Genomic DNA, 72089 nt, shown 5'->3' with positions numbered 1-72089 from the left:
TCTTTATGGAATGGTTCGAGGAACATGCAATAGATGCCTCCCATTGCAAACCCAAGCTCTGGCTTCGATATGTGGAAGACACCTTCATCATCTGGGACAAAGAGGAAAAAGCACTTCAGGAGTTTCTGCTTCACCTCAACAGCTTCAGACCAACAATCAAGTTCACGATGGAGACAGAGAAGGACTCAGCTCTACCTTTCCTAGATGTCCTCGTTAAAAAGGTCGGTGAAAATCTACGAACTTCAGTTTATAGAAAACCAACACACACGGGCCAGTATCTTCACTATGAGTCCAACCATCCTGCAACCACCAAATTAGGCATCATAAGATCCCTCTACAATAGAGCTAGTACCATCTTTAGAAACGACGAGGATCTCAAGACTGAAGTGGATACCATCTACAAAGACCTACAACAGAATGGATATCCAAAGAAGGTAATAAGTAGAACCATCCAAAGGACGCGTCCAAATCAAATCAGAGACGAGGCCACCACGACAATCAGACTTCTACCCATACCTTACATTAGGGGTACATCGGAATAAATCCGACGCATTGCCAGCAAGTACAATATTAGAACTGCCTTTAGATCTAGCACCACTATCAGAAGCGTGGTATCAAAGACCAAACCAGATGGCATGTTGGATACCAAAAATTGCGTCTACCGGATCCCATGTGAGTGCGGTGACTCATACATAGGTGAAACGAAGCGCCCCCTAGAAATCAGAGCGAAGGAACATCGCAGCTGGACCCAAAGAGGAGAGGTTTCCAAATCCGGAATAGCAGAGCACGCGTGGTATAATGGACACAATATCCACTGGTCAGAAGCCAAGATTCTGCATAAGGAACAGCACTGGCGGAAGAGGAAGTTCATAGAGGCAGCTTTCATTTCACAGAATCAGGGGATCTTCAGCCAGCCAAGCGTCGATATACCCAACATCTGGAAGCCTCTACTCTCAGGACAGTGTAGGATCTAAAGAGAGGCGTGTCCTCCCCCCCCAACTCTTCTCACGGATGACTTTTCTTTCCACATCGCTGCACACATCTAGTATATAAGCCTATAGAATAGCAGTTTGCTGTCAGTTTACACTTGATAACGGTTGGAGATACTTACCAACCGAAACGTCGTGTTACACTAAATAAATAAGACAATCCAAGTCCGACAAGATGTTTTCAAAGAGTGAGTGTTCACAGGGTATGCTTATTTCTATCTTATTAATTACAGGAATATTTTTAATTAAAAATGTGATTATTGAAATATTTTAATGACCGATTGTTGCTTGTCTTACTTGTGTTGTTGCGACGATTGTTTATTGTTTCTTGTTAAGATACTAATCTGGTTTGGGACCAGTAGGCCGTTGAGTAATGTAATTTTTTTTTGTTTTTTAAATTCGATCCCCTGACCCCGGAAAAGATGTATCATACGATGACTTACTTTATAGTGTTTTTCTTCATGATTCATTATTTTTTTTTTACTGCCACAGAGCCATATTAGAATGTAATTTTTACAAAAAAACTAATTATTTAATATAATATGCTAATTTTGTTTTTCTTTATTAATTACGGTCTCTTTAGCCAAAAACAGAATTTGATAAGGTAACTAACTTCATAGGATTTTGATTAATAAATAATTTAATTTTTTTGCTCACTGCCACAGAGCGATAAAAAAATTAAATTTTTTAAAGAAAAATTATATTTCTTATTGTCTGATAGATTTTGAAAAAAATTATTTTCGGATAAAACTTACTTTGATTTAAACTCATAAAAAGGAAACGAAAATAAAAAAACACCTAATAAAATATTTAAAAAAATATATTTTTTATTTGTAAATGAAACTACAAGTAAAAAAAACAAAGCGTAACTCTTTTAAGAAAAAAAAACACATCAGTTTAAACAAAAGTCTTTTTTTTATTCATATTAAGGCATATTTTCCCTTGACTTCAGCCTGTTTCGTATATACCCGTTTCTTTTTTCACTTCCACAGACAGAAGCCGAAGCTTCTGTTACTATTTTGACACCCCTCTCAACTGCTTGCGTATGACAAGGGTATGCTGTTACGTATGCCAAAAGACTGGTTTCAGGATTATGAACAACTTCTTCTAGTTGGTCCTTTGATAGTTTTATAGTTACAGAAGGCTCTGTCCATAAAACTTTTTGGCAGTCGATAATTTCAAAATACTCCTTAGCGTCAAAAATAAATTCTGGTACTATAAAATTTCGCTGATCTTTGTAATTTAACTGCCTACTCTTCAAAATTCTTTGGAATCCTAGTTGTCTTATGTATTTACGTACGTTAAATAATATAGACAAAATAATATTTTCTGGGCTTCCAAAGTATCCATTTCTTTGAATGGTTTTATACGCTAAACCTTTTAATTCTGGTTGTAAATAGCCGCAGAGTCTTATGGTTATGAATAAATGTCTTGCACCATAAATGCATGACGGTTGAGCCTTAATGCAAAACCACATGGGCGCTTATACTTTCATTACAAAATGGCTTAGTATTTGTAAATTTTCTGAAGGGTTTTGAGTTGCTACATATAAACGAAGAATACGGGAAGCAGTGGTAAGCCAGCGAGAATGAACCATTTTCGCAGGCTGCCTCCTAGACTGTTCTTGTTCTGAACAAACACCGCTTTTAACTGCTTCACAAATATCGTACAGATATTTTTGATCTGTGCTAAGATCGTCGCTCCAGAATGCGTCAACTGATGATTCTATTTTTTAAAATTAAGTTACAGAAAGCGTTTCGCAGATTTGCAGTTGTTTTTCAAGAGGCCCGGAAAACGCACGTGGTCCACTGGTATTGCCATCCAGTTTTTCAAATAGATTTCTTAGGGGCAACTCATTGGCGTGTAGCTGACAGACAAACCACTGCAATTTTATTCTCCATTAACACTATAATGCCTCCCTTACGCCCTGTGTTTGTGACAGTGCCATCACAGCCAACGACCTCTAATCTGTTAAGGTCCAAATTTCATTTTTGTAAAAACTCCAAGATTTTATTTACTATATTTACAGCAGTGCCAGACTTAGGACAAATGTGACCCAGATACTTAGCACCAGGTTCTTCTATCATTGTGATATGCTCTTCCACCACAGTTTTCCTTGCATTTTCCTGGAACACTAAAGTCTTGTCTTTCCGTCCATCAAAGTAGAGACCACGTAAAAATAATGGAATAGAATCGTCCTGAACTTCAGTTATTTTCTTTTCTCTTGCTCTTCTTAATTTGTTCTTATCGATGACATTTTTTATCCTTTGTGGACCTATAACGCCAAAATCTAGGAGCACCGCTGAGGCAATTGCTGCTCCTGCTCGGTCGGAAACCGAATACCGGTCTAGTGTTTCAGCTAATCTCGGTATTTCCTTCAAATTGCGTTCTGAAGTACTAGGCAAATTTGATGTGCTAGGTGGAAAATTAAATACCCCGGGCAACGTCGCACTGAAAGAGCTTGCATACAAATTGGAGTTGGAAAAGTCTGAGTCAAAATCTTCACTGTCAGATTTATCACACACATCTGTCAGTAATTCAGAAGATGATAAATCTTTTTTATTGACTATTACACTAGTTGATTCTGAAGTATGTGACGTAGCCACTGTGAAAGCTTTTTTCGCCTTTTGCAAAAGTTTCTGGGACTCAACTAAATCAAGGGAACCAATCTTCATTTTGCGGCAAGTTCTCTGGTCTAGAAGAAATGCTCTTTCCAGTCGAGGTATCTAAAAAATGGCTAATAAATTTTTAAACAAAGTTTGTTAAACTAATAAGGAATAAAAGTTTACCTTGTATTTCTTTGGGCAATTACATGAAATGGTTTCAGCATCTTTACCTTTACATTTACAAGTCGCTATGTCAAACAAGGTTTCACTGTTGCTTAAAAATGATTCCAGTTGCGATTTGTAACTGGGAACATTTTGTCTTTGCTTAAATGATTTAAGAATTTGTCTTCGTTTTTCTTGATATTTTCTCAATAAGAAAATAATCCTTTGGTGGCTTATGATTGGAATTGAAGCCTCGATCCAAACGCTTTTTACTTTCTGAGCCACAATTTCCAAGGCTTCCGGAACAAGTCGATTCTTATTGACACCATTTTTTTCCAAATCGAAACGAACCCACAAAAAACATCTTTGTATGGGAACTGCGAGTCATTAAATTCACTAGGATCATCAAAAATTGGACACCGCGACGAATTTCTTGTTCTAGTGTAAGTTTGTGGCAGTGTAATAATAAACAATATTTGTTGGGACTATTTTTGTGCTTAAAAATTATGTTTTGCTACAACGCAACTTTTTTGACCCCAGGAGTTGATATTTTACAAAAAAGAAATTCGGGCCACCCTATTGCACAGCTCGTTGTATTTATCAAGGCTTTGTAAAATTTCTATCTGGAGAAGACCCTTGCGTTTTGATGTCCATTGCACCCCTCAGTACAAAGTGTGTTATCGTAGCGGAACGACCTCTACTTTTGCTATAGTCTGTTCTATTCGAATATCGGGTACCTTAAATATTTTCTTTATTTGTGGAAATGTGTTGGGGATTTACCCGCTTTTCGGTTCACTCTTATCCGTAATAAATAAAACCAACTAATTATTCACTTAATATTCTTTACTACGTATTTGTGCGAAGTTATTTTCACAAAGCCAAACCAATATGACAACAAAATGTTTTTACAAGACGACCAGAAGAGAACTACTGGCTTACAGTCACGTACGACATGAAAACGTCGATCGATCAAAAATTGTCTATATTTAGATATACAAAGGGACTGTGTTGTGCTGCCGCCACTAGTGAAATATTGTAACCTGCAATGCGTGGTTGCCATTACAACAAATTTATATTTGAACTCAACAAACTGAACATACCCCCCACCTTGAAAGGGCATCTTTCAATTAAGATTAACTATCTACATATTTGCAAAGACAACCTTAGCTCTCTAAAACTAAAACAAACTAAAATTTAAAATTTCTTAAGATTAATTCTTAACTAGATATCTCACTGTTTATTGGTAAAGAGCACAGTTGAGAGATACCACGTTTCACTTCACCAGTCTTCGTTTTAATTTTCACTACCCGCACTTTATTGTCTATGCCAGGAAATAGTTCAATTACCCTGCCAAGTCTCCATTGTAATGGAGGCAGGTTTTTATTCTTAATTATGACTAGGTCACCCACCTTAACATTATTTCTTTCAATGTACCACTTAGCTCTAACCTGTAATTCATTAATATACTCAGTACTCCATCTACTCCAAAAATGTTGAAGTAACATTTGCATATGCTGGTACATGGAAAGTTTAGATAATGAAACATGTTTTAAACTAGGATCTGGTAGGTTACACAATTTCCTACCTATCAAGAAATGCGATGGTGTTAATGCATCTAAGTCGTCAGGACTAGATGATATGGGCACCAATGGCCTAGAATTCAGAACTGACTCAATCTGAACTAGGACTGTGTATAGACATTCAAAAGTAAGCGTATTGTTACCAACAATTCTTTTTAGATGTAATTTACAAGATTTTATACCGGCCTCCCAAACTCCACCAAAGTTTGGAGAATAAGATGGAATAAACTTCCATACTATTTGTTTATTAATCATTGTTTCAGAAATTAAGTTAAGTTCTGTTTGTAAAAATTCCCCAAGTTGTTTCAATTCATTATTTGCTCCAATGAAATTGGAACCATTATCAGAAAAGATACATTTTGGTTTGCCACGTCTAGCGACAAATCTTCTAAAGGTCGAGATAAAACCTTCACTAGTTAAATTTGAAACTAACTCTAAGTGAATTGTTTTAGTAGAGAGACATATAAACAAACAAATATAACATTTAGTTATTTTAGCTCCTCTACCATTACGGTCTTTAATATAAAGAGGACCACCATAGTCCACCCCAACATTATAAAAAGGATATGCCAAAGTTACCCTTTCTTCTGGTAATGACCCCATAATCTGATTTAAAGAAGTTGGATTTGTTTTAAAACAAACAATACATTCAAATGAGACCTTTCTTGCTAAATTTCTTCCACCAATTACCCAATATTTATCTCTGATTACACTCAACAACATTTGAGGTCCAGGATGCAATAATCTTTAAATAAATAAATAGTAATTTGGTAAAATGATGTTTTGCATGAAGAAGGATCTGATGTTTTTTATGATAATTAAAAGATGAATTTTGTAGTCTTCCCCCCACCCTTAGAAGTCCATTTTCATCAATAAAGGGATGAAGTTTAAAAAGGGAAGGGTTTAATTTAATAGTTTTGTCTTTATTTTTACCATGAGCCAATAAATTGATAAATTCCCAAAAGCATTCTCCTTGTACCAATTTGATTGCTCTTATCCAAGCCAAATCTATCTCTTCAGGGGTAAAAGAATCTTTTATTTTACATTTACCAAGCTGCAGCATATTTCTAAATCTCAAACAATAAGCTATAGTACGAATCAAACGTAAAATATTACTAAAATTTGTAAACTGGATGACATTATCATTATATGTTCTTAATTCACACATATGAATGTTCTTTTTCCTTCCTGGTAAAATCTCCAAAGATTCTATTTTAAAGCCTGACCAATCAATATTCTCGCTGAACAAAAATTCAGGGCCATGCCACCATTTTGGACAATCTATAATATTTTCTGGTAATACGCCACGAGATAAAAGATCTGCAGGATTATCTGCAGATTTCACATATTTCCACATTTCGGGAGTAGTAAGATTTTGAATTTGTGATACTCTATTCGAAATAAAAACTTCAAGTGTACTTGGACAGGTTCCAATCCATCCAAGGACAACTTTTGCATCACACCAAAGATGAATCTCCTCAATATTGAGCTCTATTGACTCAAGAACCTTTTTTAACAATTTTGCCAACAATAAGGCCCCACAAAGTTCCAAACAAGGGATTGTACGAGTTTTTAACGGAGAAACTTTAACCTTTGAACACAATAAAGATATTCCAGTTTCATTATTTAAAGAAATTGTTCTTAAATAAATACAAGCTCCGTAAGCATCCATAGAAGCATCGGAAAACCCATGTAACTCTATTTTTGTTGGATTTACACAAATGACATGTCTTTTTATACATAAATTATTAAGTGTAGAGAACTGATTTTTTAATTTTACCCACTTAGAATTTAATTCCATTGGTAAAGTCTCATCCCAGGTCAACTTCTGAGACCATAACTTTTGAAGAAGAATCTTTGCCAGGATTATACAAGGTCCAAGTAAACCCAAAGGATCAAAAATCTTTGCGACATCTGACAATATTGATCTTTTTGTTATTTTATGGGAAGTAGAAAATGAAATACTAAATTTTAGCATATCTGTCTTAAATGACCAATAGAGACCCAACGTTTTATAATTTTCTTTTTCACCAAAATGTATTGATTTCAGGTTTGAAGTACTCTCACAAAGTGTTTTCATTACAAAAGGATCATTAGAAATCCATTTACAAAGATTCATACATCCTGATTTTAAAATTAAATCAATTTCTTTACTCAAAGTAATTGCATCTTGAGGATTTTTTGCCCCACTTAGCAGATCATCTACGTAAAAATCATGTAAAATGACCTTTGATGCCAAGGGATATTTATCAGAAAACTGCAATCCAAGTTCCTTTAAGCACCTTATAGCCAAATAAGGAGCTGACCTTGTTCCATAAGTGACTGTGTTCAATGTATATTCTTTAATATCATGACTAGGATCTGATCTCCATAGAATTTTTTGAAGTGATCTATCTGATGAATTCACCAAAACCATTCTATACATTTTTGTAATGTCAGCACAAACTATAACATTATGTTTACGAAATCTCAAAAGAATTCCCAAAAGGTCATCCTGTAAATTAGGACCTATATATTGTATATCATTCAATGACAATCCTGATGTAGTTTTTGCTGACCCATTAAATACCACCCTCAACTTTGTTGTAAGACTATGATCACTCAACACACCATGATGTGGTAAGTAATAAGAAATATTATTAGGAGAATCCTTAGCCAATGACATATGACCCAATTTTTCATATTCATCTAAGAATGACACATACAAATTTTTCAATTCTATATTTTTGTTTAATCTTTTCTCTAATGCCAAAAATCTATTCAAAGCATATTGCTTAGAATCACCAAGTTTAGAAGGATTATCACATAAAGGAATTTTTACCACAAACCTTCCATCAGGATTTTGAAAAGTTGAATCCAGAAATAACTTTTCACACTCTCTATCCTCCTGTGACAATACTTTATTTTCAATATCTAATTCTTCTATTGACCAAAATTTCTCAAGTTGATCTTGTATTTGAGAATTTGAATTATTTATAGCTAAATTACATTTAACTGTACTAAAATTATTTCCAATATTAATTGAACCAGTTGCAACCCAACCCAAACGAGTCTTTTGTAATATAACCTTATTATTTTTCAAAGTAAACTGTCCAATACAAAGAAGGGTATAAAATATTTCAGCTCCAAGTAGCATATCAATTTTTCCAGGAATTGCAAATGAAGGATCTGCCAATTTAACATGTGATGGGATATCTAACGAAGCATAATCTATATTTTGATTAGGAATAACAGAACTTATCTCAGGAACGACTAAACAATCTACCTGGATTTTAAACTGATAATGAAGAGAATTTATTTCCAAAGTACACTTTTTATTTATTTTTGATGTTGTTTGATTTATTCCTGTAATAGAAATTGAAACGTCTTGACTTGTTAAACCCAATGCTTGCCAAGCTTCTAAAGTAATTAAATTTGACTGTGACCCACTATCTAGTAGAACACGCAATATCTGAGAATTATTTTTATTATCCACAACTTGTACCAAAGCTGTTGATAGTAAAACCTCCGAAAAAGATTCAGACTCAAACGAACAACCAACATTAGCAAAAACAGAATTTATTTGTTGAATACTTGAAGTCTGAGCATTTTCTTTCTTGTCTGAACTATCATTCGAATTCTGAGTAACATGAGCAGGATTATTATGATTTTCATAATGTAGCAAAGTATGATGTTTATGTCTACATTTTCTGCAACCACTAACTTCACAATCTCTACTCATATGACTACCTTTTCTTAAACAGTTCAAACATAAGCCCAACTGCTTAGCTTTCTGAAATCTATCTTTCACGGTTAACTTTATAAAATCTGAACAATTCGAAATATAATGACTATTACTCTCACAAAAAACACAATGACAAGTTTGTCCCAAATAAGATTTAGAGGTATAATCAATTTTTTGTTTAGTCCCATATTTGTGTCCCAATTTTTCTTCAACTTTAGGTTTAATTTTATTCTTCTCAAAAGAAGCCAACATTTCAATACGATTTTTAAAAATGATTTAAATTCATTAAGAGTGGCAAGTCTATCACAAGGCTTTTTCTCCTCCCACACTCTTTGGGTTGTCAAATCCAATTTCTGACAAACCAAAAATATAATAATAGGATCCCAACTATCCGTATTTATGCCTAATTTATTTAATGAATATAAATTTCTATTAATACCATCCAAAATATTGCGCAAATCACTATGTGATTCCTTAGATATACTTTGTATATTAACCAACAATTTCAAATGATCATTTACCAAGACATTTGGGTTATCATACCTATCACAAAGCATATTCCAAATCACCTGATAATTTGACGCTGTTAGATCCACCAAATGTATCACATGTTTAGCTTTATCACAGTTTTTTTTAGTTTATCACATGTCTTCACCCTCTAAAGCTCCCTTTAAAAAATATATTTTTTCCAAGTCCCCAATAGAATCATTTGAATGAATTAATGAAATAAAGGTGTCCCTAAATTCCAGCCAATCTTGTGTATTGCCATTAAACTTCGGAATAGGAATAGCAGGCAACTGAGGTCTCGAAATAATTATTGGTGTTGGTTGAGATGGTTGAACTTGTGGCTCATCACCCAAACCATCATTATTTTGTTGTTTTAAAATATGTTGAAATTTATGCACATGTAATGTATTTTTATATAAAGAAATTGTCTTGAAATACAATGTCTCAAAAGCGAGTCCCTCTGCTACCTGATTTTCTAGAGTATCAACACTTACCTCATCCTCAATGGCTTCTTGTAATTCTTGAAATTTTGTATTTAAAGAAATTAAATTTTGTAACCTACTATCAACTTCCATAAGAGTCTCCAAATCTAATAGCTGTGGAGGTTGAGGCACATTTTGTATAATATTTTTAATAAAGTTGTTAGCTGTAGTGAGCTTACTCTTGATGCCCCCACGGCGTCTAATTAACACTGACACTGTTGGTTCCGTCATCTTTCAGATTGAGTCAACCTTAAAAAACTGTACAAATAAATAGCCCCTTTACTTAATGTAATGTAAGTATGAGTGTAAGTAGGTACAAATTTACCAAAAAATAAATAACCAATTGATTTTCCACCAAAAAATATAAAAAGTTAACACCAACTCACAACCTTTTCAATAAATGTTACCCAATGTAACCAATGATAATGTTAACAATACGTAACAATACACTCAATAATAATAATATGTACCAAACATCTAAAGAAATTAATTAAATCAAAGATATACCAAATCTTATAATCTACCAAATAACTACAATAATCCCAATAATTATTGAATAATAATATCTCATATCTCTTACAATAATTTGCCTAAATACTTACAATATTCCAAGATTATAAATATTTATGTATAATTTTAATTTAGACAAAATTTACCAATCGCAATCCAAATTGCATGTCGAATTGTCCAACCAAATTGAAATCCAATATTCCACCATAATTATTATATATGTTTTATAATACCAAAATTCCATAATCAATCCAAATTTCCAAGTCAAACATAGGGAACCAATTTCCTGTTTTCTTCCAATTATCCAATTTTGGCTACCAATTACCAAATCTGGCACCACTGTATAACAATATCTTAATCCCAATAACCTGAATATTGTTAAACTTGTTTTATTCTTTTATTGCAATTACAATAATATGCAATCCAAATTTACTAATACGTAGATTTTATCACCAAACGTGCTATTTATCCCAATGATCCAAGTTTCTCTTCTGTATTTTGCTTTTCCAATAGCAGATGTTTTTACCGGCATACAGCAAACAGATATTCTAATAATACCCATCAGACGCCAACCGCCGGCCATATATTTTTTCTTGCACTAAATATCCGGTTCGAAGGACCATAATTTTTGTTGGGGATTTACCCGCTTTTCGGTTCACTCTTATCCGTAATAAATAAAACCAACTAATTATTCACTTAATATTCTTTACTACGTATTTGTGCGAAGTTATTTTCACAAAGCCAAACCAATATGACAACAAAATGTTTTTACAAGACGACCAGAAGAGAACTACTGGCTTACAGTCACGTACGACATGAAAACGTCGATCGATCAAAAATTGTCTATATTTAGATATACAAAGGGACTGTGTTGTGCTGCCGCCACTAGTGAAATATTGTAACCTGCAATGCGTGGTTGCCATTACAACAAATTTATATTTGAACTCAACAAACTCAACATAAACTCAACAAAATGTATGACATTCTTTAAACCCTACATTTTGGCTTGGAGTATTCTTATGATTATTACTTCGTTTATCACCATTTAATAAAGAAGTGTGGCGCCTTTGACTCCGTGATTCCGTTAAAAGTTTTTAATTTAGGTCAGCGCTTTTATTATTGAAAGGTAAGGTTACAACTGTCCTATTTCTTGGCTTGCAATTTATATTATCCATCCCATTACAATTTTTTATAAAAAAAACAGATACGCCACTGGTTTTTTGAAAAAAACATTTTTTCCAAAAATTTTGTTTATTTCTAACAAAACACAGCTCTTGCATTTTTGCGATCCGACACACCGTTTTGGTGCAAAAAACTAAAATGCATACCAGAGTTCTTTATTTAATTATTTTTATTTTGTTTTATTTCCTGAAAATTAGGCAGTTTTTGATGGTAATCTCCATAAAATAAATAATAGTAATAATACCAAAGTGTGTAGATACATGTTTTTGTTATGTTTATATCGGTGCATACCTACTATCGTATTTTTACGGTATGGGAGTCACTTTTTTTAGGAAATCGGATCGGAAGTCAAATTTGCAGAAGATCGAGATACGATACCCAATTGCAAATAATGTTGTCAGACAGAGATCAGAGAGAACTCCAGCACGATGGCTGTCCAGAGCATTTCACTCATACTGTAACGGCTTTCTTAGATCAGAACTACAACATTAGATGGATTGGTAGAGGTGGTCCATTCCCTCGGTCAGCAAAATCACCTGATCTGATGCCTCTAGACTTTTTTGTCTGCGGACTCATGGAACACCTTATCTACGCAACACCTGTAACCAACAGAGAAGACGAATATGCTAGAGTTTTGGTTGCTGCGGATTTTCTGAGAAACGATCTAGGGGTTTTGCTCGCATGCATGGAGGACACTTTGAGCATTTGGTTTGAACTGTTTATTGTTTAAATTGTTTTTTATTGTTTATTGCTTAAATTGTTCTTCTTAAGTTGTTTTATATATTTTTTTAATTAAATTGTTTATTCTTTAGTTAAATTATTTATTGTAATGATATTAAAATTTTCGTTATGAAAAAAAAGTTTTGAAGGATCCTTGTATCGATTTTGTTTCTTTGCACGAAAACAGTGCGTCGGAGCGCAAAAATGCAAGAGATTTGTTTTAATAAAAATAAACAAAATATTTTGTAAAAAAAATGTTTTTTTTCAAAAAAACAGTGGCGTATCTTTTCTTTTATAAAACATGACATGTGCTGTAACTCCGTCCTTGGACAGGTCAAATCCCCTGCAATTCCTCAAAAAGTTGCCTTTAAAACCTAAAAGTTTCATTTTAGGTTTAAATACAAAGGAAAAAAATCGACTTTTTAAAAAATTTTAACACGCTGTATTTCGGAAACGGCTCTCTTCCGACCATCGTGTCCTATCTCAAACTACTTCTTTATGACTCCTATATATATTCTAGCATTTTTGACCATTTGAAAGGGGACACCCTGTATTTGTGAACGATCTCGCTGTAATACGCATTAAGGTTCCGTACATACATAAGAAAATCTGAATTCGCATTAATTTCCAGTGCTGATAACTAAGAAAAATGTGAAAACTGAGAAAATGAGTAAAAATTTCCACTTTGATTTTATTCTGGTGTGCTTTAAAGTTTTTTCCCAAAATTTAAAGAATTATATTCTTTTATTAGAAAGATTCTCACTCAATACCTCGATGATAAACATAAATGTTAAAACCTTCTTAAAATGATTGTGACACATGCCAAAGCGTTTTTGATCTAATTCGCATTTGCCGCTAATTCACATTATTGTTACATGTAAACCCAGTTATAACTATGTCACAGGATGTGGCGTCAGTCATGCGTAAAGCGCATTACATCTTGGAGTGTCCTGACAGTGGGGACCTCTAGATGTTGGAAATATCAACACTTACCCTAGCTGAACATTTCTTGATTTTGTGCGTTGTTGCTTCCAGGCATTTTGTTTTTTTTCCAAATGTTGTCCCTTACACAAAATCTTTTCTTCTGTCCATTGTATGTTATCGCCATTAGACTAAGCATGGTCCGCTATTACTAATCCGAAAACTTCTCCTATTCGAATACACTATCTGTGATCGCTTTGTCTCGCCTATGTGTGACACTCCACATTTAAAAGAGATTTGGTATATGCATTTCTTGGATTCTAGTAAGCATTCTCGATTGGCCTTTGATACTAAACTTCGTATATTTGTCTTCGAATTGAAGACAGTCTTAATTTGGAATTACCTGGTAATTCTCTTGTTTTTCTTTGAATATGGAATTATTAAAATTCCTATAGAATCCTCCAAGTGCTGTGTTTATTTCCTTGTTGTCTCTGTTGTCTTAATAGTTTTTTTATTGGTTTGTTTAAAAATCCATTCTGTTGTGTGTCTTTGGTAATGTTTTTATTTTCATGTCAACATTGTGAAATTTTTCCAGCAACAATGGCTCTAAGAAGATTCCGTTTTTTAACAAGGTGTTTGCGAATGGATGATATTCATACAAGGAAAGAGCGTAAAAGTGAAGACAACCTAGCTCCAATTCGAAAAGTTTTTGAAGCAGTGGTGCAAAATTGCCAAAAACATTACTGTGTGGGAAAACATACAATAATCGACGAAATGCTGTGGGCTTTTAGGGGCCGATGTCGTTTTAGGATGTATATACCCAATAAGCCGGCCCGATATGGACTCAAAGTATTCTCACTAACAGACTCAAAGTCTTTTTATACTCTAAATATGGAAATGTATTGTAGCAAACAACCTGCAGGGCAGTATTCAGTAAGTAACGACGCTTCCGATGTGATTGAAAAGCTGTGCCTACTAATATCAAAATCCCGAAGGAACGTGACAATGGATAATTGGTTCACCTCGGTTGAAGTGGCCAACAGATTACTAAATAATCATCAGTTGACAATAGTGGGCACCCTTAGGAAAAATAAGCGTCAAATTCCAAAAGAGTTTTTTACCGTTACGACCAGAAATGTCTAGTATGTTTGACTTTACTTCAGATTTGACTATTATATTGTATATTCAAAAAAAAAAACAAGCAGGTGATTTTGCTATCGACGTTACATTATGACGATTTCATTGATGCTTTATCTGGAGCAGTCAAGCCAGAAATCATTACTTTTTATAATTCTACCAAATGTGGAGTCGTTACTGTCGACCTACTTACCGCAAAGTATAATGTTGCTAGAAATACGCGTAGATGGCCTATGGTAGTCTTGTATGGGCTGATCAATGTTGCTGGTGTTAACGCTCTTGTTATACAGTGCTTTCAATTCAAAACGATCCACCCTTAATAACTTTCTTAAAAAAAAAAAAACACGTCATATTAGATATACAGGGGGACGTTTAATTATGCATTTACTGAAGTTCCGTCAATCACCTCCTCACCTCCAGCTAACCTCACTTTAATATGTCAAATGGGAGCCCCCATCGTGTGATACATCATAGTAAGCAGCGTAAAATTCTCTATTCAACGGTACCAAAAAAAATGAAATCGTTAAATGTGTAAGCAAATAGTTAGCGAAAATGTCTAGAAATAATGAATATTTTATATACGCCAAACTTTGGTATTTTAAATGAATACTTTTAGTATGGTATCTACATTATTTTAAAATTCTTACATTTTTTATAATAGATCATTAAAAAATAAGTAAAAGCAATTTAGAAGTTAAAAAGTGTGGTAACAAACAGTACATTTAGTTCAAACAAATTATTTATTTTTTTAAGTAAAGAATGTGTACCGTTATTTGCAAGAAAAAAGAGTGTCTTCAAATTTTTTGCAAAAATCTTTGCAGTCTTATAACTTTGTATGTGCATTTAATGAAGCATTTAATGAAAGGTATCAAGATAAAAACGAAAGCCATAAATACGTATTAGAATTGATACGAAAATTTGAAGAGACGGGATCGATTTTCAATAAGAAAAAATATGAAAATAGAGTTGTCGATGAAGCATGCCAAGTTGAAGTACTAGGACAATTTGCTATGGATCCAACTTTGTCTATACCAAAGACCGCAAAACTAACAAATATTTCCACTGGTTCCGTACATAAAGTTTTAAAAAAAAATAAGTTCTTTTCTTATAAAATTCATATTCTTCATGAACTCGGAGAAGATGATTTTGTGAAGTGATGTACCAGCGAATTGACGACGATCCCCATTTATTGAAGAACATTTGCTTCAGTGACGAATCGACCTTTTTTTTAAATGGCCTAGTGAACAGACATAACTGTAGATACTGGGATATTGAAAATCCGCATGTTTTCGGGAAGGCCAAACCCAATATCCCCAAAAAATTAATGTTTGGGCAGGAATTTATGGGAATGAAATAAACGGGCCATTTTTTTTGGAAGAAAATTTAACTGGCGAAATTTATTTAAACCTTTTAGAAAATGCAATATACCCTTTCATCATCCAATCTATAGAAAATCAAGTAGATCAACATGGTGCTTTATTATTAAATGAAAATAATATACATTTTTAGCAGGATGGAGCTCCCGCGCACTACACTATGGTAGTTCGAGAGTGGCTTGATGAAAATTTTCGAGAAAAGTGGATTGGCAGACGTGGTGCAATCGAATGGCCTGCGCGGTCTCCGAACCTAACCCCACTAGACTTTTTTCTTTGGGGCTACTTAAAAAGCAAAATTTATAAAACCCCACCCGAAAGTATTGAGAATTTAAAAAATAGAATATTTCAAGAATGCAGAGAAATTAGCGGGCAAACCCTTGCCAATGTTCGAAAGGAGTTTGAAAATAGGCTTTTTTATTGTCTTGCTAATAACGGCGCGCGTTTTGAACATTTAATAAAATAAATTTGTTAAACTAATTAAATTTGTTTTTCTACCCTACCGATTTACACTTTAATTGCTTCTTGGTCAATCAATTTCATTTTTTTTTACAACCAGTGATAGCATAATGAATGCCCTTTAAAATAATGTATCACACCCTGGGGTAGCCATTTGACATACCAAAGTTTGGCGTAAATAAAATATTCATTATTTCTAGACATTTTCGCTAACTATTTGCTTACACATTTACCGATTTCATTTTTTTTGGTACCGTTGAATAGAGAATTACTCTCCTAACTATGATGTATCACACGAGGGGGGTTCTCATTTGACATATTAAAGTGAGTTTAGCTGGAGATGAGGAGGTGATTGACAGAACTTCAGTAAATGCATAAATAAACGTCCCCCTGTATTGCGCTAATTTGACGCGTTTTTTCTTTTTTTTTTTTTAATTTTTATTTCTTAGGTTAACTAAGTAGAATATTGCGATTATTTTCTGTTAGAATATTAGCTTTTGTTTGTTCTATTAATATCTCTAACCAACAAAAAATAAATTTTTGGATGTACTTACAAAAATCTAGTTTTTAGGGTATATTAGACCCAACGCGTTCCTTAGTGGTAGATTTTTTAAGACGCATTTCCCCGAGGGTTAATAATTGAAATATTTACTAACTGCATTTCAAAAGTAGTTGTTCATAATAAGATGCTATTTAAAAAAAATAAAGTAAATTCCAAAAAAACTGTTTTGGAAATTTTAAATAGGCATGTAAATAATTCAAGTAATAAAATACAATGAATATTATTTTTCGTGATTACTTGATTAAAAATGAAAACTTTCTATGCCCTCATGGCACCCTATTAATACCCAACTATTTTATCAAATAAATGTTCCCTTTTTTCTGTGTTACTAATTATTATTATGTGATTGTCTTATTAATTTTCTATCAAACTGTTCATACTATTTACTTAATTAGGCAACTACCGAGACCCTTTGTTGTTAACATTGCTTCGTGATTTTATAATAATTTTATTGGAAAAATTAATATAAATACTATTCCGTATCTTTAATATTATTTGAATTTGCCTAGTTCACAACAATAAATTTGTTATAATGTCATGTTTACAACAAAAAAATAAGTCGCAATTCAAGCTCAATTATCTTAACTCTTAATTAGGCTGATTCCATTTGAGGCATTTTATTTTAATAGCTCGAAAAGACCATCACAATAACTCTAATTACCCTTATTTCAAAAGCAAAACTTTAATTACCTTTATAAAAATCACCGAACAATAAAATCCATCCTCTATCGACCGATGGATGGCCTTTTCAATCTTCGTCTGTCACAAATTTTTAAATAAAACGACGATGCTAATGATAGAAATTGAATTAACAAATCTGCCATGGCACGTATCACATTAGTAGCTTTTTTTGGTGTTCTTTTAATAGTAGAAATTCTGTCCGAATCGAAGTTAACAGATGCGTTGAAAAATTCAACTTTATCGCGTATAAGACATAAGAATAATAATGGAAGTAATACGGAAGAGGATAACGATAGTCAGGAGGATTCAAACGCTCTTAAAATAGAAGCGCAAAAGATGTTAAAACAGTGTGGAGTCAGTAAGAACGATACTTCTTATTATAACGGAAACGGAAATTCTTATAAAAATAATAATAGTGGTCAACGTAAAAGATATGGAAATAATAACAACAGAAGAAATAAAAATTATAACTACAATAATTTTAATGACAATGGAGAAGGGGTTGATAATGAGGGAAACAACAGTGATAATAGTAATGATGAATGGAACTTTTATGGGTAAGAATGTTTATTTAAATTTAAAAAATTAATTGAATGAGTTTAAGGATATTTTTCCTATTTTCACCAAGGGTTATCTAAGTTATGAAAAGAGTTTTAAAAAGTTGATTGGATTTTCTAACGTTGATTTATATGTAGTAGTTAAAAGAACTGGTAGTGAAAAACATTAAACATTTTATAAAATAGAAAAAAAAATTATCTCAGAAAAAGCATTAAAGCCAATGAGATTTTTAAATCTAAAGCTATGTGGACTCGGCGATCCGACAGACATAATATATAAATCTATATAATCTAGGCCCTAGGGGAAGCGCTACAGTTGTTGGCACCTTGCACACTCTTAATAAATTTTAAAAATAAATTAAAGAATAAAAATTTAAAATAATTTTAAAAATATCTAATTTACTAACTAACATTGCTCTGTGTCATCACTCGGAGATTGCAGCCAAACTTATGATTTAATTTCTTGTCAATGCTTAGAAAATTAAAAGGCTAGAATTTGCATTGCAATGGAACTATGGGCAGTTTGCTTGCTTCCAACATCTCCGATGCAATTATGCCAATGGCTTATGTAGAAATAGCAAAAAAAACTCGCTTTATAATATCATAAAAATTTGTCACTTATTTTGACAGACACATAACAATTCCTTTCCTCTTTAACAAAATAGAGAACATTTTTTTTTCATAAAATATGATAATATAGTCAATTATAATAATGAAGTCAATATTCAAAGTTAAATGAATGCAAATCTATATATATAAAAGAGTTTGTCTTGACTGACTGACTCATCATCGCAGAGCCCAAACTACAATAGCTAGAAACGTGAAATTTTGCCAACGGGTTCCTTTTATAATGTAGGCCCCGGATACGAACGAACTTTTTGAAATTTTACCGATAAGGGGTGTTAGCGATATGATAAATATCGCATAGCGGCATAAAACTGATTAATAAATACGATTGAAAAAGTGCCTCTGTATTATTTATATTTTGGTAGACATAACAACAAAGCGGGTCCACGCGAGACTGATACCCGAGAGCACAGAACACAAATATATAGAGAAGTGGTGGTTGCATACAAACTGAAAGAAATTCTTCTGACAAATCAGCTAGCGGCCTCTCGCTTGGCAGCGGAAACTGCTGTAACTAACTTGACAGTTTGACGTGTCTAATTGGACCAATCGAAATGGTAGAAAGGCGTGGCCAAATTAAGGCGGGAAATCACATTCTATTTAATCTGACAATCTTATCATTTAATCGTAATATCTAAAGCAAACGCCTAATCAAAAAGGTTACTCATAGAGAAAAGAGGCTTTTTGTTTAGGTGTTAGCATCAGATATTGATCTGAACAAAAATAAAACTTTTCAGCTTTATTTTACATATCTAAATAGGTTAATTTACTGCAATAATCTACAAAAGTGTACTAATAATAGTGTACGACACATCACCAATTGAACAAATGGAAATAAAACAATGTTTTTTTTGCTTTAATACATTTATTATTTAATTTTCCTGGAAAAAAAAATACTTAAAATGATATACATAATATTCAATAATTCATTATAACAGACATTATATAAATTAGAATTAATCTAAAAATGTTTAAAATTATTTTGTTAGCGCTGAACTACCCTAATTTTATACAGATTAGAAAAGGTCAACATTTTTGTGCTATTTTCTCATAATACATCTAAAGGCATTCTCATTAGGTTAATAATATCCTCATTTTATTAACACAGAGTCAATAGAGGATGAATTATTCTTATTTAATATGTACTTGTGTCTGTTTCCTAAAGAAAAATTAAACAGATTTTAAAATTATTTAAATTATAATATACATATTAATTTTTAAAATTAATTCTATAACAGAGTATTATCGAAAGAAACAATATATCCATCGACAAAACAAAATAAACTCTTTCAAAATGAAAACAACTTTTTAGTATAAACATATATCACTTACATAGAATATATTTGTTGGTCTCTTATAATACTAACAACATATCTTGGAACTATAATATTACTAAAAACTTAATTCAAGGACAGATGTTTACAGAAAATAAAAAGAAACTCTTAAAAAAACATGTTGTAAGAAAAACATTAATTCTGATCCATTCTGGGTGCTCAGGTCTCTTAGCCGCTATACCTATGTCTTGTCTCAGTGAACACAGGAAGTAGTATGGTACAAGCAGGAAATAAAATAAAAAAATAGACAGTGCAAACCTTACAAATCAATTTACTAAATGATTCATGTAAAAAAAGACAAAATAAATGTTTAAATAAATATGTATTGTAGTGTAAAGCCAGGGGTATCAGCATTATTAAAATTTGTGGAGAACTGATCAGAAGAAATTCTATAGCTCAAAGTCTTAATAATATTTACATTGCATATCCCTCTCCATGTTTTTCTTGTAATATGAACTGAAGGAAATTAAAAAATCTTTTACTACTGTTTCTCAGAAACATTTAAAATATACATACTCTTATATCAAGGTCAGGAAAATTTCAATCAATTTTTAATTGTTGAATAGAAAATGAGAGGCCAGAGATTTTGTAATATGTATTTATAATAATCAAGTTAAAAATTAAATACTTGAAAAGTGAAACTTCTTCATTGAAATCAACTGAATTTGATTTTATTAAAGACTAAAGATTGACAATACAAAAACATAATAGTAATAAATAAAATCAGATTTTCTTACCAGAAACCTGGAATTACTTGCCGCAAATTAATTAAAACACTACTCCCAATATTGAAAGAGAACTTTTTAGAAAAAAAGTCATGAATTTAAAATAACATCCTTAAAACAAACAGCAAACTCAACCTACGCTGGCATTCATTGAAATGAAAAACAAACTCAAATGGTATGACAATGACAAATGATGTTCTATCAGTCAATGTCAACAACTGTCTGTCAGCTCCCTGTCAATTTTGCCAAGCAAGATGGCCGATATACGATTCCGATTTTCACCATACAAGTTTCATCCATGTGCCCGAGAGGTGACTCGACTCAGTCTTACCGTTGATTGAATATTTGGGAAGATAGGCAATCCTGTGTTAAAAAGTGTACCCGGTCGACTATCGGATTGCCGTTCAGTTTCGTGCACCATTTGGTGCTGCCGCGAAGCGTCAAATCTAGGAGCGATTTATTTTAGCTGCGTGGACTTGGCTTTTGGCTTCTTTGAGTCAGGTTTTCAACGACGCTGGAATCTCCGGTTACGCGGCCGTGTTGGATATTTTTTTAAGATATGGGATGATGCTGCCAACTATGTTTTTATTATTTTTTTTGAACATACAACACGGTGTCATTTATGTGGTGGTCAAGTGATAATTGATATACTTAAGGGTGGAGGCATATTGAAATTTCTTAAGAGTTAGATTTTATAAACAAATAATTACTTACCAAAATATGTTTTTGAGACAAAAATTAATACAAACATATATATAAAAAGCTATTTTTACAAAATTACCAACAAAGTTTAATACAAGTTATAATTCCAACAAACATTATGTTCTTAGAACATTGAAAGGCTAGAATTAGTAAACAACAACTTTGTTTGAGTCCAACATGTGCACAGGGGCAAGAGGGGTGTGTTGTTTACAAACATATTTGCCGATTCTCTGTTGTCAAGTCGACGCGAATTTCCAACGGAGGAAATTTTTTGCTATATTTTAACAACCATTATAACGTTAATTTAACTTACTTGTGTTGTATTTTATAGGAAAATTTAAATTAAAAAATATAAATACTACAATTAACCTATTTTAAGAATAAATATAATATCCTTAAGCAAAAAAAAACAAAATTATTAACATTCTTATCCCTAAAACCGTTTCTAAAAACTTTGAAGCGACAACACCGGAACTTAAGCGCCTGAGCCATACGCATAGTGTCATCTGTCAAACGGCTTTTTGTTTATGTTCGGGATTCGTGTATTTTCTTTAATTTTTTGGTTTCAAAAGGAAAAAGGCCACATTTTAGTGTTTTTTTAAATTGCTAGGATGGCAAAAACTTGTGTCGTTTGTGCCGCATCATGATAAAAAGGTGATTCAAACCGATCTTTTCACAAGTAAGTACCGATACTTTCATAACATCACATTATGGGGTAACCATCATCATAAACGTAGAATAGGGGATCTTATAGATATAAACCTACCTAATAAAAACTTGAATGTGAAAGTGTGTGTAAAATACCAAAATATTTCTATTTTTAAATCTAAATATATTTTTGAACATGTTCATCTATCAATAGGCTATAAAAAATATAAAACTAGAATTTTGTCCCTGGTTTTATTGCAGGATTTTATGTTTTTTTTGTTGTTTTGGCAGAAAGATGGCATAATACCCATATACCTATCTATATATAGTTATGTTTTTTAATATTGACATTAGGTAGATAGATGAAATTACTAATTTTTTATTGCCTTTAAAGAATTTTGAAATTTATTTAGATATTGATATCTATGTATAGTTAATTTTGTCTTTCCCTAAAATTTGGTGGATAATTTTTTTTCTTTTACCATATTGCAACTTATAATAATATATATATATAGTAATTGGCACCACATATTAATTTATTACTGTAATATTTTTTGCTTTTTGATTAAATATCAAATACTTATTATAGATTGCCTAATATATGCCCAAAGGGAACAATGGATTTCATTAATCGAAATCAACACAATTAAAAAGAATATATTTGTTTAGATCATATCTTTAGAAGTGATTTATTATATAAGGAAGATAATATTATCAGTAGCCAGACTTTATTAAAAAAATCAGCTCTACCTTAAAGGTAATTTTTTTTAAAATATATTTTTCTAGTATAAAAAAATCGTCACAATAGTGTTACTCATATAAGCTTTTTTTATACCTAATACTTATTAAATTAGGTATGTTTGTAAAACTATTTTTTTACTAGGATTTTTGATGCACTGGTTAAAAACACAGCAGCCGATAATTCAGTTAATTTACTAAGTGATTTACCCTTCAAAGCTGCAAGGGTAGTTTTCCTGAAGAGTGCAAAAACTTCTTTAGCTTCCAAAATGGTATATAGTACAAACAGTGAAGCTAATATAGACAAGTATGAATAATTTAAATAAATTAAGATTCTTGATACACCAAATTTTGTATAATTACAGATCTGATCATTCATCATCAACAATAACTGCATCTGAGATTAATAGTTACTGTGGGGTCTGTCAACAATTACTATTTCCCATCCAATCCGTTTTTGTTTAACTGCTACACATTCCCTGACTCTGCCAAGGAAAAGGTAAAAATACACTCAAAATAGACATCATTATAGCACATTTAAAAATTATTGTTCAATTCTTTCTCTAAGTACAAATAAGACTTTTATGCCATGTATCATCTTATTCTATATATCTTATTTAAAAGTGATATAGTATTTTATTGTGTTATATTTGTAATTAAATGCAATTAATCAAATGTATGATATTTCAAAGATTTTTCATAATAACATACATTTTATTGATCAATTGGATTATCATAATACATTTTTTAAATTTTTTCTTTTTAATATTGGTAATTCTATATTTTTATGTATATTACTTTAGGGTAAAATGAAAATGATATCCTGAGGACTTTTTAAAAGCTAAATCACTTGTCACCAAATTATGGAAAAAAAAAGAACAAAAAATTAAAATTCGAAGATTGCAACAAACAAATTTACGCCAAAGAAATTGAATTAGATGTCTCAAATTATTATTAAAATACTTAAGAAATAATAACATGATTTTCGAAAAAGCCCAACATATTACATATTTTATTTGATTTGTAAAAGTACTTGTTTGTATATTACTACTAATAAACTATCTAATCTAATCTATTGTACATAGTCTTTATTCTTAGGTAAGTTTTGTTTTTTAGTATAAATTAATCTGATATAATAATTGGTATTAGGTATTATACAGGGTGTCTCACGACGAATAGACGCGATCGATATCTCAGAAACTTATAACAGAATTATTATTTATTAATTATAACAGAAATGTACACTTTTTAATTAAATTACACTTTTACGAAGAAAACTTAAATAGCAAGTAACTTATAAATTTAATGCATATAATCCATTGTCTTACTGCCGCTACTATTGTCTACTATGACAACCGTCATGCCAAACTAATCAACAATCCTTGAGCCGTGTACAACTATACGGCTTTTAATATTAGGCCAAATTTAAACTGCCAATATTTCGGAAACTATCAATTTTTGGACTAGATAACCTTATACAAAGTTAACCTTATTTTTAATTATCTTTATGAAAAAATTATAAAAATAGGGGATTTCCATTTAAAAAAATTGACTTTTAATGATTTTTTCATTTTAATTTTTAATGCTAGTTTTTGACCCCCCTGTATCTTTTTTTAGCCAAATATTAAAATAGTCTTTTAAAGTGGTCCTTCCTCTAAAATAAAACCAAAACTAACCAACGAATAAAGGCTACTAAAAGGGAGTAATCGGTAATTATGTTAGGGCTTATAAACATAGTTTTTGACATGAAATTAAAAATATGTCAAAAACGGTTACACTTAGGTACTAGCCTTTCAATGTTCTAAGATTATATTTCCTCCATTTTATGTTCAAGAGGGTCAAGTTTTTAAATAAAAAGCCCGTTGCACTTAATTAACTAAAAACTAATATACAAAAAATATGTGGAACAAATTTTAAGATATAAGTAGGTTTCACGTAAATATTATAAAGAATAATTGAAATAATTCATAAGACTTAATGCCGATGGTAATATAACTTCTTGATCAATAATTTTTTGTAAAAAGTAACCCGTTTTGTCATGTGATTCAATATCTGAAAAATTGTGCAGCGTAGTGAGATCTGTAAAGTAAGGGGTTGTGAGTGAGGATGTTAATAGAAAATAGGCCACATTTTAAGTGACACAGGAAAATTCTCAATTACCAGTTGTTACAACTATACTTAAAACTATAAAAAGATACCTAGTAACAAAAAAAACACATTTTGTTTAAAGACCCCGCATCACGGTTATACAGGACGTCAATAGAGGTGGTATAATTAGAGGAAAGTTGAGCAATATAGTGTCCTTTTATAATAAAATCTAAGTACTTCCTAAATTTTGCAAAAAACTGAAATTTGGCAAAATCATTTTATTTTTTTTCTGGCGTTATTTCAAAATATATGACAAAAGTATTTATTAAATGAATAAATTATTGTGACCACTTTTTCTCGCCTATACGATGACACCTTTAAATTTAAAATACGACGTTCTGTCTTTAAAGAGCCATCATCAACTTTGTTTTTCTTTGTCGGCGCTATATTGACCATTTACAGTTTAACGACGCGGGAATCTTTGGGCGCCCGGCCGTTTTGTTATTTTTTTAAGACAAGGGCGATGATGATAACAGCGCTTTTATTTATTTTGTTATTACCGATATTTAAATGCGCTGTGATCTCGCATAAATAACTAGATAAATGTGGTGGTCAAGTAATGTATTGGAAGGTGCTATCTCTTACAACTTAAATTTTATTAACAAATAATAAATTACTTACCAAAATCCTTTTTTGAGACAAAACTAAATAAATAAAAACAAAACAAAAATTCAATAAGCTTTTATTTATTAATTAGAAAATTAACAAAAATATTAAATAAAGGTGATGATATAGGTAGGTTTCACGTAAATATAAAGAGTAAATTAAATAATTAAAGATTTAATATCTATATACGGTACTATAGTTTTTTAGAGTCAATAATTTTTTTCAAAAAGTAGCCCGTAATGTGATTTTTGACAATACGGGTTTGTGAAACCAGCCAATATCTCAAAAACTGTGTAGGGTAGTGAGATCTGTGAAGTACACTTTTTTTAAACAAAAATATTGAAAAATAAATACCTTTAACTTAAATTAATATAAAAATAAAATCGCAAAATTTAAAAGGTTTTGAATAAGGGTGTAAAAACACTATAAAATATAAAAAATAGGCCACATTTTAATTTGCAATACAGGCAAACACTTAATTACTAATTCTTAAAACTAAAAAAAGTTAATAAGAAAAAAAACAAATATTTTGTTTAAAAGTATGAAGGGTCTCATCGCGATTATACAGGATGTCCAAAATAGGGATGAGCAGTAAATGGTTTAATTAGGCGAAAGTTGCGCAATATAAATGCAATGATTGAATAAATGCAATCTAAAAATTGGAAAAATGCCAAATACTTCCTAATATTCAGGAAAAAGGTGAAATTTGGCAAAATGGTATTTTATTTTTTTCTGGAGTTATTTGAAAATATAAAATAAAATCATTTATACATTGTTGTAAACACTTTCTCTCATTTACAAGTTAACATCTTTAACTTTTAAATACGACGTTCCTTCTTTAGAGAGTCATAATCAACTTTGTTTCTTCTTGTCGACGCTATGTTGGCCACTTGCAGTTTTGAATAACCCTTTTAATTACTTTTTCAACGAGGTAATTTCTAGTGAGTAGTTGGAATCATTCCTATTAAATATTACATACCTCTCTCTCTTTTAAATACAATTTCGAATTTCAAAAAATTCAAAACATACTTTATTCATAAATAAATTCTAATGAAATGTTCCAAACTTTCTGCAATTTTCAAGATCGTTTTTTTAATATCACTTGCAATAAATTAAAAAATAATCAAATAAAAAAGTTCAAATCTTTACTTAACAAACAACGTAATGATAGTTGCATGTCCAGTTACAATGTTAATGATAAATGGATTATCAATTTAACAAATATAGACATTCCGAATGATGTAAAATACCTATTAAGTTTAGGAGATAAATTTGCCAATCGAACAGTTGATCATAGACATTGAATACATTTTTGAAAAATTTGATGAACCAACTAGGATTGACTTGCGTAATAGGTGTATAAATATTATTACAAACCATATTAAGTCAAACAAATTTTGCAAAAATACTAACAATAATTTCAAGAAAAGTACAAGTAGAACTATACAATTTATACATAACCATAAAGAGCTTGTAATCACGAAAGCAGATAAGGGTAATTGCACCGTAATCCAAAACAAGTATGACTTTGACCAAAGGATAGTTAATGCTCTCAATGATACTGAAACTTATAAAAAATTAAATAAAAATCCTACCATGAACATTCAAAGTAAAACTAACAAAATTATATCACAACTTTTTGATAAAAAAAATGATATCGATTGAACAACAAAAATGGTTAAAAATTAATAATGGTGTCGCTCCCAAAATCTGTTTTTTACCAAAAATTCATAAATTGGGGACACCACTACGACCCATAGTCTCTTTTACTGGTTCCCCTCTTTACAATTTAACAAAACTTTTGTCCAACATTTTACAACATTTTTTTATAAAAGATGAACGATATGTGAAAAATTCTTTTGATTTCGCTAATTACATTAAAGAGCAAACAGTCCCTGAAGGTTATATTCTTGTATCGTTGGATGTTGTTTCTTTATTTACTAATATACCGGTGGACCTAGTAACTGATATAATCACTCAAAAGTGGCATCTTATCCGGCCTAATACACCACTAGACCTTGAAACAGTTGTTTTTCTTTTTAATTTTTGTATTGAGAATAATTATTTCCAACATGGTGAAAATTTCTATACCCAAATTTTTGGCCTAGGAATGGGAAACTGCATGTCTCCAATATGCTCAGACATTGTAATGGCACAACTACAAGATCAGTGTATTTCTGAACTATCTTTTAATGTACCTTTTTTCTGTAGGTACGTTGATGACATAATCACGGCAATTCCAAATAAAAAAGAAAACGAAATTCTATCAGTCTTCAATAGTTTCCATCCACGTTTACAATTCACTATCGAACAAGAAATTAACTGTAGTCTTCCATTTTTGGATGTTAAAGTCATAAGATCCATAGATGGTACCATAAAAACAGATTGGTATCAAAAACCAACTTTTTCAGAACGCATTTTAAATTATTTTTCAGAACATCCTATGACACACAAAATAAATGTAATAAAAAACCTAAAACATCGGTGCTTGAGACTTTCTAGTCCAGAATATCATAAAAAGAACCTTCATTATGTTCAGACAATTTTAAAGAAAAACAACTACCCCCTATCAATTATTAAAAAAATAATTAACGACACCGAGAACATTACTCAAAATATTACACGAAACAATGAAAATAATCAATTGGCTTATTTCAAGATTCCTTACATTAACACACTTTCTCATAAAATTAAAAAGACCATACAATCAAAATCTGATGTTATTAAAATCTCAGAAAGAAGTGAAAACTCGGTAAGAAAACATTTCTTTACGAAGCTTAAAACTAAAGACGCCTTTGATTTACATTCTAACATTATTTATAAAATACCTTGCTCTGGGTGTGATGTGTGTTACATTGGTCAGACGGGTAGATATTTGAGGCAGCGCCTATACGAACATGAGTATGATTGTAGGAATTTAGCCCTTAAAAAAACCCTACTGCTTTAGCTGAGCACAAAATGAATACAGGACACAATTTTAATTTTGGCAAGACTACAATTATAGGCCAACAGCAGCTTTTTAAAAAGAGACTTCTAGCCGAAATGATAAACATAAAAAAACATAATAATGCGGTAAATAAAAGAACGGATATAGACAATCTAAGTTCTTCTTATTTTAATCTAATAGATCAAATCAAAATTTAAACTTTTGGGACTGTTTTGGTTCTTATCACTAAAAAGAATGCGTCTATTGTGTTCTCGCATACCCGGTTTTTCTGGCTAGATGCTAAATTATTATTGTACACCGTAGAATCAATTTTAAAGCAACTGTTCTGTGATACAACCCATCAATTTAAACCGTTTTTGTTAAAAAAATAATATTTTATATATTCTATGTTACCTGTGTGTCCTGTAAACATGATTTTTTATGACAAGCAAAATCACACTGTTATGTAAGCAATTTTATCATTTTTTTTTTGTTGTGTAATTTTTTTTTTTTACTTCAAATCTAAGATTTTGTTGTTTTTTTTTTTTGTTTTTTCTGTTTTTTTCTTTTTTTGGTGGTATCAACATAACCCCAAAAAGTTAAATTTTGTTTATATATAATAACCCTTTTTTATTGTGTCTTTTTTGTTAGCTTAGGGCCCTGATGAAGCAATAAAATTATTGCGAAACGTTGGCCAGTACATAAAGTGACGTTTGTTTTTATTCCTTCGATCCCATCCCACAACTAAACTCAAGATTTATTCATAAATACATGGTACCTACTTGTTGACATGGTACTTCTATGATATAAAATAGGCACATTAATCGACATATTACTAGCACATAATTTAAAAACAATACACAATAATGGGTTCAACATACTAGTATAAACACAAAATGTATTTTCAATTTCAAAGCAAGACGACTTAAAAATTTTTTAGAGTAACATCACAAATTCTAACCTTTACATCTTTACTAAAAACTAATTATATACTGTTGGCCTATTCCTAACTATCTTCAAAAAATTCTAATGCTATAAAAATACTTGCTTTTAAGAAGTTTCGTTAAGGACTTTTCAAAACGAGGAGAACTTCTAGAGACTTTTATGACATTTGTAAAATGATTAAAAATTTTTATGCTCAAGTAAATAAGAGAATTCTTAGTTAACTTTTCGGGATGGGCATTGGTATATTGTATTTTTTTCTGATATTATAATGTTTTAAGGAACCATTATTTTGAAGATACAATTTATATTTTTTGTATATTAAGCAAACAGACTCAACAATAAACAAGCAACACAAGGAAAGTATCTTTAAATAGGGGTCTGCATGTCCTGTGGAGATTTATGACACATATATTTAATGGCTCGATTTTTAAAAACAAACATCGAGTCAAAAAGCAGTTTACTAATGCAACTCCAAAATGTTATTCCATACTGTAGGTATTTTTGTATGAAAGTAAGTTTCAACTTTCAACAAAAAAAGTAGACCGTTTTTGCAGATATCAATCTCAGTTCATTTAAAACCACTCTAACAGCATAACATCGTCTAGCCAGTTTTTGCCTTCTAACATATCTCCATAAAACTTAGGTTTATGATCGATAACAATTCCAAGAAATCTGTTAAAATTATTCACTTCCAATTCTTTGTTGTGAATCATGAACTGCTCTGAACATAAAAACTTAACAATTTAGTCTTATCTATGTTTAAAGACAACAAATTAGCATCAAACCACTGTTTAATCATTAATAAATCTTTAGAAATTGTTCTTGTTAATGTGCTTTTATTATTGTCTGCCCATAAGATAGTGGTGTCATCTGCAAAAATAGTGAAGAATCCTCTTATCTGGAGAGACGCCAGGTCATTTATATACAACAGAAATAAAATAGGACTGAGAAACGAACCTTGGTTACTACACAAAGTTCAGACAAACTGCCATTTGGCCAAACAAACTTTTTTCTGTCTAACAAAACAAAATATTAACCATTCTAGAGCAACTCCCCTAAACCCATATCTAGAAAGCTTACCGAGTAATATTCCATGGTTGATACAGTCAAAGTCGTTAGAGAAGTCGCAGAATACCGCTGCCGTAAAGTGACCTTCTTCAAGATCAAATATAATCGCTCCAAGAATGAAAACATTACTCGACATTTATTTAATATGTTTTTTTTTTAATTAGGAAAGCTATCATTCGTACTAGGACCAGTTTCTCAATAACTTTAAAGGCTTTTTAGGCTTTATTTTTATCTTTTTCATGAATGATTTTCATCATGAAAACAATTATTGAAAATACTTAAAACACTAAAGACCATAAACATAATATATTAATTTAAAATTTTCTTAAAGTAAAAAAAAGAAAAAGAGAAAATGGCTCTCATAGACATGAAGAGACATTATCTTTAAGAGTTCTGATTGCTTTTTGTAGATAAAATAGATAATTTTCTGTGAGGTTTATAATTAGATTTTTTTAAAGATTTTCTAATAACATTTTGAGATTCGCATTTTAGGTTGTTATAAATCAAAGTCTTAATTAATAAATGCAAAAATTTATCAATATGCTGTGGACATAGGTATCATCATCATACATATCATCATACATCAGGTACAGCTGATTTTAAAAGTCTCTTTCGCTTATTACTTATTGCAATATTAATTTTGTCAAAATGTTTCTCGCAAACCACTTTGTTTTTTAATAAATTTTCATCCATAACATATGTTTCCGCATTGCCTATATTTTCTATCCACTGGTTAAGCAACACTGGTTTTAAAATCGGAAAGTTGAAAAAACTGAGAACATTGTTTTTACATTTTCTTACATTATTGCACTCACGATACGCACACTGATTAATTTTGCCTAAAGGAGCCATTGTCTCACAAATTAAACACATTTACATATATCTATCTATTTGTGATTATGATATCCAAGAAAATTTTTTAACAACTACCAAATTGCAATACGGCAAACACGAACCTGTGCAAAAACTCTCCCACGCGACTCAGGGATGATCGGCCGATTACTAATGAGAAGCGACGGACGAAATCATAGAGAAATGTATATTAAAAGAGTGTTTAAAAGGTAGCCTAAATTGATCATCAAGTTTTAAACCTTAACCTAAGATATTTAGTTCGGTTAGACGGCATCGAGGGCCAACTTCTGTCATAATTGTCATTATTATTATCGATTTTCTTTCCTTCCTTGTCATCACCCATCTTCGCATTATCGATCGTCGCCATTGCTTATTCCTTTTTATTTGGGCGTCCATTGGGTGTGTTCTTTTGATTTTTTCTCAACAAAAAATAGTTAAAAATGTAGCTTAAAGTCATTAAAGTGTAATTTCATCATATAGGCAGAAGCTTTTTTGTTGTTTTATTGTGTGGTTTCAGATCCCTAGGACGGGGTAAGTGCAATTTTTTTTATCAAATAGTTTTCACCATGTTGTAGGTTACCTAAAATTGTTGTTTACCATTTTAAAACTGCCCTAATAATGTCATCACCAGGAAAATTAATTTTTAAATGCAAGGCACCCACTTGTTCTAATACATACTATTGTCCTATTGAAGATTCATACAAAAATAAAATTTTCTTTAAATTTCCTGAAAGTGACATTATTAGGAAGTCCGAATGGTTTAAAATACTTGGTTTAAGCCCAACCTCAACAAGGTGTTATTTATGTCAAGACCATTTTGAGGATATTTCATTTACTAGTACTATACATACTCGGTTAAGAAAGTGTGCTCTCCCAATTGCTGGCCCAAGTATTATTCAAAATGCCCCAGTACTGGTTGAGGCACAAGTACCTTGGGAAGATACATTGACTATATTACCTGCTGTCATAATCCAGCAATCTCAATATAATGTTCAGAATGAACATAATTATGCTAGGCCAATGGTCATTCACCCTAATTCGAAAAGAAAGGTTGTGGGAAGCATAGGGCATATTGATGGAGAAAATGGCACAAAAAAACAGAGATTTAGTATGTTGAGTCAAATTTCTGAAACAAGGGTTAAAAATCTTACTCGTAGAAAAAAAAATTTTTATTATCTAAACAAAACCCAAAGCAACAGAATCTGCAAATTAAAAAGCAAACTGTTTTCGAGCAAACAAAAATTGAAAGTGGCATATCAGTTGTCAAAAACCCAAGTTTTTAAAGAATTAGAGCAAAATATTGATCGTTCAGTAGCCTCTTTTTTTCAAAATTGCTTTACAAATTTAAAAACAGTTAGTTTTTTTAACATAGTTTTTTTTTAACTTTTTTTACTAGGTCTGACGAAAGGTATCAGTGCTTTGCTGCTAGGAAGTACCAAAAGCACAATAAGTGAAACAACTTCCATTCTACCAGGTCACTACTCAAGGAGGCACCTCACCTCAATAAGGTCCTCATCCAGGGATGCTCTTTGAATATTTAAGAAAAAGGACCGATGACATCTAGAATTAAGGGTATACATCAATGTCAACTAATTTTTAATATCATACTCTCCATAAAGAATATTTTAATTACAGGATTAGTTTTTATATATTACCACTCCCCTAACATTTTTGGGTACCCTCTGTACAAAAAAGTAGGTAGAAAACTTAAAATTTTTAGGGCATATTTTTGAGAAATATAGTTCTTATGTCTGTAAATAATTAATTTATAAATTTGATAAATTGTAATTTTTGTATCATATCCTCAAAATGTAAAATGTAAAAAGCAAAATACATACCATGGAGTGTTGTGCTAAAGCAGCACAAAAACAAATTGTATCAGGATCCCTTTTAAGACAATAAATTATAAACTTACTTTACAATTGACTTAAATTCTACCCCTACCCTTGTTAATTTGTTGATAACAGTGAAATTAACATTGTTAGTATCGAGCATTTAATTCTCAAAATAGGACTAAATATATTATACTTAATCTCTAAAATATTGTCTTACATAATTGACCCATTAAATCTTTTTTTGATAGCGTATTCGGCTGTAAAATCTCTTTCACATTCTCTAAAAATCAGTGAAAAAGTGCAATTAACAATTTATTTTTTTGAAGGGCCCAAATGCATTAACAGCTTAAAAGTAGATTTGATGAATTCAATGTCAAAACACTAACGTATTCAATTAAAAAATGTATAAAATAAACTTAAATTACATTACAAATTACATTATCACTCTTAGCCTCTTCAAAAATTAAATTAATGCACTTGCACTATTTCATAATTTTTTAGAGTTTGTGATCGAGATTCACAGCCTTTACGCTGTTAAAAATTGATTTAATGGGTCAATAATTTTAAATTTCGCGCCATTCTAAAATTTTGAATAGCCGAACTAAAATAATTGACATTTGTCACAGTCGGTAAAATAGTCTACTGTAATACCGATCCCTCATAGAAATGACAGGCAGGTTTCTATGACGGATCGGTATTACAGTAGACTATTTTACCGACTGTGACAAATGTCAATTATTTTAGTTCGGTTAGACCGCAACCGCACGCTGCAATCGAGTTTAGGGTAAAGATGATGCCTACTTGTCACTATGGGATTGAACCCTCTCATACTTTTAATTACTCTGTGGACGAAATTAATTTCGCGCATACTGGAGAGAATCGCCATCTATTTTTCACGCATATTTGCGGTCACGCTTTAGCCCATAAGGTTGCGTATCTTCCCAAATATTCAATCAACGGTCTTACCGCTCGCTCTGCCTCTAACGAATCATTTTTAAGATTATTTGTGTCTTGGTTTTATAATAATTATATTATGTTAATCGCGCCCCTTGACCTCAAGAAAAACGGCGTGACAATTGTGGGTTGCATGTACTATCAACGAGGCTTCGGATTTTATTTTTGTGTATTGTGGGTTGCATTTACTATTATTGGAGGCCTGGCTTCGAATTTAAGAACAGCTGTCTGAATCAACTGAATAAGATAAGTTATATTCTGTGGTTATGTTATCTATTATTTGTCGTTTTATTTGTACTGTTCAACAACTTTAATTTTAACGATTTTATGCATGCTTTCGCACCTCAAGTGTAGCGTTTTTTTTTTATAATTTTTGTTAATATGACTGTATTAACAAAAATTAGTATAGTATGAAAATTTAAATATTAACGGTGTTTTTATACCGCACATTGTTGTACCGATTATTGGAGACGACGCTTGCCTTTTTCGATCAATATATTATACGGAACCCAAGATATGGCTAAACAAGTACGCGGGGAAGTAGTGGCACATGTTATGGAGTGTTGGGACGATTTTTCCATTTTATCGCACGACAGAGCCGGTAATAATTTTAATAGCGCTGCTGCTTACCATGCCGAAATGTCTCAAAATCACCCTTATGGTGGTTATTATGAATTAACAGCCGCTGACCAAATTTATCCTTTTTTGTTTGAAATTTATCACGACGGAGGGTTATTGCACAAATTTGGACTTATAGAAAACCCTGTGTGTAAATTTCGTTTTTCAATTGCCAACGATTTTTCTAATGGGCATTTTGACGTTTACAAACCTATCCAAAATAAAATTACAACGAACGCATCCCAAATTGATAACAATCTCTCTATTGGAAAAACAACGGGCCGGCGCCGCCGTACGAGAGTTTTACCTGAAATCAGAAAAAACAGCTTAGAAATGCCTCTATGTAATACGCAAAAAGTAAACCAAAAATTCATCGTGTCGCTGTCTTGGCGTATCAGAAAAAAAAACAAAAATTCAAAGAGCAGCTGTTTCTGAATACAACAAAAATAAATCCGAAAATCGGATAGAAAGGCGACTGCTACCATGGAAAGTAAAAGCCTTATCTGGGATGATGTATGATTCTACCGTAGATTATGAAACAGACAAAATTGTTGCTCTAAGTGATATTAATCGGCAATCTAGTTTTATAAAATATATTTTTTAATCTAGTTGAACATTACGTATTTTTATGTAAAATGTCTTTTACTGTTGCATATTTTATTATTTCATGTACAACTTGCCAGATTTTAAAGTCGAGAAGAATCCAATCAACTTTCCTTTTAACGTTTTTTTTGTAATAATTATTATAACCCCCATAGGTTTAGGTGTAAATATATAAAATAACCATTTATATCAGTTCTAGTTTTCAAGAAGAAAGCAACAACAATAACCAAAACACCTATCAAAACAATCGGCAATTTAATTCCGGATTTAATAAAAACAACCGAAATCAGAACGATCAAAGTGGCCAAAACCGCCCAAATTTTAATAATTACGATCAAACGGATTCAAGTTCATACGATAGCGGGCAAAATTATGGAAAATGGCCAACGAGGGGATATCAGGGTAGTAGCAGCACCAATAGTTATGATTTAAGAAATCAAAACAGGAATTTCGGGGGAGGGTTCTCAAATCGGCCTGAAGATGACTGTAACGATCGCCAAGGTGGATACAGGTCGAATAACATGTTTGGTAAGTCGAGAATTTTTTGGTTCATATAAACTGTGGCAGGTTTGACATAGGAACTGTGGCTTAGTGGGAAGTTGATTAAATTTATACCGATTTCTCCAAAGCCTTTGACAAGGTTGAGTTTGGGACTATAACAGGCGTTTTCCAAGGTGGGCATCTGTCTGCATTGTGTCATTTCTGCCACAATATTTCTGATTTTTGCAGATGATGTAAAAATGTTTGGGGTCATAAAGTTATCTTCGGATTATATGTTACTACAAAATAATCTTGATGGCTTTTTACTGTAGTGCAATAAAAGCAAATCAATCCTAAAAAAAATCCATTAACTTTAAATTACCAATTGGATTATTTTCAGCTTGAACGTCAGTATGTTTCTAAAGGTTTGGAAATTTGATTTGATCCTGAACTTACTTTTTATCAGCATATTGATTACATGTCCAATAGAGCAATGCGATTATTAGTTTACCGTTTTCTAGGCAGATCATTTTTAGAATACGCACCCTGAATTTGGTAGCTATTTTATGCTGTTGATAAAGATAGGATAAAACGCGTTAAAGTTTTTTTGAGAAGAATTGGTTTTGTTAACTATTCTTTATGATGATCTTACAACATTGAAAGGTTAGAATTTGCATTGCCATGGAACTATGGGCAGTTTGTTTGCTTGCAACATCTCTGATGCAATGATGCCAAATACTTATGTAGAAAGGGCAGAAAAAACACACTTTATAATATTATTATGAAAATGTAAATACATTAATTATTCTGCTAGTTTTTGTACCATTTTATTAGTATTCTGTAGTTAAAGTTGATTCGTAGGGTTTCTTTAGGGTTCTACTTACGTTTGGTTTATTATTTTCATCTATATTGTTTAGTTTTTAAGTAGTCCATCTTGTTCGAGAGCCCTATTTTGGCCTCAATTTAGGTTATTTAGGTTATATTATTGTAAATCCCTGTAGTTCTAATTTTCTAGAATTTGTATACTTGCTTACTTTGACTGTCAGTATTCTCCTAAAATTATTGGTCTCTTTGGGCAAAAACAATGAAGATAATTCTAAATATTTTGAAACTGTTCCATCGGGTTTTAAAAAGGACGCGCTTCGTGACAATTCATTCAGTTTTAATTGTTTAGTCAGTTTTTTACCTTGGAAACAATTAAACGACAGTCAAGGCGAGTTAGGTTAGTGCTTTTGACGTCGACAATAAAAGTGTGTTCTCGAATTTCGTTACATTTGGTGTCAGAAGTAAAGGATATTTGGAAGCTCATTTTAGTGGATGCCTTTAACAAGAAGTCAGGCCAAGATGGAGAACGAGAAATTGATGGAGCTGCTATTAAGGAAGTTTGAAGAACAAAAAGTAGAACAAGAAGAATGAGACCGTAAACAGAAGGAAGAACAAGAAGAACAAGACCGCAAACAAGAAGAACGAGACCGCAAACAAGAAGAGCGAGACAAGAAACAGGAAGATTTACTAAAGACAATTAAATCTGACCTGAAGAAGGAAAATGAAGACCTGATAAGGACCATGAAAGATGACCTAAAGAAAGAAAATGAAGACCTGATTCGAACCATGAAAGATGACTCACTTAACTTAAAAGATAATCTTAAAAAGGAGCAGGAGGAATGAGACAGAAAACAAGAGGAACGAGTTTTACAACTTAAAGAAGATCTGGAGAAGAATCAGAAACAATTAATGACTAACTTCGAAGCAACGGTAGAAGAAGAATTGAGGCAAATACAAAAAAAGATCCAAGAACTAGAGATGAAAGTAAAACGGACTCCTCTTCATCCCGATCCTGGAATGCAAACAATGATGAAAGTAAAGCCACCAAAATTCGACGGCAAAGAAGCATGGAGTACCTATCTGAATCAATTTGAGGCCGCTGCTAGGGGAAATCGCTGAGATAACGAAGAAAAGACAATCAATCTTAAGCTAAGCCTTAGAGGAGAAGCTACAGAAATATTAAGAATGGTGCCATCTGAGGATCAGCTCAATTTCGACGTACTGGTGCGTACCTTAGAGATGAGATACGGTGAAGCCCATCTACAACAAGTGTACCAGGCTTAATTGAAATTTAGAAGACAACAACCCGAAGAAGGACTCCAACAGTTTGAGGCCGATATTGCTCTATTAGTAAATTTGGCTTACCCTTCAGCCCCAACAGAGTTCCAAGAACAAATTTCTATAAATTGTTTTATTGACGGAGTTCGAGATCCAGATACTAACAACTAGAAGGCAAACACGAATAAGACAAATCAGAACTTCGGAAAGTGATCTCGAAGACCGCCTAAAGAAGATTGAATCATTATTAGCGAGGAAACCTAAAAGACCATTGCAATGCTGGAATTGCAATGAGGAGGGGCACCTTAAACGTCAATGCCCCAAGCCTTTAAGAGATCCAAGGAACCAGGAAAAACTTCAACTAGTCAACTTTATGGGGCGCAAGCTGACTGGGTGCTACCAAGCCCCACGTATAAGACTAAGCCGACTGCCACATCCTGGAGAGAGTTTGGTAGTACCGAGAAAAATATGCGGCCGTGAATGTGAAATGGTAGTGGATACAGGATCAAGTCATACTATCGTGAAGCCGAACATCGTAGCACACTGTAGGCTTTCAACCCCACCCAATTTAATTCTGGAGTCTGCAAATGGAAAAAGGATCCCAATTCTTGAATTGCATGAAGCTACAGTTACAATTGGCTTAACAACATTCCAACAGCCAGTACTAGTGGCAGAAATCATGGATGATGTCATATTAGGATTAGATATTATGAATGCTCAGCAGTTTAAAATGGATGTATATAACCGGATATTGACGACGAGAAATGAAGAGATTTTTATGCACCACCTATATGAAGATAAAGTAAATACCAGAGTCGTTAAGTTATTCAAGGATGTTACTATACCAGGAAATTCAGAGGTGGTGGTTAATGCTACAACTGGAGGAAAAGAGGGAGAAACTGTTTTGATTGAGCCCATGGAAAACTGCAAACTATATGGTCAAGAAATTTTTCCAGCCAAGACGTTATCTACGCTGAAGAAATCTACTGTTTTGGTTCGAATGGTAAATTTAAAAGGATATGATCAAAACCTGAAACAAAAAGAGAACATTGGCGTATGCTCTGAAGTAGTGGCAGTCATGAAAAATGCTGATAGAAGTCGTTATTCAAACAGACCTTTTCCTGTATGTTTACAAAACCTATTTGAAGAATCTTCTGCCAATTTAACCATGGACCAGTGTAGTAAATTGCGACGTCTTCTTGAAGAAAATCAAGATGTGTTTTCCTTGTACGATAAAGACCTGGGAAGAACTGATTTGGTGCAGCATCGAATTAACACTGGAGAAAATGCTCCGATTAAACAAGCACCTCGAAGAATTCCGATAGCTAAACAAGGAGAAGTTTCCTCAATGCTTCAAGAAATGAGGACACAAGGAGTGATAGAACCTTCTCAGAGTCCTTGGACATCTCCAGTTGTGCTAGTGAAGAAAAAGGATGGATCCACTAGATTTTGTGTAGACTATCGGCGACTGAATGACATTACCAAGAAAGACAGTTATCCCCTACCAAGAATTGACGACACCCTGGACACGCTATCAGGTTCACAATGGTTCTCAACACTCGATCTAAAGAGTGGATACTGGCAGGTAAAGATGCACCCAGAAGATAAGGAAAAGACCACATTCTCGACTGGAACAGGACTTTGGCAGTTTACAGTAATGCCCTTTGGACTCTGCAATGCTCCAGCTACCTTTGAGAGACTTATGGACACAGTTTTACGTGGAATGACTTGGGAATCATGTTTAGTTTATCTGGATGACGTTATCATACTGGGGAAAACATTTGAAGATCATTTGAAGTATATTTAAAATGTATTTGTTAAACTGCGAGAGGCCAACCTAAAGCTAAGTCCGAAAAAATGTTGCTTATTTCAAAAAGAAGTTCGATACCTTGGCCATGTAATATCAGAAAAAGGTGTCAAGACCGATCCAGATAAAGTAAAGGCAATCGAAAAATGGCCACAACCCACTGACAAACACCAGTTAAGAAGCTTTCTGGGCCTTTGTACCTATTACAGAAGATTTGTAAGAAACTTCGCTAATCTTGCAAAGCCTCTACATAAGCTCACGGAGGACAAAATGGTATTTAGTTGGTCAACAGACTGTGAAGAAGCATTTCAACGGTTAAAAAGAGCACTATGCACATCTCCCATTTTAACATATCCGATTCCTGGACAAACTATTGGAATTGGGGCCGTTCTATCACAAAAATATGATGATGGTGAGCAAGTGATAGCTTATTTCAGTAAAACGTTATCAAAACCAGAAAGAAACTATTGTGTCACCAGACGAGAGCTATTGGCAGCAGTAAAAGCTATTGAACATTTCCATAAATATTTGTATGGTCTACGATTTTTCCTTAGAACCGACCATGCTTCGTTGAAATGGCTGTTTCAGTTTAAAAACCCCGAAGGACAAATAGCAAGGTGGCTTCAACGATTACAAGAGTATGACTTTACAATAGAACATAGGAAAGGCGCATATCACCAAAATGCCGATGCTTTATCGAGAAGACCCTGTATTGAAACATATCAACATTGTTTTAAAAAGGAATCAAAACAGCATTCAGAGATATTTACTTGTAATCGTATTGGCCTTCACAGTTCTAAAGAGTGGGATGTAGCTAGTTTAATCCAAGATTAGTGTGATGACCCAGTGTTTGCTCTTATTTACGAACTGAAATCTCGAGAAATTTCAAAACCAGAATGGAAAGATATTTCTGACAAATCTCCAGAACTAAAAGCTTATTGGTCTCAATGGAATTCATTGGTTATAAAAGATGGATTGTTAAAAAGAGTCTGGGAGAGCGTAGATGGAAAAGAAAAGATAAAAGGATATATCTGACAGTCCTTCCTCGAAAACGGATTCTGGAAGTTCTTGAAGCTGTTCATGGCGGTGTCGGCGGAGGACATTTTGGAGTTAGTAAGACCTTGGCAAAAGTGAGAGAACGGTTTTACTGGCTGAACAGTCATCAAGATGTTGAACGCTGGTGCCGACAGTGTGAGCAGTGTTCGTTAAGTAAGGGCCCAAGAACCCGGACAAGAGGAAAGATGATGCAGTATCTTGTTAGTGCACCCTTTGAACGAATTGCCATAGACGTAGCAGGACCCTTTCCTACTAGTAGCTCCGGAAACCGATATGCTATGGATTACTTTAGTAAGTGGCCCGAGGTTTATCCGATTCCAAACCAAGAAGCAACGACAGTAGCTGAAGTGTTGTTCCAGAACTGGATTTGTCGATTTGGTGTACCCAGAGAGATACATTCAGAGCAAGGAAGGAACTTTAAGTCACAAATATTTCAACAAGTATGCCAGTTGTTGGGAATCAATAAGACCGGTACAACCCCACTACACCCTCAGTCTGATGGAATGGTTGAAAGATTTAACCGCACATTTGAAACCTATTTGAGGATGGTGGTAAACTCTAAGCAAACCGACTGGGATACCTGTATACAACCATTCCTATTGGCATATCGTTCTTCTATCCACAAGTCAACTGGAAAAAGCCCGGCAAAAGTCGTCTACGGTGATGAACTTCGTTTACCTTTGGACATTATTACTGGAAGACCCCATAAGTCTGAAACCCTTGAGGAGTACGTCGACCATTTACAAGAGCGTTTACAAATTGTTCACGAACAAGCACGGGATAAACTTCATCTAGAAAGTAACAGAATGAAATCACGTTATGACATAAAGGCAAATTCTACCGGTTTTAATCCTGGGGATAAAGCCTGGTTATACAATCCACGAAGGACGAAGGGCAAGTCACCAAAGCTCCAGAAGGATTGGGAAGGTCCATTCAATGTGGTCACCAGAATCAACGACGTGGTGTACCGTATCCAGCGTCATCCAACAGCGAAGATGAAAATTGTAAACATCGTCCGGCTAGCGCCCTATCATGGCTCAGGTGGTCCCATGTTTGATCGGGACGGTCCAACTTGAGAAGGGAGCAGTATTATGAAAATGTAAATACATTAATTAGGTAATTAATGTCTGCTAGTTTTTGTACAATTTTATTAGTATTCTGTAGTTAAAACTGATTCGTAGGGTTTCTTTAGTGTTCTACTTACGTTTGGTTTATTATTTTCATCTACATTGTTTTGTTTTTAAGTAGTTCATCTTGTTCGAGAGCCCCATTTTGGCCCCAATTTAGGTTATTTAAGTTATATTATTGTAAATCCCTGTAGTTCTAATTTTCTAGAATTTTTATACTTGCTTGCTTTGACTGTCAGTATTCTTCTAAAATTATTGGTCTCTTTGGGTAAAAGCAATGAAGATAATTCTAAATATTTTGAAACTGTTGCATCGGGTTTTAAAAAGGACGCGCTTCGTGACAATTCATTCAGTTTTAATTGTTTAGTCAATTTTTTACCTTGGAAACAATTAAACGACAGTCAAGGCGAGTTAGGTTAGTGCTTTTGATGTTGACAATAAAAGTGTGTTCCCGAATTTCGTTACAATATCATAAAAATTTTACAGTTATACTTATTTTGACAGTTGCAAAACAATACTATTTCTCTTTAATAAAATATGAAGCATTTTTCTATAAAATATAATAAGATACTCTATATAGAAGGTCAACATTCAAAGTTAAATGAATGTAGATAACGTATATTAGAGAAAAAGGCAACAACATCGCAACGCCGCTCGAACGCACTGTTGATTCCACCGACACAAGTACTCTTTACCAGTGACGTCGTCAAAAAATATTTACATGAAAAATATTTATTAATAATAGATTATGCCTTAAATTATAAAGAATAATACATTTTATGAACTCTTTGTGCGCTTTTTTAACGTCCTTTTGTAGAGTAAAGGTGCTTATTTAATAAAAAGCATTTTTATGGAATGTAAACATTTTATAATTATTATAGATTTCTAAATAGGTTTTTATTATTTTACGTTTATGACGACGGTTATCCCTTGATATGATGTTGTGACAATATCAGTAATTATTTATGAAAAAATCGGCTTAAATCGCCTTTTTCCCATAGTGCGGCACAAACGGCAGAAGTTTTTACTATCGTAACAGTTCACAAAAATACTAATATGACTCAACATTTTTTCTTTTTCAACCAGAAACTAAAGGAAAAACACATAACTTCACAAGTGCCGAATGTAAACACAAAGCAAGTTTGTCAAGCTGACATTCCGCAAAAAAATGACATCAGCTTTTGCCTGCGGTGTTGCCATTTCAAATTTTTTAGGAGGGATTTTAGGAATAAGAATGATAAAAAACATACAATGCATCCCAAATGTTTAAATTCATTTAAAATTCAGGGGTGTGTTCGAAAAAAAAACGCTCGGACCCGTCGATTTTTATTTCAAGTTGCGTATTTTTGTACGTAAAGGTTGTATATACAGGGTTGCTTAAAAATAAATTACGACCATCAATTTCATTTTTTTAAATGAAAGTACCTTTTTTTATTTCAGTTTTGAATTTCGCGTGGAATTCTACGTATGTTTCATGCATCATGTCGAAAAAAAGACGACCAAACATTATTATTGAAGTTCACCTTACGAGTCACCTTATCTCTGAGATTTTTTATACAGAGCAAAATTCCATTCATTTGTATTTTTTATTGTTGGCTGGTGACCGTGTATTTTCATAGAAACTGTATGACAGTTGTACGCCAAACAGATATTGTCAAGTGTGAAGTATACAAGCAAAGTTGCGGTTTTCACAATGGTAAAGTTAACGGAACGAGAAAAAATAGAAATTCTGTGCATGGTTGGGTTTGGTGATAGAACACGTACTCAAAGAGAAGCTGCTCAATTATTCAATGAAATCAATCCTGATCGTCCTCCGATATGTCAAAAGGTGGTGAGTAGAATAGAGACTAAAGTTAGAGAATTCGGTCATGTTAGAGATCTGCCGAAATCTGGTCGTCCTGCTCGAGATGAAAATGAACAACTTGATGTTTTGCTTTCTTTGGAAGAAAATCCATGCACTCCTCTGTCGCAAATTGGGGCGAATTTACACATGGCGAAATCAATAGTTTACCGAATAGTTAAAAAGCACAAATATATCACCCCTACAAAGTTATTCCTGTGCAAGAGTTATTTGATGACGATTTCGATAGGCGAAATGAGTTTTGTGAACGCTTACAAAACATGTGCAATGTAAATAATAATTTAGTAACAAATATTATTTTTTCCAAAGAAGCCACGTTCTGTTTGAATGGTAGTATGAACAGACAAAATTGTCGATATTGGGCAACAAAAAATTCGCATTGGATGATGGAGGTAAACACCCAGTACCCTCAAAAACTAAATGTGTGGTGTGGAATAGTGCGCGGAAGAGTAATAGGTCCCTTTTTCTTTGAACAGACTTTAACGAGACAAGTGTATCTCGGTTTTCTCCAATTTGAATTAGTTCCAGCATTACTAGCTTTATTTCCAAATCCATTGGACCCAGACTATCCTGTCGAAGAACTAATTTTCCAGCAAAATGGCGCTCCTCCGCACTATGCTGCCACTGTGCCTACATTTTTGGATAAAACCTTTCCCAATTGGTGGATAGGAAGGAGAGGACCCATCGAATGGCCTGCTAGGTCGCCTGACCTAACACCAATGGAGTTTTTTTTTGTGGCGATACCTCAAGTCGAAGGTATTTGTTAATAGGCCAAATAATCTAGACGACTTAAAAGAGAGAATTCGCAGAGAAGTGCGCGTCATAACTCCGGAAATGATTGAATGTGCAACAAGACTTTATTGATCGCCTTGCATATTGTCAAGCCATGAAAGCCATTTTGAACATTTAACTTAATTTTTGTTCTTTTTTTATTTGTTACATGAATCGTCTTTTTTTCGATAACTGTTGATTTTAGGTATAGCACATGATGCATGAAACATACGTAGAATTCCACGCAAAATTCAAAAATGAAATAAAAAAAGGTGCTTTCATTTGAAAAAATGAAGCATACATGTTGATGGTCGTTATTTATTTTTGAGCAACCCTGTATATACAAACTTCACGTACAAAAATGCGCAACTTAAAAAAAAGAATTTAGACATAACTTTTGGGATGCACTATATATAATATTAATAATAATAATAATAATAATAATAATAATAATAATAATAATAATAATAATAATAATAATAATAATAATAATAATAAATAAATTTATTTGCCAGTAATAGTACAAGTTTACAGTGCATTATTGGTATACATTCTTCATACATGATAAATGTCTATATATATATCTATTTCTACTTTTTATTTGTAATTCAAATTCTAACATCAATAAGTTAAATTAACATTATAATATGTGTTGATATATAGCTAAAAATTTCCTCTTTTGAAAATGCGTGTAGACTTGATAACAGAGAGTCGATGTATATGTTTGTAAACAAAACACCCCCCTTGCCCCTGTGCACATGTTGAACTCAAACAAAGTTATTGTTTACTAATTTTAGCCTTTCAATGTTCTAAGATGATGATATAATTTATTCTGAAATTGGATTACTTTTAATTCAGCTACTTTCAATAAAGTTTATTAATTCTAGAAATAAATAACTTTTTTCTGTACTTTTTGACAAACCTCACTATTGAATTAATGCTCCAATCCTTAGAACATGTAACTTAGCAAATTCTGTACAACAGCAAATAATGATATTGATCTGTTCTATCACTAAAATAATAGTGTGAAATTGAAACAAGTCAAATTTTCTTTAACTCTGTGACTTAACCTACGTATTTGCTTTCTCTTTAAGGATCACTTGTAAATTTATTTTAATAGCTTTAGTGTTATTGTTTTGTGGAATATTTATTAAAATATGATAGTTTTAAGACTAGTTATAGGCTATAACTATAACTAGATTATAGCTATAGTTTAAGTTTATTTTATTCATTTTATTAGGCTAGATATTGATATACAATGCATCCGTAGAGAAGGCAGAGTCAGAAAGAACGCATTTTTTTACAAAGGATGTGGTATAAATGAATAGTGGTTACATAAGCAATTTTAAGCGAAAAATTATGATAAAATGTAAAATTAAGGAAATATTTATCTAAATTAATTGTTGGTATTTTGGATTTTTAGTTGTTGTTGTTGTCAGTGTTAAAGGGTAAATGTATTTTGGTGCAATTATTTGAGGTATTTTTACATTGGCAAGAGGTGTTTATTCTTTTTGAGAGGCGAAAGCAGTGCCATCCTGCGTTTTATTAGTAACTACACTTTATTACCTACTGTTATTGTATGAAATAAAAAAAGTAACCAAATGTGAAAGAATCGAAATCTCTTGCAAGATTGGTTTCGGAGATATGTCGCGTACTCAAAAGGATGTGGTTCGGTTGTTTATTGCAACTTACCCTGATCGGTCGTCTATTAGCCAAAGCATGATAAGCAGAGTTAAAGCAAAGTTTCGTGAATTCGGGCATGAATTTGGCATACTCAAAAAGCTGGTCGGGGTTTAATAACTGAAGAAGATGAGCTTAACATTCTGTTAACGGTACAAGATAATCACCAAGCCACAATCATAAACACGGCTTCCAACGTTAATTTATCGCGATCTACTGTGCATAAAGTATGAAAAAGCAAAGTTCCACCATTATAAAATATTCTTACTTCAAGAGCTATCGGAAGATAATTTTACTGAAATGAATTTTGTGAGCAAATGCAGCAATGATGTAATCATAACAATACTTTTGTAAACAACGGATAATATTTTCTGATGAAGCAACGTTTACTCTAAACAGTCATGTGAATAGACAGAATTGTCGATACTGGGCGACCGAAAACCCTCATTGGTTCACAATATGTCATACACAACACCCTCAAAAAGTCAATGTGTGGTGCGGTATAGTGGAAGGAAGAGTTTTAGAACTTTAATTTTTTGATGATACTCTCACTGGTGAGAGGTATTTGGACTTTAATATTTGGATTTGGAAGAACCGGACATGCACCAACGTGATCTTTTTTTTCAACAAGATGGAGCCCCGCCACACTATTACTCTTTCGCAATTACTTATCTAAATGAAATTTTTCCAAATCGTTGGATAGGTAGATGAGGGTGCATTGAATGGCCACCCAGATCACCAGATTTAACTCCCCTCGATAATTTTTTATGGGTACACTTAAAAAGTGTATGTCACTAAACCAGCGAGCTTAGAAGATTTAAAAGAACAAATACGTCAGGAAATTAGAAATATTACTCCAGATGTCATTGACAACGTTCAATAAGAATTTTTAAATCACCTTAGCTATTATAAGGCTGTTAACGGTGCTCAATTCAAACATTTAATTCAGATAGGTACTTCTTTAATTTTACATTTTATTATAATTTTTGTTTAAAATTGCTGATATAACCACTATGCATTTGTATCATAGTCTTTATAAAAATGCGTTATTTCTGATTCTGCATTAAAAAAGGTGATTTCCATTAAAAAAATATGTTGATGACGTTATATCTTTTTTTTTGAGTCGCATATATTTAATTTCCACATAGAAAAACCCTAAATCCAATATTAAAATTGATGGGTTTGGGCATTTTTTTCAGAAACGTCCATTTCATTTTTATTGAATTTATCCGCTACTTTACGGATTCATGTATGTACACTGTGTCCCATTTTGCACGGCATCTCTGTAATTTTTAAGATATAGCTTTGCGGTTTTCGCGACCCTATATTACTTTTTTCTGAAACTTTTAAAGCCACAAGCAGAAATATTCCAACTACTTTTGTTCCTGAAATACATGGCGAAAACAAAAATATTCACCTTTCGAGATGTTATTATTTCTCAGGCCCTGTATAAGTACTGTTTTTAAGATTGGGCACAAACTTGGTATTTTTTAAATGGAACACTCTATAGATTCTAATCTCAAATTTTTGCATTTTTTTTTCTAAATACATTGATGTATCACAACCTAATCTTATAATTTTAGTTTTAAAAATCAGAAAAATCCATATTTATGTTTTTTTAATAGTAGAGCATGAATTTTTTCACACATGACTTGAACATGACATGAACTTGAACGTGCATAAAAAACGTTTTGTTTATTGCATTCATGGATACTGTCATAGAGTCATTAAAAATCAATAATGATGGCTGAATAATTATTTTTTTTTAAAAGTATGATATTATAAAATGTGAAGATCACAGGGAAAAAACGTGCAAAGTCACTATTAATTGAATTTGAGAAAATAAAATTTTAAATTTGAAAACGCTATAAATTTTTTAATAATTTTTTTAAAATTTTGATTTTGGAAACAATTATTATACCGTATACTAGCTTTTTAAATTATGTAATGAAATTAAAAAATATCAATTAGTTTTTTAAATTTTATTACAAAACCAACCAAAGTACAAAAAAAAACAGGAAAAAAAACGTGCAAAGTCACTTTGTTTTAAATGTTACCGTATTCACTATATTGTTGTTTAGCGCTCATTTTTTGTTGTTTTAACGGGCTTTTCTCTTCTGTTCATTTTAGGGATTTTCTTTGCGGGTATTACAGGAAGATTGTCGTAAAAGGAAAACGTGCTCTCGTCACAAAATTTTTTCAGTTGCTGTAGATCTTTGTATTTTTCTCTTGAAATAGGAATTTTACCTAAAAAAATATTTTATTAACAAAAACACTATTATTTAAAGGAATTACAAAACAAACTTACCATTATAAGCTCGTGGTGGATAGTGAAACTCCTTTTCAGATAAAGGTGGGCCTCGTATGAGTTTGGAGACTGGTTTAGTTACGATGGAAGTAGTCCAAGATCCATTATAGGTTTTACGATGAAGAATCATTCTTGGATGATTCACAGTGACTTCCAACTCTCTTATTGGTCGACTCAAAAACGGACACTTCTTTACATACAAAGGAGACAAAAATGCACTCCAGTCTCTTATAAGGCTGTCGTTAACTTCTTCTATTTTATAAGGTGTTGGTTTAACTCTAGCTTCCTTGAAAACCCGAACCCAGTCTGAAGGTAGTTCGGTCTTGGATTTGCAGTTAATTATACCCATATTTTTGTCACACTCCATAAATGAGTGGCCCCTAATCGGAAATACAACTTTGATAGTTTGAAACCTCTTTTTTTGGTGGACCAGGTAGTGCAAATAGCGAAACACTGTAAAGTTCTTATTTTGTCCTCCACAAGAGTCGCAAAAAATTATTAAAATCTTAACGCTACTAGGAAGATGATGAGTAACATCATCTTCTAAAAAAGAACATACCTCATTAGAACCCTTCTTAGCTACTTCTTCTGAACAGGTATAAAATACTGAATCAGCATCCGAAAGTCTATGGATGTTAAAAGAATAAAAAGATAATTGACGCTTATAATAGACGTCATTAGTCGTTATGTTCGGGACTGGTAAGTTTTTTTGGTAGTCCATGGCCACCGCTTCTATCTCTATTGATTTCCTACTTTGAAGTCGAGCTTGTCTCTTCCTAGCATAAAAGGCTTCTGTTTTTTTCTTATGAAGTTGTTGCGTATTTTAATAATACACAGGTGTTCTTGATTGATAATAATTTTAATGCAAAATTATGTACAAAACTGACTGATAACACTGACTGAAAAGTAACTGATTGTCTGTAAAAAACTGAGAAAACTCGACTCGACTGCCTCTGTTGCGTGTCCGAGAGGCACTCGTAATATTTTCTGTGACTGCTCGTAAAGTAGAGTCTATTCTATATTACATTATTTTAAATTGTTATGAAATAAATATAATTAAAAAAAAAACTTAAATAAAAGTATTTCTACAACATGCCGCCAGCCTTGAAACAGTTAACAGCGGTTTCAATGATATGTAATACCAACTTAACAATTACTTTCATAGTACACATATTTACAACAAATTAAAGTACATTGAACATTGCTACTGCTTAAAAACTATGATTAATACTAACTTATAATTATACATCTATTGGTAATATACAAATTCGTGATAACGCACGTTTTACTTCACCGTTAGATGTCTTAACCGTCACCACGCGAACCTTATTGTCTTTGCCTGGATGCACTTCACTGATTCGTCCTAGTTTCCATTGGAGAGGAGGTAAATTGTCCTCTTTTAGGCACACCAACTGTCCTTCTTGAATATCATGTGTCTGAGCTGTTCTCCATTTTGTTCTTGACTGCAACTGGGCTAAGTACTCTGTAGACCACCTTGTCCAAAAATGTTGAAGTACTTGCGTCATGTGTTGAAAGTTGTTCAATCTAGTAACTTCACGTAAGTCAGGTTGTCCTGGGGTTGTGCTTGATAGTCTGTTGGATTGGAAGATAAAGGAGTCAAAGGTCGGGAATTAAGACATGCTTCAATCTGTGATGTTAAAGTACCAAAATTCTCTAATGAGAAAACATGATTACCAATGATTCTTTTTAGATGAAATTTAAACGACTTCACAGCTGCCTCCCAGATTCCACCATAATGTGGAGATCGAGCAGGAATAAATTTCCATTTGATGGACTCAACTGTCAAGAAATTATTAATGTCAGCCTGTGAAGTTTTTACAAAATCATACATGGCCTTTAGTTGATTACTTGCACCAACAAAAGTTGTTGCATTGTCTGATGAAAGAGTTAAAGGTTTACCTCTACGACTTATAAAACGTTTTAAGCAATTCAAAAAACACTCAGTAGTTAAATCTGACACGATTTCTAAATGAGTAGCTTTCGTGCTAAAACAAACGAATATACACACATAAATGTTGATAACCTTTGAATTGCGTAACTTATTAGCTTTAACTGGAAAAGGGCCACAGTAATCTAATCCTGTATGTAAAAATGCTCTAGCAGGAGTGATTCTATTCTCGGGTAAATCACCCATTAACTGATTAATTAAAATAGGTTTATTCTTAAAACAAACAATACATTTTCTCAAAACCTTTTTGACTGTTGTTAAACCTGACAAAATCCAGTATTTTGTTCGCAATGTGGCTAATAATGATTGTGGTCCCGCATGTAAGTTTTTGTAATGTTCATCCCGAATTAAACATGTAGTAATATGATGAACTGAGGGTAAAATTATAGGATGCATTTGAGAAAAACTTAGAAATTTTGCGTTGTTGATACGACCACCAACTCTGAGAATACCATCCTCTAAGATGGGGGTAAGAGGCAATAGTTTGCTATTTTTATTAACATTTTTGTTTTTTAAAATATCTGAAATATCTGCCTGAAAACATTCCTGTTGGACAACCTTAATAATTAATTTTATGCTAAACTCCAGCTCCTTTAAAGAAAGTGAGCCATACTGTTTTTCGGTTTTATTTAAACAATTATGTTTAAATCTCAAGATTAATGCAATTATTCTCTGCAATTTTGCTATTGACGAATATCTTTGCATAAGATCAAAAGATTCAATTTGTTTGATATGAGCTGATAACTGATATTTAGGTCTTTTCTCTGGAATCTCTTCTGATGAGAATATTTTTTGTTTAGGCCAGCATTCTTCACCTTCTAATAACCAGGAAGGTCCATTCCACCATAGTGAAGAAGTTGTCAAGACCTCTGGGTTGGCTCCTCTAGAAATAAGGTCTGCTGGGAGAAGTGACATATGTCCAAGATTACAGTATTCGTCAATGAACTGTGTGTATAACTTTTTATACTCTGGATTTTTATTTAATTTTCTTTCAAGATACAAAAACCGATTTTTAGCTGTCTGAAAAGAATCTCCCAAATTCTGAATATTGGGTTTCGTTAAAAGCGGAACAACGAATTGTCCATCTTTAGTTTTAATTACAGATTTTTTATATTCATCCTCACATTCTTCCTCTTCCCTGTTAAAACCTTTAATAGTCTCAATGCTTTCAATTTCCCAAAATTTCCTGAGTTGTTCATTAATGTCATTAAGAGCAACGTTACAAATTGTTTTTTCATTTTTTCTAATAAAAGGTACATTCCCTGTAATTACCCACCCTAACTTGGTTTTCTGTAAAACTGGTGAATAATTATTAATTTTAATTTGTCCAATACATAGCAAATCATAAAATATAGAAGCACCGAGTAAAATGTCTATTTTTCCTGGAATAAAATATGTTTTATCTGCTAATATGATATGTTCTGGGACATTAAATTCACTTACATTCACCCTGACTACAGGCAAATTTTCTGTAATTTTATCAATTACTAAAAACGAACTTTCGTATTCATAAGAATATACTTGTGACCTAATGCAAGTTGTAACTATATAGTTTATTAAAGTTCGTTTGTCATTAATACCTGATACTGGCATATTTATGCAAATTTTGCTGAGATTTAATTTTTCACAAAGATCAGCACTGATGAAATTAGATTGTGAACCTGAGTCAAGTAATGCCCTTGCCTCAACCATATTACCTAAACTATCTGCAATATTTATAAGAGCTGTGGCTAATAAAACCTCGTTTTGCTGAGTAATTTTTGCCGTATTTGAACTGAGAACAACAGGTGTAGCTGATTGAAAAGACTGATTTGATGGACCTGGTATGTCTGGATTAAATTCAAATGTTTCGTGATGTTCTAGAGTAACATTGGTATTGCTACTGTTTACTTGTGAAACTGATTGTGGTTTTGAGGTGTTTGGATAATGTAGGAGAGTATTATGATTTTTGCTGCAAAGTTTACAACCCCTAGATATACACTTGTCAATGGCATGCTTGCCTTTCAAACAATTTGAACATAACTTCAATTTTTGCACTTCAAGAACTCTTGTTTTCACTGGTAGTTGTAAAAATTTATTACAAAAGAAAATTCAGTGTAATTCTTTGCAATAAAAGCATTTATATTGTGGACTGTTCTGGTTATTTGTACTAAAAGCTTGTATTTTGGGTTTGTAAGTTGGCTTGTGAGGATTTTGTTGCTGAGAGGAATTAGTGTGTTTGTCACTGTTTGTGTATAACGTTTCTAAAAGAAGTGAACGCTGTGTGAGGAAATTTAAAAATTCTGTGTATGTTGGAAGTGCTTTTTTGGAAACATTTTCTGACTCCCATTGTCGCTTGGTATTGTGGTCTAATTTAGATGTTAATAAATATATTAAAAGAGTTGACCACTCGCTAACTGGCTGTCTGAAAGATTCTAGAACCCTTAAATTTTTATTAACCTCATCAATCATTTTTCTGAGTTGAGTAAATGACTCTTTTTGCATAACCGGTAACTCAAACAAAGCACGAACATGCGAATGCACAATCATTTTGTTATTTTGAAATCTGTCTGTCAAAATTGCCCATGCAATATTGTAGTTATCATTTGTAACCTCCAGAGAAGAAATCACTGCCGCAGCATTGTCTGTTAAACATGAATTCAAGTAATAAAATTTTTTAATGTTACTCAAATTTGGATCATTTCCAATTAAACTAGTAAAAGTATCGTAAAACTGCAACCACTTTTCTGAGTTTCCATTGAATTTAGGCAAATCAATGGGTGGAAGCTTTACATCTTGTGACACTGGTAAATTCGTAGAGTTATTGACTACTTGTGCATTATTTTCATTTAACTCTTTATTTAAAATATTCGCTTTAGAAACTGAACTATAATATCTGTCTTCAAAATCATCTAACTCATTCTCAAAATTCTGTGAATCATCTAAAGCCATAAGCTGAATACAAACTGACTGAAAATCTGATAATAATTGTTTTGAATTTGTTAATCTGGTAGGCAGCTGATCTGCCTTCGTTCGATCTGTGTCTAAATTATCAACAAAATTACAAAATCTTGTCAACTGACTTTTTAAAGAGGTTTTCTTGACTTTTAAAGTATTTTCGTCTGCCATTTTTAATTTAAAAATGAATTAAATATGTTATAGAAAACCTCAAATTCTTGCAAAAATATATAACAACAATCAAATAAATCAATAAATAAATGCTAACAACAACACCAATCAAAACATGTAAGGGTAAATAGGATATTCGGAAAAAGGATACCTCAACTTATCTCATGGAATGAACTTTACATTCCCTGATACAAATGCAACGCGACGCCTGGCGTCGAAGCGCTTTCTGTCCTTTGCTAACCAACCAAATAGCCTCGTCGCGGGGCGCACGCCACCTGAGCTGCTTGATCACCTGACTCGTATCCCACCAATCACCGCTTGCCCGCTGAAATCTTTCGAACGTCGCTCTGTCGATGTCCGTCGTCCCCCACGCGACCGCCAGCCTAGTGTCGAAGCAGGGAGCCAACTATGGCTGCTTTGATAGAATGCGGGGTTACAAACGGCAAATGAATTTAATTGAATACCTTGAAAAATCTGCTGTTTGTGTCCTGTCACGGTCGCCAAAATGTTGCGTATTTTAATAATACACAGGTGTTCTTGATTGATAATAATTTTAATGCAAAATTATGTACAAAACTGACTGATAACACTGACTGAAAAGTAACTGATTGTCTGTAAAAAACTGAGAAAACTCGACTCGACTGCCTCTGTTGCGTGTCCGAGAGGCACTCGTAATATTTTCTGTGACTGCCCGTAAAGTAGAGTCTATTCTATATTACATTATTTTAAATTGTTATGAAATAAATATAATTAAAAAAAAAACTTAAATAAAAGTATTTCTACAACAGAAGTTCTTTCTCTAATGTAAGCTTTCTTATTTTGCGATTTAGGAACTCTTTTATTTCCAAAGTGATGTTTTGGGTAAGCCTTAAATTTAGCGACTTTAATCTAGCATTGAATTCATCGCACTTGGAACAGGTGTCAGAGCGGGGATATCCAAAACTGATATTAAAATCAGTCGAAAAAATAGTTCTGTAAGTTTCGTAAGACACAGATTTATCTGGATGTTTTAATTTATACATTGAGTGCATTTTGCGAATGTTCAAATCTTCAGGTAAGTAAATTTTCTTTGACTTTTTATTGCTATAATGACTAGACCTACCCTTAAACGAACGAATATGAGAAATAACACAATTTTTTATATCTTCTTTAAGTGCACGATGTTTATAGGATTGTTTCCCCCTGTTGTTCTTAGGAGCAACTCCTTTGACTAGAAGTGAAGTGTGAATAGTCTGAACTCTTCTTCGTGTAATTCCATGAAGTGAACAAAATGCTTTAAGGCATACTGGAATGTCGACTGTTCCTTCATTACGTAGCACTCTCACCTTATAAAAGTAACTAGCCTGCCGGAAGTGACTTTCTTCTTCTGGGCGACGATTTCTTCGTTGGAAAACAGGACTTAGAAGAATAAGGCCACTCAGATAGGCACTTTGTTCGTCCCAAGAACCTAACTCATTAAAATGTTTAATAATTTTAGCCCGTTCATTAGGTAAAACTTTTTCAAAGCACTGAAATCGCTTACAATGACAGTCTGGCCCTACTTCATGACTCTGTAAGCGTATTTTTTTTGAAACATCAGACATACGACCAGTTTTTTTACGTTTTTTAGATAGTCCACATATTTTTTTATCTAATTCGTCACCACTAGTGTCACTCGCCATGTTCACTCAGTTAAAATAATCGGCAGACTGACCTACGAGCTTAAAAAAAACAATATAATTTTCTCAACCCAACACGTTTTTCCTGACTTAACACGTTTTTATCTAGTATCGCGATGACATTGCACGTTCTTTCCCTGCATAGTTATTTAAAAACTGCAAATATCCAGTGACACAGTGCATTTCTTGTCGGTATTAATTGCTTATATGAAAATATTCTTTGAAAGGAAACACATAAACGTATTATCTTAAATTTTATAAAATACTGACTTTGCACGTTTTTTCCCTGTATTTCTCTTCATGTTTAAACCTTTCTAACAAAAAACTCGAAGCAGCGTTGCAATTATATTTAAACACGTAAATAATCGACTTATTTTATTTTGTTAAAAAATTTTAAAACTAAAAAGATCTTATTAGGTTTCCAAAAAGATGTTAGCTATCTCGAGCTACAGTATTCCGGTTGAAATCCAATCCAGAGTTTAAAACCAAATGCAAAAAATTTAAAAAAAGCATTTTGCAAGAAAGAGCATTAGGTAATATGAGCATATTTAATGGAGAAAATACAAGATATTGCTATCAAGAAAACCAACATATTATTTTTGAATGGCAGCAATCAGGCCGATTTGGTTTTATGGTTTCATATTTTGTATTGGACACTAAAATTATATATATAATTTTTGAGGATAGCTTAACTGCCCAACGATACCTAAATATATTACAAAATAATAAGCCAGAGTTGATGGACGACACACCTTTGGCACAGTGATATCAGATATATTTCCAGCAAGATGCAGCACCCGCTTATAATTCAAAGGTAGTTAGAGAATATTTAAGTGCTCTTTATTTTGATAGACACTGGATTGGCAGGCTAATTAGATGGCCCCCGAGATCACTAGATTTAAGTGTCTTAGACTTCTTTGTATGGTACTACATAAAAAATAAAATTTATGAAAATTGGCATAATAATATTACCATTTGAAAACGAAACAGAGCCTATTTTGGGTTCCTCAGAACATTTGCGAAAAAATCCTCGGACCCGTCAATTTTTGATTTAAGGGGGAACCATTTTTTTGCTAGTTTCCCCCCCCCCCCCCCCCCCGAGGGCAAAAGCCCCAACATTTTAAATGGAACGGGGGGGTCGAGTGATATCTTATTTTGAAGGTATTTTTATGTGGATTATAACCCTAAAGTTTTAAATCGTTACTATTTGCCTAGTCGTTACAGGGGCTAATAAAAGTCACAAAAAAATGTTAAAAAGTATAATTTTAAATAAAGGGCTTAAAGATAAAATCAATCAAGTAAATGTTGGCCTTCGACTTCCATACAATAATACAGGTTTTGTTCAAACCTTTCCCGTACATTTTGCAAAATTTCTGGGGTGATTTGACGACATTCATCAATTATTCTTTGTCGCAAATGGTCTAGCGATGTTGGCTGACTAGCATAAATTTAAGTTTTTAAATGGCCCCATAAAAAAAATCTAACGGGCTTAAGTCCGGGGAACGAGGAGGCCATTCAATAGCTCCTCTTCTTCCAATCTATTGTCCTGGAAACGTTTGGTCCAAATATTGACGAACCCTTGCAGCATAGTGGGGTGGCGCCCCATCTTGCTGAAATACTAGACGATTTTCCAAGTACTCGTTGTTATTTTCTAGTATCTCCACTAATGCTGGATGAATTGTATTTTCTAATAACTCCAGGTGCATCTCTCCTGTTAAATTGCCAGGTAAAAAAAGGGGCCTACGATATGTTTACCAAAAATGCCAGCCCAAACATTTAATTTTTCAGGATGTTGTGTATGCACCTCACGAAATATTCTGGGATTTGAATCAGCCCAATAGCGACAGTTGTGACGATTCACAGTACCGTTTAGGAAAAAGGAGCATTCGTTAGAAAAACATACATTAAATAGAAAGTGTCAGTCAATCATTGGCGGCTTGTTCAGATATAGTTTTACAAAATTGTACTCGCCTATCAAAATCGTCTTCGTGTAGTTCTTGTACGAGATGCATTTTGTACGGATGAAACTTGTTTTTTTTTTAATATCTTCTGAATGCTGCTTCTCTTAATACCAGACATGGTTGATAACTTCCTTGTGCTCAGTGTAGGATCTTGCACAATATGGCCTAAAATAGCTACTTCTGAAGCTTCATTCACCACTGGATTATCCATTTCACGCTTTTTATTAGCCACAGACCCAGTTTCCCTACATTTTTGAACCAATTCCAAAATGTACTTGCGATGGACCTGTCGATTAGGGCGTTGTAGTGTGTTAAAGAGCTGGGCAGTTCTATTAGCATTTTCATTCGCAAAGAAAAGAGAAATTGTTTTAACTCTTTCAGCAAGTTAATAAACCATTATCACACTCAATGTTGTAACTAACTAACTTTAAAGAGCTATTTGTTTGACACACTATGATCTGACAGCAGTAACTGACAACCACTATTAAACTTCAAAATGTTGCTATAATAACAGTCTCAACTAAACTAAGTCTATTAAAAGAAAAACAACAGAAAGTACGGTTCACAATGTAGGAGAACAAAATTTTTTGTATTTATTTAACTGCTAAATTTATAGGCATTTTTTTTTTCATAAAAAATTTAGACATGTTTTTGTAACTTTTATTAGCCCCTGTATCAACTAGGCAAATAGTAACGATTTAAAACTTTAGGGTTATAATCCACATAAAAATATCTTCAAAATAAGGTATCACTCGACCCCCCGTTCCATTTAAAATTTTGGGTGCCCTTGTCTAAGGGCTTTGCCCTCAGGGGGGTGAAACTAGCAAAAAAATGGTTCCCCCTTGAATCAAAAATTGACGTGTCCGACGATTTTTTCGCAAATGTTCTGAGGGACCCAAAATAGGCTCTGTTTCGTTTTCAAATGGCCACCCTGTATATATATGCATTTGTTTTCACTATTAAGTTTATGCTAAAGAGTAATATTTTCAGTTTATATTTAAAATACTATTAAATAAATAGGTTTAGATCATATGGCATTCTAAAAAATAATAATTAAATGCATGTGTGAAATAAATGCTGGCCTAGTATTAAAGAACAAACATAAATATGGATTTTTCTGATTTTTTAAGCTAAAATTTATAAATACTAAGTTTGTGCTTAATCTGAAAAAATAGTGCTCTAATTTTTTTTAATCCGCCACTGACTCTTATATAAAAATATCTATTATAAGGAGTTTTAATTTTTTTTTCTATCTTATACAGGGCCTGAGAAATAATAACATGTCCAAAAGTGAACATTTTCATATCCGCCCTGTATTTCGGGAACAAAAGTAGTTGAAATATTTCTGTTTGTGGCTTTAAAAGTTTTAGAAAAAAGTGATACAGGGTCGTGAAAACCACAACGCTATATCTTAAAAAATCTAAATAGGACACAGTATACATTTATATAATACGTGTTATAAATACCATTTGCAATAATAAAATTTTGAATTTGAATTTAAGATTATAGAAATGGAATGAATTTTGGAGTTGATCGACCTGGAAACCAGAATATGAGGCCTCAATTTAATCAAAATCAGAAAGAAAGAAACAGGAGGTTTAGCTACTTTGATAGAAATGAAAGCGATGAAAATGAAAATAATCAGGTAAAATCCAATTCACATGTATTTATACTAATAATTGGTTTAACTTGAAACCTCTCTAAATGTGAATGTCATTGTTTTTTTTTAGTGTATTAGTCAGTGTGTCTTTGGATATTTGCACTTGGTAAGACCGAAAACTCCTAAAATCAAATATCAAATTATCACCAGATTATTTTAGCTTGATGAGGATAGAAGTCCATCGGAAAGTATGATCATCAAATGGCTTCAAGAGCATATTAATGGAAGCGACATGGATCGAATTAAAGTGCTGAGAGATGCGAGGAGATGTTTCGCACGAATAACTACCACTGGTAAGCTAAGGTCTTTATATTGTATATTTTCAAATACAATATTTTATAATAATAACCTATTTTACTGGATATTACCGCAATATTTAAATACACAAGAAAATATGCATATGCGCAATTACTAATAATACATTTTTATGGTTTGATCTATGTATTTCTTAGGACAATCGCAATTTATCTCATGGATCTCTAATTTATCAGTTGGTAATACTTTATATTTTAAATTTCTTAATATTTATTCAAATAATATCGTAATACTCAATAAAATGTGTAATTTAATATTCATTTTCCTGACTTTAATTAAATATTTTAGATATTGAAGATGGCTGCGAATTTTCACAAGAACTGTCCAAATGCCTTGAACTGGATTTGGAGTAACCTCATTCATGTCAACTTTTTTGCAATTTAAACCAGAAATTTAGTACTAGCACTATTAATGTTTAATTATATTGTCAATTTACAGTTTCTCTTTGAAATATATTAAATTCCAATTATTATTTTATAAATACGCGGCTAGAGGTAACTGATAATCATCATTGTTCTGACTTTGACCAATTTACATCCAGTGTTTTGTATCTATGGATTCAATAGGACAATTTTTTATGGCTAGAGTAGAACTGTACTTGCTTATATAATTATTTTTATTATATGTTTTTAAGCATTATATTTAGTTATTTTATAACCTTTTTAGTTTTAAATTTAGAAATATTTAATAAATATTTATTCTCTTTCTTTATTTTTTCATAAGTATTTTAACATATATTTGGTGATAACTGGACTTGCGAATTGGAGAGAGGTGAAAATTATTAGATTTACCAGCAGGAGAAAACTGAGCGGGCTCAGGTCGCTTATACTTAAAGGCGAAACTATTTCATTTACGAGGGAAACGAAAGATCTTGTGATTATCCTATGACGGCACGAGATGAATATCAGCAGAGATGAATATCATTAATAAATAAGAGCAGTGGTTCCAAATGAAAACCCTGTGATACTCCAGAAAGAACCTGAATCTCGTGAGACAAAACCCCCTGATACGCAACATTTGAACGCGGGCCATTAAATATCTACTGGGTCATCTAAGAAGTGGACCACTTACACCCATCGCTTTAACTTTATACATCTACATATCATGATTCTTTTGATCAAAGCCCCTGGAGAAATTGGTTTAAAGGGCATGCACCCTATAACCCCTTTCCAAGGCCTTCCTTAGGAAAACCATAAATACTAGTGATTTGGATTCAGTTTATCTACTATTACGAAAACCAAGCTGTTGGTCCACCAGTTGTTTCTCGAATGAGGCTTTAAGATAGTCACACGCAAAACTTTCAAATATCTTTGCTACTGCACTAATGATACTAATAGGTCTATAATTATTTACCAATGTTATCTCCCACCTTAAGAATAAGTGTTAAAAAACTGTTTTTCCAACATTCAGGAAAGTCGCCTATATAACTAACGATAAATTATAAATATGAAAGAGAGATCTGGATAATATGAAACTACAGTTTCTGAGAAAGGCAGGAGGTAATTCATCAAGACCAGGTCCCTTACCTACATCCAATTTTGATAACTTTAATTAAATATTAGAGACCCTTCTATTAAAACCAGTCAGGTTGGTAAGACTAAGCGAGGGTAAATTCTCGGGTGGAATATTACATATTTGACTAAAATAAACTATGGCAAAATACTCTGCAAAAACATTAACAATGTCTGTGCCATGACTGAATTCAACATGACCACATTTCAACACAGAAGGCAAGGAAAGCATTCCAATATACGAATTCACAAATGACCAGAATCGCTTTAAGTTATTTCTGATTACTGATTCCGTTTAAGTATTATATTTTATAATTTTCAGTTTTTAGTAACTTACAGTTTGGCTGTCATCTGAATGAAGGTCTCAATTCAAAATTGATTTAGTCGAAAGGTACTTTTTGAGAGCTTTTTTTTTCGACCTATTAAGTACCTTAACTCTGAAGAAAACCAAGGGCTATCGAAAAAGTTCCAACGGTTTTGTCTTAGTTTCGTCATTCTGAATCCGATAAGGCCTTCCGCAAGATTGTAGCTTTTACGATAGCCGAGATATGACATATTTGATGCCCATTTTTGGCCTCAAAAACGGACGTCGAAAACGACTTTTTCAGGATATTTTCAAAGTGCTCTCATTCCCTTAGTTATGCTCGGATCCTGTTATAACCCGGTGTTTTCGTAATCTAGGTGATCAGAATAAGACGCTGGTATACTTAGTTTGATTTCGAAAAAAATCAATTTTCGGTGAAAAAATTCGATACGGGTGGGTATACCCGAAAAATGAAAAAACTCAAACTTTGAAGTTCGATATCTCGGCTTCTATGGGAGCTATCGGGAAAATTCCAACGGTTTTGTCTTAGTTTCGTCGTTCTGAATCCAACGAAACCATCCGCATGATAGTAGCTTTTACGATAGCCGAGATATGGCATTTTTAATTCCCATTTTTGGCCTTAAAAACGGACGTCGAAAACGACTTTTTCAGGATTTTCAAAGTGCTCTCATTCCCTTAGTTCTGCTCGGATCCTGTTATAACCCGGTGTTTTCGTAATCTAGGTGATTAGAATAAGACGCTAATGTTCTTAGTTTGATTTCGAAAAAAATCAATGTTTGGTGAAAAAATTCGATACGGGAAGGTATACCCGAAAAATGAAAAAAAAAACAAATTTGAAGGGCGATATCTCGGCTTCTATGGGAGCTATCGGGAAAATTCCAACGATTTTGTCTTAATTTCGTCATTCTGAATCCAACGAGACCATCCTCATGATAGTAACTTTTACGATAGCCGAGATATGGCATTTTTAATGCCCATTTTTGGCCTCAAAAACGGACGGATTTTCAAAGTGCTCTCATTCCCTTAGTTCTGCTCGCTTAGATCCTGTTATAACCCGGTGTTTTCATGATCTACTTGATGAGAATAATCCGCTGGTATAGTTAGTTGGAATTCGAAAAAAAAAATCTGAAAAAAATCGAAAGGGGAGGGGGGTATATAATTTATTACTGATAAACAGTGTGGGGCGGGTGGGGGATATGGGTTGACTCACTCGTTCACATCTGACCGTACCTTTTATTCTCCAGCTCTCTCTGCACCTACCAGGACCAACTTCTCTTTCTAAAAATGACCGAAACAGTGGTGGGGGACGTATGTGCAGACATGTAGCACACTTTGTCATGGATCGTCTCCTTTATGGGCCCAGTATTCGGTCGGACCTGATACCTCAGTGGACGGTAGTGGTCGCTTTCTTTACCTACTTGATCAAGGACAATGTAGAGAGCAAACAGGCGGTTTTAATAGAAAACTTATTGGAGATGATTTTGGATGTCCAGAATTTTCCAGGGATACCCCTTTGCATTTTTGAGGAAGACTTTTTGCGTATAACTTTTTTTTGGTACATTTTTCGAAAAGTTTTATAAAATTCTTTAAAAGTGTTTTAAATGGTCTATCGATTTGCCAAAAAAAAATTTTTTTTTTTTCAATTTCAAATTTTTCGAAAACCTCCCATAACTCCTTTCTTTTTCGTTTTACGGTTAAATGTTATTCTTTGTACTTTGTTCTATTTTTAATTTGGAACAAAAAGTGTCTATAAAAATTTTGAAAATTAAAAAAATGTATCAAACCCTTCAAACCCCGTAGTTCTTTCTTAAATATATAATGTAGCGGAACGACCTCTACCTTTGCTATAGTTCGTTCTATTAGAATCTCGGGCGTCTTAAATATTTTATTTATTTGTGGAAATGTATGACATTCTTTAAACCCTACATTTCTGCTCGGAGTATACTTATGATTATTACTTCGTTTATCACCATTTAATAAAGAAGTATGGCGCTTTTGACTCCGTGGTTCCGTTAAAAGGTTTTAATCCGGGTCAGAGCTTTTATTATTAATAGGTAAGGTTACAACTGTCCTGTTTCTTGGCTAGCAATTTATGTTATCTATTTTGTTATTAAAAGGTGTTAAAACTAAGCCCATAACTGAGGTGAATTAACTGAGATTTCCCGACATAAGTGGTTTCTTTGACATACGAACCCTCGGGACTAAAAATCTCATTACAATAAAAGTCCAAAAAAAAAACATTTATTGTTATAAGGTGCCTAAATGATGGGCAGAATAGCAGGTTTGGCAAATCAGTAACTTCTTCCGAGTATTTGACACCGTCGAAAAAGAAGAAGAAGAAGAGAAGTAGCAGTAACGAGAGTGAGAGGGAAACGAGGGAGGAAAATGGACAGACTACCCTCTGGTTTCCTCCACTCCTGAAGGGCGTCTCATTGTCTGTCCCTTTCCCTCCTTCATTTCTCTCGCACTTTGGCTACTGCTACTTCTCTTCTCCTTCTTCTTCCTCTTTTTTAAATGCCTGGAAAAAATTATTGATTTTTTACAAGCAGTTGAGCCCAAAGTTTCTTCTGCTTCTTGTTTTGCTTCTTCTTCTTCTCCCTCTTCTTCTTTAAAAACCTCTAATACCTGGATTCCGTTTACATATACTTACTTTGAATAAATCTCTACCATGAGAATTACAAATAAAACATCTAATTTTGGCAGTGACAATTTATTAATTGATTGATTTTATTGACCGGCAAGCTTTCCTGTGATTATCACAGACTTTGTTTCTGGTGATCAAATCTCGATATGGATTTTAATGAGTTTTTAGTCCACATTATCAATATTGTCCATTTTCTAAGTCAATTCAGTTTTATTCCAGGATTTATTTCTTAATAAATAAATAGGACCCGAAGAAATAACTCGACAACGAGCTACTCAACTGTAGGTTCCTTGAAAGGTTCTAATCTTAATTTAATCATTTACAAAATGATCGACCTATTCTTCCTTATCTAGGAACGAAAGTGAGCTGATCCTGGAGTCCCTGCAATCCTTCTCGAAACTCCTGAACAGTTTGCCAGGGTACAAATTCCATCCCTTTCAAGTTACCGCAGCAGTGAGGATCAAGTTGCTATTCAGTCAAGAGGATCCACGTCTAAGAAGATCCTCGATCCAGTTATTAGGAGATCTGGCAACATCTCTTGGCCAGGAGACCAATTTGGAGGCATTCAAGGATCGAGTGAGATCCAAGGGAACGTCATCACTTTACTCTTGCATCTATGCGATCCAGACGTGTATGTTGTCAAGGTATGACTTTTTTGGATCATTTTACTCACTTAACTTATGCATGGACCCCATTTAGGCCTGTAAAAGTACGATCCAGAAGGTTGGGCCTTATCTGGATTTTCCGGAGGTATACCGCATGATGCAGGAGTGTTTGGGCGACGACACCGACTTGATGTTCACGGATTTTATTAAGGAGTTAATTAAACGCATGGTAAGTAAATGGCAGCACCTTAAATGTAATATTCATGCAGTTTGTCTGTGAAATATTTTGAATTTAATTAGGGATTTATGGAATCAATGATATCAAGGTTATTTGGGGGTCAAATCGAGGACCAATTGGTTTAAAGGTGGTGTCGAAGGGCCAATCCCGCCCTTGTCATCAGTTTGTTCTACGCCGAACTACTACCCGCGAATAAACCGAAAGTTTCACTGGAAACTGTCTGTGATAAACTGATCAGACTGATGCAAGACGAGTCAGAAGAAGTTAGGATTAAGGCAAGTCAAGCTATATCGTGTTTTTTTTTTATAATTAATGTAGAACGGAATGTGCTAGGGGGATAGTATGATTAAGTCTTTTTAATCAGTTTTTAGTAAGAAAATTTAAAAAAAGTCACCAGGGGTCAAAACTGACTTGTGAGTAGACTTTGTAGCTTATAAGTTTATCTCTGTCGCACTCATTGTAAAAAAAACTTGAAACGTGGAAAAACTGAAATTTCACAAATTTTATTAGTTTTAAAATTTTGCATAACTTTTTTGTTATTAAAGATAGAGCTTTCATTTAAAAACTGCCAAGTACTCCTTGCAAAAGGGCACCTTGTACGTAATTATCAAAATTAAGAAAATTATAGTTTTTGAGAAAAATCAAAATTTCGGTTTTTTACAATTAACATGTACTTTTTTAGATCGAAAATTTTGCATAACTTTTTTGTTATTAAAGATAGAGTTTTCATTTAAAAACTGCCAGGTACTCCTTGCAAAAAAACACATTGTACGTAATTATCAGAAACTGAAAAAAATATAGTTTTTGAGAAAAATCGAAATTTCGGTTTTTTACAACTAACATGTACTTTTTTAGATCGAAAATTTTGCATAACTTTTTTGTTATTAAAGATAGAGTTTTCATTTAAGAACTGCCAGGTACTCCTTGCAAAAAAGCACATTGTACGTAATTATCAGAAACTGAAAAAAATATAGTTTTTGAGAAAAATCGAAATTTCGGTTTTTTACAACTAACATGTACTTTTTTAGATCGAAAATTTTGCATAACTTTTTTGTTATTAAAGATAGAGTTTTCATTTAAGAACTGCCAGGTACTCCTTGCAAAAAAGCACATTGTACGTAATTATCAGAAACTGAAAAAATTATAGTTTTTGAGAAAAATCGAAATTTCGGTTTTCTACAACTAACATGTACTTTTTTAGATCGAAAATTTTGCATAACTTTTTTGTTATTAAAGATAGAGCTTTCATTTAAAAACTGTCAAGTACTCCTGGCAAAGGGGCACCTTGCACATAGTTATCAAAATTGAAAAAATTATAGTTTTTGAGAAAAATCGAAATTTCGGTTTTTTACAATTAACATGTTCTTTTTTTAGATCGAAAATTTTCCATAACTTTTTTGTTATTAAAGATAAAGCTCTCGTTTAAAAACTGTCAAGTACTCCTAGCAAAGGGACACCTTGCACATAAATATCAAAATTATAGTTTTTGAGAAAAATCGAAATTTCGATTTTTTACAATTAACATGTACTTTTTTAGATCGAAAATTTTCCATAACTTTTTTTGTTATTAAAGATAGAGCTTTCATTTAAAAACTGTCAAATACTCCTTGCAAAGGGACGTTTTGCACATAATTATCAAAATTGAAAAAAGTATAGTTTTTGAGAGAAATCGAAAATTTCGGTTTTTTACAATTAACATGTATTTTATTAGATCGAAAACTTGGAGCCCATCTTTGGCCTCAAAAATGAGGTCGAAAAAATACTCGATTTCTTAGTTCTGCTCGGATTTCCTTATAACCCGGTGTTTTCGTAATCTAGGTGATCAGAATAAAACGCTGGTATACTTATTTCGAAAAAAATCAATTTTTGATGAAAAAATTCGATACGGGGGGTATACCCGAAAAATGAAAAAACCCAAACTTTGAAGGTCGATATCTGGGCTTCTATGGGAGTTATCGGAAAAATTCCGATGGTTTTGTCTTAATTTTGTCATTCTGAATCCAACGAGACCATCCGCAAGGTCGTAGCTCTTACGACAGCCGAGATATGGCATTTTTGATGCCCATTTTTGGCCTCAAAAACAGACGTCGAAAACGACTTTTTCAGGATTTTCAAAGTGCTCTCATTCCCTTAGTTCTGCTCGGATCCTGTTATAACCCGGTGTTTTCGTAATCTAGGTGACCCAAATAAGACGCTGGTATACTTAGTTTGATTTCGAAAAAAATCAATTTTTGGTGAAAAAATTCGATACGGGGGGGCATACCCGAAAAATGAAAAAACCCAAATTTTGAAGGTCAATATCTCGGCTTCTATGGAAGCTATCGGGAAAATTCCAACGGTTTTGTCTTAGTTTCGTCATTCTGAATCCAACGAGACCATCCGCAAGGTCGTAGCTCTTCTAATAGCCGAGATATAGCATTTTTGATGCCCATTTTTGGCCTCAAAAACGGACGTCGAAAACGACTTTTTCAGGATTTTCAAAGTGCTCTCATTCCCTTAGTTCTGCTCGGATCCTGTTATAACGCGGTGTTTTCGTAATCTAGGTGACCCAAATAATACGCTGGTATACTTAGTTTGTATTCGAAAAAAATCAATTTTTGGTGAAAAAATTCGATACGGGGGGGTATACCCGAAAAATGAAAAAACCCAAACTTTGAAGGTCGATATCTCAGCTTCTATGGGAGTTATCGCAAAAATTCCAACGGTTTTGTCTTAGTTTCGTCATTTTGAATCCAACAAGACCATCCGCAAGGTCGTAGCTCTTACGACAGCCGAGATATGGCATTTTTGATGCCCATTTTTGGCCTCAAAAACAGACGTCGAAAACGACTTTTTCAGGATTTTCAAAGTGCTCTCATTCCCTTAGTTCTGCTCGGATCCTGTTATAACCCGGTGTTTTCGTAATTTAGGTGACCCAAATAAGACGCTGGTATACTTAGTTTGATTTCGAAAAAAATCAATTTTTGGTGAAAAAATTCGATACGGGGGGGTATACCCGAAAAATGAAAAAACCCAAATTTTGAAGGTCGATATCTCGGCTTCTATGGAAGTTATCGGGAAAATTCCAACGGTTGTGTCTTAGTTTCGTCATTCTGAATCCAATGAGACCATCCGCAAGGTCGTAGCTCTTACGACAGCCGAGATATGGCATTTTTGATGCCCATTTTTGGCCTCAAAAACGGACGTCGAAAACGACTTTTTCAGGATTTTCAAAGTGCTCTCATTCCCTTAGTTCTGCTCGGATCCTGTTATAACCCGGTGTTTTCGTAATTTAGGTGACCCAAATAAGACGCTGGTATACTTAGTTTGATTTCGAAAAAAATCAATTTTTGGTGAAAAAATTCGATACGGGGGGGTATACCCGAAAAATGAAAAAACCCAAATTTTGAAGGTCGATATCTCGGCTTCTATGGAAGTTATCGGGAAAATTCCAACGGTTGTGTCTTAGTTTCGTCATTCTGAATCCAATGAGACCATCCGCAAGGTCGTAGCTCTTACGACAGCCGAGATATGGCATTTTTGATGCCCATTTTTGGCCTCAAAAACGGACGTCGAAAACGACTTTTTCAGGATTTTCAAAGTGCTCTCATTCCCTTAGTTCTGCTCGGATCCTGTTATAACCCGGTGTTTTCGTAATCTAGGTGACCCAAATAAGACGCTGGTATACTTAGTTTGATGTCGAAAAAAATCAATTTTTGGTGAAAAAATTCGATACGGGGGGGTATACCCGAGAAATGAAAAAACCCAAACTTTGAAGGTCGATATCTCGGCTTCTATGGGAGCTATCGGGAAAATTCCAACGGTTTTGTCTTAGTTTCGTCATTTTGAATCCAACGAGACCATCCGCAAGGTCGTAGCTCTTACGATAGCCGAGATATGGCATTTTTGATGCCCATTTTTGGCCTCAAAAACGGACGTCGAAAACGACTTTTTCAGGATTTTCAAAGTGCTCTCATTCCCTTAGTTCTGCTCGGACTTTTTCAGGATTTTCAAAGTGCTCTCATTCCCTTAGTTCTGCTCGGATCCTGTTATAACCCGGAGTTTTCGTAATCTAGGTGACCCAAATAAGACGCTGGTATACTTAGTTTGATTTCAAAAAAAATCAATTTTTGGTGAAAAAATTCGATGCGGGGGGGTATACCCGAAAAATGAAAAAACCCAAACTTTGAAGGTCGATATCTTGGCGTCTATGGAAGCTATCGGGAAAATTCCAACGGTTTTGTCTTAGTTTCGTCATTTTGAATCCAACGAGACCATCCGCAAGGTCGTAGCTCTTACGATAGCCGAGATATGGCATTTTTGATGCCCATTTTTGGCCTCAAAAACGGACGTCGAAAACGACTTTTTCAGGATTTTCAAAGTGCTCTCATTCCCTTAGTTCTGCTCGGACTTTTTCAGGATTTTCAAAGTGCTCTCATTCCCTTAGTTCTGCTCGGATCCTGTTATAACCCGGTGTTTTCGTAATCTAGGTGACCCAAATAAGACGCTGGTATACTTAGTTTGATTTCGAAAAAAATCAATTTTTGGTGAAAAAATTCGATACGGGGGGGTATACCTGAGAAATGAAAAAACCCAAACTTTGAAGGTCGATATCTCGGCTTCTATGGAAGCTATCGGGAAAATTCCAACGGTTTTGTCTTAGTTTCGTCATTCTGAATCCAACGAGACCATCCGCAAGGTCGTAGCTCTTCTAATAGCCGAGATATAGCATTTTTGATGCCCATTTTTGGCCTCAAAAACGGACGTCGAAAACGACTTTTTCAGGATTTTCAAAGTGCTCTTATTCCCTTAGTTCTGCTCGGATCCTGTTATAACCCGGTGTTTTCGTAATCTAGGTGACCCAAATAAGACGCTGGTATACTTAGTTTGATTTTGAAAAAAATCAATTTTTGGTGAAAAAATTCGATACGGGGGGGTATACCTGAGAAATGAAAAAACCCAAACTTTGAAGGTCGATATCTCGGCTTCTATGGGAGCTATCGGGAAAATTCCAACGGTTTTGTCTTAGTTTCGTCATTCTGAATCCAACGAGACCATCCGCAAGGTCGTAGCCCTTACGATAGCCGAGATATGGCATTTTTGATGCCCATTTTTGGCCTCAAAAACGGACGTCGAAAACGACTTTTTCAGGATTTTCAAAGTGCTCTCATTCCCTTAGTTCTGCTCGGATCCTGTTATAACCCGGTGTTTTCGTAATCTAGGTGACCCAAATAAAACGCTGGTATACTTAGTTTGATTTCGAAAAAAATCAATTTTTGGTGAAAAAATGCGATACGGGGGGGTATACCCGAAAAATGAAAAAACCCAAACTTTGAAGGTCGATATCTCGGCGTCTATGGAAGCTATCGGGAAAATTCCAACGGTTTTGTCTTAGTTTCGTCATTTTGAATCCAACGAGACCATCCGCAAGGTCGTAGCTCTTACGATAGCCGAGATATGGCATTTTTGATGCCCATTTTTGGCCTCAAAAACAGACGTCGAAAACGACTTTTTCAGGATTTTCAAAGTGCTCTCATTCCCTTAGTTCTGCTCGGATCCTGTTAAAACCCGGTGTTTTTGTAATCTAGGTGACCCAAGTAAGACGCTGGTATACTTAGTTTGATTTCGAAAAAAATCAATTTTTGGTGAAAAAATTCGATACGGGGGGGTATGCCCGAAAAATGAAAAAACCCAAACTTTGGAGGTCGATATCTCGGCTTCTATGGGAGCTATCGGGAAAATTCCAACGGTTTTGTCTTAGTTTCGTCATTTTGAATCCAACGAGACCATCCGCAAGGTCGTAGCTCTTACGACAGCGGAGATATGGCATTTTTGATGCCCATTTTTGGCCTCAAAAACAGACGTCGAAAACGACTTTTTCAGGATTTTCAAAGTGCTCTCATTCCCTTAGTTCTGCTCGGATCCTGTTAAAACCCGGTGTTTTCGTAATCTAGGTGACCCAAATAAGACGCTGGAACACTTAGTTTAATTTCGAAAAAAATCAATTTTTGGTGAAAAAATTCGATACGGGGGGGTATACCCGAAAAATGAAAAAACCCAAATTTTGAAGGTCGATATCTCGGCTTCTATGGGAGTTATCGGGAAAATTCCAACGGTTTTGTCTTAGTTTCGTCATTTTGAATCCAACGAGACCATCCGCAAGGTCGTAGCTCTTACGATAGCCGAGATATGGCATTTTTGATGCCCATTTTTGGCCTCAAAAACAGACGTCGAAAACGACTTTTTCAGGATTTTCAAAGTGCTCTCATTCCCTTAGTTCTGCTCGGATCCTGTTAAAACCCGGTGTTTTTGTAATCTAGGTGACCCAAGTAAGACGCTGGTATACTTAGTTTGATTTCGAAAAAAATCAATTTTTGGTGAAAAAATTCGATACGGGGGGGTATGCCCGAAAAATGAAAAAACCCAAACTTTGGAGGTCGATATCTCGGCTTCTATGGGAGCTATCGGGAAAATTCCAACGGTTTTGTCTTAGTTTCGTCATTTTGAATCCAACGAGACCATCCGCAAGGTCGTAGCTCTTACGACAGCGGAGATATGGCATTTTTGATGCCCATTTTTGGCCTCAAAAACAGACGTCGAAAACGACTTTTTCAGGATTTTCAAAGTGCTCTCATTCCCTTAGTTCTGCTCGGATCCTGTTAAAACCCGGTGTTTTCGTAATCTAGGTGACCCAAATAAGACGCTGGTATACTTAGTTTGATTTCGAAAAAAATCAATTTTTGGTGAAAAAATTCGATACGGGGGGGTATACCCGAGAAATGAAAAAACCCAAACTTTGAAGGTCGATATCTCGGCTTCTATGGGAGCTATCGGGAAAATTCCAACGGTTTTGTCTTAGTTTCGTCATTCTGAATCCAACAAGACCATCCGCAAGGTCGTAGCTCTTTTAATAGCCGAGATATAGCATTTTTGATGCCCATTTTTGGCCTCAAAAACGGACGTCGAAAACGACTTTTTCAGGATTTTCAAAGTGCTCTTATTCCCTTAGTTCTGCTCGGATCCTGTTATAACCCTGTGTTTTCGTAATCTAGGTGACCCAAATAAGACGCTGGTATACTTAGTTTGATTTCGAAAAAAATCAATTTTTGGTGAAAAAATTCGATACGGGGGGGTATACCCGAAAAATGAAAAAACCCAAATTTTGAAGGTCGATATCTCGGCTTCTATGGGAGTTATCGGAAAAATTCCAACGGTTTTGTCTTAGTTTCGTCATTCTGAATCCAACGAGGCCATCCGCAAGGTCGTAGCCCTTACGATAGCCGAGATATGGCATTTTTGATGCCCATTTTTGGCCTCAAAAACGGACGTCGAAAACGACTTTTTCAGGATTTTCAAAGTGCTCTCATTCCCTTAGTTCTGCTCGGACTTTTTCAGGATTTTCAAAGTGCTCTCATTCCCTTAGTTCTGCTCGGATCCTGTTA

At 33.4% G+C, this 72089-nt stretch overlaps 2 protein-coding genes across 2 annotated transcripts; both read left to right on the top strand.

Annotated features, from left to right (window-relative positions):
• Positions 1-17742: 17742 nt before the first annotated feature.
• Positions 17743-59908, top strand: LOC126742322 (probable serine/threonine-protein kinase clkA). The gene is made up of 6 exons (XM_050448967.1): positions 17743-18152; positions 35675-36009; positions 58873-59015; positions 59101-59136; positions 59191-59323; positions 59634-59908. The coding sequence occupies exons 1-6, from the start codon at positions 17932-17934 to the stop codon at positions 59696-59698; spliced, it is 933 nt and encodes a 310-aa protein (XP_050304924.1). The 5' UTR covers positions 17743-17931; the 3' UTR covers positions 59699-59908.
• A 3538-nt stretch (positions 59909-63446) lies between these two features.
• On the top strand, positions 63447-64912 carry LOC126742433 (uncharacterized). The gene is made up of 4 exons (XM_050449083.1): positions 63447-63475; positions 64268-64469; positions 64525-64659; positions 64731-64912. The coding sequence occupies exons 1-4, from the start codon at positions 63447-63449 to the stop codon at positions 64791-64793; spliced, it is 429 nt and encodes a 142-aa protein (XP_050305040.1). The 3' UTR covers positions 64794-64912.
• Positions 64913-72089: the final 7177 nt, after the last annotated feature.

This window comes from Anthonomus grandis, chromosome 11, assembly GCF_022605725.1.
Source record: "Anthonomus grandis grandis chromosome 11, icAntGran1.3, whole genome shotgun sequence".
Taxonomy (NCBI): domain Eukaryota; kingdom Metazoa; phylum Arthropoda; class Insecta; order Coleoptera; family Curculionidae; genus Anthonomus; species Anthonomus grandis.
The sequence above is the reverse complement of the archived record's forward strand: the minus strand, read 5'-3'. Positions and strand labels throughout refer to the sequence as shown.

Bases quoted from the DNA above. Each gene is read 5' to 3' on its own strand.
- LOC126742322 (XM_050448967.1), top strand. From the start codon at position 17,932: ATGTTAAAACAGTGTGGAGTCAGTAAGAACGATACTTCTTATTATAAC. The intron at 59,016-59,100 runs GTAAAATCCAAT...GTTTTTTTTTAG, and splicing joins ATGAAAATGAAAATAATCAG to TGTATTAGTCAGTGTGTCTT. The intron at 59,324-59,633 runs GTAAGCTAAGGT...TAAATATTTTAG, and splicing joins CGCACGAATAACTACCACTG to ATATTGAAGATGGCTGCGAA.
- LOC126742433 (XM_050449083.1), top strand. From the start codon at position 63,447: ATGGGCAGAATAGCAGGTTTGGCAAATCA. The intron at 63,476-64,267 runs GTAACTTCTTCC...ATCCCTTTCAAG, and splicing joins ATAGCAGGTTTGGCAAATCA to TTACCGCAGCAGTGAGGATC. The intron at 64,470-64,524 runs GTATGACTTTTT...GACCCCATTTAG, and splicing joins CAGACGTGTATGTTGTCAAG to GCCTGTAAAAGTACGATCCA.